This window comes from Phaseolus vulgaris, chromosome 5 (genome assembly GCF_000499845.2).
Source record: "Phaseolus vulgaris cultivar G19833 chromosome 5, P. vulgaris v2.0, whole genome shotgun sequence".
Classification (NCBI taxonomy): Eukaryota; Viridiplantae; Streptophyta; class Magnoliopsida; order Fabales; family Fabaceae; genus Phaseolus; species Phaseolus vulgaris.
In genome coordinates this window covers 20,378,088-20,444,147 of record NC_023755.2, presented here as the reverse complement: position 1 = coordinate 20,444,147, position 66,060 = coordinate 20,378,088, and the positions used below count along the sequence as shown (strand labels likewise).

The following is a 66,060-nucleotide window of genomic DNA, read 5'->3' as shown; positions in this document are numbered from 1 at the left end:
CTCGCCAGCCTTGTGATTTCAAGGAGTGGCCGAGGCTGACAGAGGGTGACGATGAGTTGGGGGTTCTTTCCCTCTTTGATGCCATCCGGAGGAAGCTTCCACGTCGGAGGCTGATCGATGCATATACTAAGGCAGCGCGGTGGGCGGTTGTTAGGGGTATGGGTTTTGTTTAGTATTGTCGGTCGGTCATTCTTGCGATTCGGTCGGTTTCAAATCGTTTCTAACTTGTTTGTTTCTTGTTGTTTTGCAGAGATCATGGTGCAAGAAAGACCAGCCATTGTCATTGCTCTTGACAAACATAGGCAACGGGCAGCCGAACGGAAGGGCCGTCGCAGCATTGAGGTGTTGCCGCCAACAAGGGCCGACAGGGGCTCGGCTGGCCCCTCCCAGAAGTCCAAGTCCAAGAAACGCCCGAGGGAGGGTGGGAACATCGCCACTACCACCCGTTCCCCCGGGTCTATGCTGACACCTCCACCTCGCCGAGAGGTAGCCGAGGTAGCACCTCCCTCGCCCAGGCGCGTGGAGAGTGCGACCGGCCCTCCTGAGGCTGGGACTGGAGCCTCGCCCTCACCCTCGCCCTTTGACCTTCTGGGGGGGCTTCAGTTTACACGAAGGGTACGCGTGGCCCTCCCGGACGAGACTCAGGAATCTATCCAAAGCGTCTCTCCCTAGGACCTGCTAAGGAGCAACCTGGAGCTGATGTGTCGCTCTGTTGTTCTCGTCAAAAGTGGGATACAAGGGCGAGAACGTCAGGCTGAGGACGTCTCCCAATTGGAGCATCAACTGGTCGAGGCCACTGAAGATTTGAAGCAGTCTTTGGCTGTTAATAATGAGTTGTCGGCCAGCATAGCTCGAGAGGCGGCCGAGAGAGAGTTGGCGCAAAAGGATGCTGCCGAGGTGAGGCAGCGTTTGGCGGCGCGGGAGGCCGAGGTTTTGAGGGCGGCAACGGAGATTGCCGAGTTGAAGAAGGCGGTTGAGGAGAGGGATGAGAAACTCTCTGTCCTCGGCCGCTGAGTTGGCCACCCTCCAAGCTTCAAAGGATGAGGTCGAGGCTGAGCTCGACCAAAATTATGAGGAGTCGGGGGAGTTGCTGAAGCAGTGCTTCGACTGAGCCGTGCGTCAAGCCCATGTTCTTTATGGGGGGGCCGCCGACCGTTGGTGAGTTCGACATGGATTGCGAAGTTCATCAGGGTCGGTTGGTTCCGAGTGCCGAGATGGGTGCTTTGGCGACGCAAGAGGCTGGGTCGACCGAGTCTGAGGAGGGCGAATGTATCGAAGTTCAAGATTAGGTAGGCTCTTTGCTGGGCTGTGGCCTTTTCTTGTAATCTTTTTGTTTCCTCCGAGGCCGGAGTGTGGCCTCCTCCTTTGCAGTCTTTAATATATCGACCCTTTCCTTTCATTCGGTTCCTTTTTGTTTTTGAGGAGATAATTGGCCTAAGTTAAACTTGTCGGTCTCTATCTGTTTGGGCGGTCGGCCATTGTGAGCGCTTAATCAAACGAGTTAACTTGGGCGATCGACCATTAATTGTGATTGCTTAATCGAACAACTTAAAATGGGCGATCGATCATTAATAGTGATAAACCGAACAAGTTAAAACGGGCGGTCGGCTCTTAATTGTGATTGTTTAATCAAACAACTTGAAATGGGCAGTCGGTCATTAATTGTGATAAATCGAACAAGTTAAAAAGGGCGGTCGGCCATCAATTGTGATTGAGTTAATCGAACTAGTTAAAATGGGCGATCGACCATTAACGTGAGAGTTTGTTTGTCAAGTCATAGTGTTGACTTGGGTGTGTGTCGATCGGTCTCAGCTGGGGTGTGCTGGTGGAGACTTCGACCAGGCCGAGCCGAGAGAGAGGTGTTGGCAGGGTATGACTGTTGAGGCTTCATCCAGACCAAACCTAGTGGGTCAGTAGCGGCAGGGTATGCCGGTTAAGGCTTCATCCAGACCGACCCGAGAGAGGTGTTGGCAGGATATGCCGGTTAAGGCTTTATCCAGATCAAACTTGATGGGTCGGTCTTGACAGGGTATGTCGGTTAAGGCTTCATCCAAACCGAGCCGAGAGAGGTGTTGGCAGGGTATGCCGGTTAAGGCTTCATCCAGACTGAGCCGAATGGTTGCAGGAGAACAGTGCTAGTAGTTTGATGAAAATGCCTCGTTAAAACCTCCCTGGTAGGGTGAGGAAAGAGTGCGCGACTTTATTAAATTTAGTTGTAGTAGAACTTGAGGTGCGTGGAATTCCATGTCCTCGGTACAATTTTTCCCGAAAGCCACTCTAAGTGATAAGCTCTCCCCTTTGCGACTTTTCGGACTCGGAAAGGTCCCTCCCAGTTGGACGAAAATTTCCCTTCATTTTTCCTCGCATCGCTGCGCATCCTCCAGACGAGGTCGCCCTTCTGGAAACTCCTCGGCCGGACCTTTGTGTTGTACCGTCTTGACGCTCGGATTTTGCAGGCGGCCTCCCGAATCCTGCTTTTGTCACGAAACTCACTTACCAAATCGAGGTTGACCGCTAGGCTTTCCTCGTTTAGGGTGAGGTCGAACATCTGTTGCCGTATGGTGGGATCGGCCACCTCGACCGGGATCATGGCCTCGACCCCGTATGTCAGGCTGTAGGGTGTCTTCTGCGTGGTAGTCTGGGGGTGCATATGTACGCCAAAAGTACCTCTATTAGCTCCTCGGTCCATCGGCCTTTTGCCTTGCCCAGACGCTTTTTTAGCTCGTTATGTATGACCTTGTTGGCGGTCTCGGCCTGCCCATTGGTTTGCGGGGATTGTACTGAGGCCGTGACAGACTTGATGCCCAGGTCGTCATAAAAGGATTGTAGGCCTCGATCAATAAACTGTCAGCCATTGTCAGTTATTATTGTGTGCGGGACGCCAAATCGGCAGACAATGCTCCTCTATACGAAATTTTGCACATTTTTGACCAAGATAGACGTAAGGGGTTCGACCTCGATCCACTTGGTGAAGTAGTCGACTCCCACCAGGAGGAACTTGGTATGCCCTTTCCCTAACGAAAAAGAATCGATAATGTCCATCCCCCAAATGGCGAACGACCATGAAGAGATAATGTTGTGCAACTCTTCCGGCCTTGTATGATGGAGATGACCAAACTCCTAGCACTTGATCTAATTAAAATGGATATGGATTTTAAATTCAATCCATTTATTTATTTGATATGGATTGAGATTGGATTTTAAAAAATCCATGACCACCCCTTACCTTAACCTACTATATACATCCTTAACCTATATGATACACATCTATTTTTTTTTAAATTAAAAAATTACCATTCATTCTATATAAAATATGCATTTAAAAAAACAAAATCGGAATAGATTACTTTGTTATTGAAAATGAAATTCTAAAATAGAATAAAAAAATTGTATATTATATATTATAATTTTTTTAATAAATAGAAATGTAGTGATAAAAAAAAATACAATATACAATAATGTTAAAAATAAAAAAATATAAATACACATAAACTATAAATTCATATCTTAATGTTTTAATTTATCATAAGCGTATGTGTATTTCTGTATTTTTTAAACATTATATATTCTTATTTTTTGCATATATATTTTAATTTTATCATAAATTTACGTATTTTTTATATATATTTAAAAAATCAATAATATTTCATAGGTTATTTTTCTCTTTATACTCTTTCTACGTTGTCTCGGGTTTGATTTTTTATTTATTTTGGTTTCGGTTTAGAAACATCAATGTACATAGTCTTCATAAAACTACATTAATTAAGTGATAATTTCCAATATCAATAATCTTTCATTTGTAATTCGTCTTAAATATTTTTCTAACCATATATCTACCATTCTTTCTCTAAGAAAAAAGACTTTCCAATATTTTTTTAAAAATTATATATATATATATATATAACTGCTATTTTAACTTAACTGTGTTTCCATTAATATAAATTTATGTATTTCTTATAATTATAAATTTATATAACAAAATTTTAATTTATTATAAACTTATTATATCTTCATTTTTTTTAAAATCTCATAAGTTTCTTGACGAACTTTATAATTAGGGTGGAAAATGAAATTTATATATTGTGGAGGAAAATACTACCATTAGAGTGGATAAATTGAAATATCTAATATATAAGGATATCTTTTTTTTCTCAACCACACGATGGACGAATCGAATAACTGTAAAATAAATAAATTCTACAAAATTTTAATCTAATATAATAGATTTGCATTGTTGTATTAAACATTTTGATCTTGACCGGGCTAGTGTATGTTTTGCGATATCAATCGTCTTCTCCCTCCTCGACATTGTCATCAACAGGGATGTGACGATTCGTGTCAGAGCTATGGGGTAGAATTGGAAAAGGAGTCATCCAAGCATTTCACAATGACGTTCACTTTCTTCATCGTGCTTTTTCTGCTTCTATGGTGGCGGCGGTGGTGGTGGCGCTTCGAGGATCGGTCGGCGTCCTCCGAAGTAGAGTAGTGGCGGTCATTGCACAGTAAATCATGGTTGTCACCAGAGGCCATGGACAATTGTTAAGTAAAGTCCGGGGTTAAGCCTTTGTTTGATTCTCCCATATAAATAAAATTCTTCCATTACATGAAAGGAAGGAGAAGAGAGCACTACGCACGACTCCCATTTTCTTTTACACATTTTCCTTTTCGAAAAATTAACTTTAGAATAATAATAGAACGTACTCTTCTGCCTTTATTTAAATCAATTTTAAAATTCTCTCTTGGAAAACTGTTTATAAAAACTGTTTTCAAATATAAAATTGTTTCGTAGCAAATGATGTAATGATGGAATAACAATAAAATCAAACATGAATATAAGGATAAAATAGAAAAAAACTTAAGAACAGTTAAAGAGGAAAATCCCCTTTATATATCGGTATAGATATGAGAAGTTAAACCACTTAGTGGAAATGTTTATCCATAAATGTAGATAAATAAATGTTCTTAAAATATAGTGTCGTTCCCATAATAGATAATGAATGTAAAAAAAATGGATATACAAAAATAGGGACTTCATGTTTGTTTTTTCAAAAGGTGACAAAATAAACAAAATACTTAGATTAATATAAAAATTAAGAATAACTAATGGAACAATGATATTCATACCCTACTCACTAATTTCTTGCTCTAGTTACTCAAGTTATCAGTGGTTTCTTGGTAACTTGTTTTATTCTCATACATTTGTTACCTTAATTTAACTTTTCAAGTAATTGATTTTCTTATTTCGTGATTTATGTTTTGAATAATGATTTAAGTTCTGTTTGTTCTTATATTTTTTTAAAAATACTTCAATATAAATTTAAGTAATATTTATGTTTTTGGCAAATCATGTTTTCTAAGATTACCGTTTAGTCTAGTGCTTTTATTTTCAAATCTATTTATAAAAGAAATACAAAAAAATGAAGCTTTATTGATTTATATATTTACTCAAAAACTCAAACTTCGGCAAACACGAATATATAAATCTTTTCTTATAACCTGATTATTTCTGTATTAAGTCATGCGAGGTTAAATTATTTTATACCATTTTCATTTCACTCGAACTGAAAGTCTCCAAGTTTGTTAATGTAAATGAAAAAAAAAAATTCGCAATTTGCATTTATCTTTTGTTAAAATAAAATCTAAATTCAAATTTTCATGGAAAGCATTTCTGAAATGAAAAATTTACAAAAGTGTATGGACATGACATGTGTTGAGGGAGATATTTCGAAAATACATAAATGGAGTTTGTATTTACCAAAGAAGAGGGATTCGGTCATCTGATACAGAACAAACATTTTCTGTTTAATTGATTGAGGAAACATAGCAGAAAGGAAAAAGAGTTGCTACCCTATGCAAGTTACCAAATCAATGAGATAACCATATACACCATGATTTACAATCTTTTTCCCATGAATCTTTCTATTTATACTCTGTTATTAACTGTCCCGAATCAGGTTAGTTGGCTCACTCAATACGTACTTGGGTAGCTCATACTTTGCTCCTGCAAAACAAGTGAAGGATCAGAACAAGGTGAACCTTATTCTAGCCCCATAATAACAACACACAGGGTGAAGTAGCTCAAATTCTGGTTTGATTTCCATGGACAAAGTCTGCTAAACATTTCCAATAATTTTGTTCTCATCATCATGGTATCTACAGCTAAGCTTGTTTTATCTTTTTGTACTGAATTTCCCTTGTACATACCCTTCACTTACATGTTTGAAGTTTGTAAATAGATCACCAACTGTGTTTTCTGAGGTGATAAATGAAGAATGAGATGAACCATATCATAAAGGAAGCTTTTTTTCTCTCTTTTTGATAGTGATACTACGTGTTTATGTAGCAGTAGGGTAGTTGAGGGTAGTTAATGGTGGGGTTAGAGAGCTTTCCTTCCACCATCATCCACAATAAAGGTGGGTGTCACATGATTCAACTAGGTATGGACTACAGTTGGATAATTATGGGGAAAAGTGTGATAGTAGCTGCAGGAAGGAAGCCCACTAGTTCACGGCATAATATTTCTTTATATGCTATGCAACTTAAACTTAATTTTTTATTTCATTTATAGCCATATTGTGATTTTAAAATTATGGAAACCAAAAATCATTGTATCTGATATAATTTTAATTTTCCTTTCTATTTGTAGATAATGGAATGCAACATGAAATAATTACCTCTTTCATCATAGCATACTGTCAAGTCAGAACTTTGGACAATTACCCCAGCACTATCCACAATCGCTTGTGCTAAAGTAAGATCAGCCTCTGCAGCAGCTCGAAGAGCATCCCAAATCTCTAGTAGCAAGCACAAAAATATATATGCACTTCAATTAACTTCACTAAAACAATTAAGAATGTAATTAAGGCAAAAATGAAACAAAGAGTGATTCACAAATAAAATGCCTTGTAAACCTATACAATCTGAACTTTTAATTAGTATAAGTATTATATTTTATGGTTGCATTTGTTAAACATATTAACATATGACACTATCATTGATTTTTTTCTTTCAGGAATTAGTTTTACACAACTAAATGCAATGGCTAACTTCAACTTTTTTCTTCTTCTTTTCACTACAAAGGTGAAATTGGGCTTCCCAAGGCAAGTAGACCCAAAGGAAACCAATCATTCCTTCTTGCCACCACCAGGCCTAGGAAAGTCAAATCTCACTGTTTTAACCAAAGTCAATCTGCAATTATCTCATTAAAAAGAACTTTCATAACTTCTTATTTCCTTTGGGCAAAGGTTTTACTCTATTATGGATTCTTTTGGAAATAATACTAAAACATCAAGTCAATCAATTATCTCACAAGCCAATTTTTAATTAGTATGCTTTCATTCACATGTTTCTTGTCGGCCCAGTTTTCTATATATAAAGGAAGACAGATAAAGCAATGTTAAATATCACACATTAGCACCAACAACTAAAAAGGATTCTTATAAAAAGCACAACATTTTCCATTTCTTCCTTTATTTAAATTGTAACCTTATCATCCTTCTTTCCAAAATTAGCTCTAAACAACAATGTAATAGCAACACAAAACTAAAACTCCTCTCCTCTTCAGTCTTTACATGGAGAATATCATTATTACCCACACGCTTTGTGAAATCTAAGCCTACAGCTACATAGAGAACCAAAGTACAACTTAGAAAAAAATTCTATAACTGAGGGATCATATTTAATAGATGTAAGAATGGATAAAACCTTTTGCTTATGATATGCAATAAGAGAACAAGAATACAAGTTCAAATCTTCTCTCTCTCCCTCCCTCTCCACAAATTGCCAAGAGAATAATGGTTCTCAAAAAGAGAAAAACAGCCATAAAAGAATTATTGGAAAGCTGTTCTAACCCAACATGAAGTATTGCATATTTATCAACCTGCAAAGCCCAATTTCTACTGCCTCAGCCAGCCATCTACTCCCTTCAAGTTAAAGTTTCCTGCCCAACTTTTTCCTGATCAACACTCTCCAATCTCATTGCTAGTCATTGCACCCACATGAGAACAAACAATAATACAGACTCTCCAATTAGGAGGTCTCACTTTCTACTGTCCCTTTGAAAAATTCTAAGACAAACAACATTTTAAAAAAAAAATTCTTGGTAAAGAATGACAACCCATAATTGATCAGCTTGCTAGCATCCTCTAACAAGAATATGAACAAATGGAATAACCAGTTTAGTTTTGGATTACAAGTAACAAACTTTAGTTATTGTCAATTTACATCTTCAATAATTACGAACCCTCCTGTTGTACAACATCCTGGCTATAAGGATAGAGGCTTCTAAGAAGATGATTGTTTTAGACGAGAATGAGGAAAAATAGCAGCAAGCTATATATAACTAATTTTAATCACACAAAAAACTAAAAAAATAAAGAAATTGGCAAACTGGAGCAAACTAAGGGAAACTGAACTGATTCGTTTTTAAAGCAATCACTTCCACTTAAACTATTCTTCTAAAGCCAATTTAATCTGCAATAGGCCTTTAAACATTCAAAATATGGTTATATATCGAATTGTGATAATACCTTTCCGGCCACCATAGTGAGGAGCTGTGTCCCAAAATTCATCACGTAATTGTGTTAGCTGAGTCTTTGTTATGGGCTGAGGATGCTTCCACGACTTAGGCTTCCGGATCTTTTTTACTGCACCTGTTATGTTGTTGTAAATGGAAAATGATATTAAACTTAAAACCTGAGCATTGCCATCAAGAACAAGCCACTAAAAGGATAGTTTAACACTGTGGAGGTTGTAAGAAATGAAAAATCTAACCACAAGCATTTGAAATAATGAAACAAGAATTCAGATAAGCAACACAACAACACTAATACTACGAGAAATGAAGCAAATAGAAGAGAGTGATGTGCAGCACCATCTTATTCTATGCATCCTTTTTTTAGTTAAAATTTAAGACATCTTTACAAAGAATATTTTTCCCTTCATTTTATTATATCAGCACTACCAATACAGAACAAATTTGAGGTAAGACTAACAAAGAGATTATATCACATGGCTCAACATTCGGGTCAGGTGAGAGAATAGGCCTTACTAAAAGTCAGGATACTCAGTTGGCATCATCAATAAAATCAAACACAATACTAGAAAATAAATCCATCAATATACTGTCATAAATTTTCTTTCTTTTTTTGTTTTCTAAAATTCATAAAGCAACAAGCTTATAAACTTGCTTCACTCAAGCACTTTCAAATGTTTACACCAAATTACTGAAATTCAGCCAAAACCTCAATGATCTAAACTATACCCAACAGCAGTAGGGTCCATTCCAAAACCAACTATTCCAACCTCAATTCAATCAACAAAAACTCACACAATGTCCTCATTCGAGACTAATTTTTTTGAAACTACAAATAAGAGAAGGACACCAATTGTTCTTGGTTTGATGTTGGCTTGTCCAGAATCATGCTGAAAAAAATCAAGTATCGTGATTTCCACATTGAGAGATTGAGAGTATGTTTTGACACTTAGAAAAAGAGAAGCTACACAGAGACGCTTCTGCTTAGAAGTGAGAATGGACGTACATCACCTTTGATGTGATGCTAAATCAGACACCAACTGATTCCAGGTCGAAGATTGATTGAGTTAAAGCAACTTTAGCCTTTGCGTTAAATCAAAATAATTTATACTGGATTTTACAACTACCTATATTTTAGAACCAAAAACATCCAAACATGAATCACATCACTTCAAAATCAATTTCATTCAAAATCAATTTTGCAAATACTCGCCCAAACACGCACCAAACAAAAAACTTGAACTTAAAAACCAAATCAAGGCACCATGTGGTGTTAATAAGTTTGGCACACCATTCCTAACTCTTACCCCATGACACCCAACAGATTAAAAAACATAACAACCTACGACAAAAAAATCGCTTGGAAAAACAAGCACGAAAAAAGAAATGCTCTAAACTGTCTCACAGGGTAGGATTTTCATTATTGAATACAAAATGTGGTAAAATATCCAAAACCCAAAAAATAGATTTGTAATTCGTTTGCCCTATGCACCTTATTTCTTGATTTCCATCCCCTTCGAAATTACAATTTTACAGAGTCCCCCAGATATGATCGTTCGCTAGTATCAGCACCCCAATAAACAACAACCAGAAAGAACGGATTTTGACACCGACCCAGAATCAAATTCCCAAAGATTTAACGAAAAGGGAATGCAAGATGAAGTTTTGGAGGAATCAAAGGAAGGGGTGGCTCACCATCAGGCTTGGATTGTGAAGATCCAGCACAACCCATCGCAGAAAGACAGAGAGATGAAAGAAAAAGAAGGGGATTGCTTGTGAGTGAGATGTGAAGTCAATGACGTAGCTTTGTCACGGTAACCACTGCAGTGGGTAATGGTAATGGCTACACTCTCACCCAATAAAAACTACGGTTTCAGTGAGTGTAATATATTAAATAAATTTTTAAGTCCATGATAAATTATCTATACTATACTTCTTAATTAATACACTTTAACAGTATAATAATACAAATTTTTAACTACTATTACTAATTTTTTTTTCTTAGAAAATATGGAGACAATAGTGATATATAAAATAAATGATAAATATTATATTTTTATCAGTAATCTATATTTATTAATAAGAGATTATATAGTATACAAAATTTATATAAATTATCTTTAATTCCAAATATATCTTTTATATGTAAGTTACATACCTTTTAAATTTTTTAGAAAAAATTCATTTTCATTTTTATTTATTAATATCTCACATATAAAATAACTAGAAAATAAATGAAATATTTTTAAAAGAATTACTTTTATTTGTTTATATATTTTTTAATAGTAATATTTAATAAAAGTTTACTTTCTTTTAACTTTTAAAAATATAAGCACACATTGTGTTCCAGTTCTGGTAAGTATAAATATAGTATAACTAAATAAGAAAATTACATCTAAGAAAAAGAACCTTATTGATACTGATGGGTTTGCAGAACTTTTTGGCCTACTTGACACTTTCTATTATATATACATGTTACCAATTTGAATCTTAAAAAATAATATAAATGTATATTTAAAATTGTGTTTTATATTAACTTATAGTTTTTTAAATTGTTTGATTGATATTAAAAACATAAAAATAAGTATGTGTGACATTATCAAGACGGAATTGCTAGAAGTAGTTATGCCCAATTTATATAGATGAAGCATTAGAAGATTGTGACATTTTTCTTAACGACATTTCACTTAAATGTGACAACACCAATACTATAAATCTAATAAAAAGAAATCAATTATGCATTCAAAAACTAACCACTGACATTATACACCATTTTATTAGCGATCATATTGTTAAAGGTTATTAAAAATTGAATATATTAATACTACTAGAAAGTTAGCAGATATTTTAACAAAATCACTGAATTAGGAATTTGGAATATTTCTTGCATTCACTTCTCACATGTTAATTTGCATTTATGTGATGTATAATCGATTATATCAAAATATAATTGTTCTTGCCGGTGACTTGGCCGTCGGTTGACTCTGGTGACTAGTTCAAGCTCCGCCTGTCCCCTTTGGAATCTGTACTTCTCTTGGTTGTTGAATGCTTTTACCTATAGAGACAGAGGACGCCCTCACGGCCGTTTACACTCCGACGCTCAAGTCAGTAAGGGCTCACAAAGCAACAATAATTCTCAGTGTAGTGTGTAAAAACAACGTCTAAAAACCGCGTCTAAAAACATCGTACCATCACCTAGGGTTTCAACCCCTTTTTATAACCACACATGCTACAATTGCACTTGAGATAAGCAAATATTAACTGAAAATAAGCACATTATCTTATATCTCTAACAGAAAATCACCTGCCACATGCACCAATGACGTTTAGGTGCTAAACTGCAAGCCACATTTTCTTATACATACACCACCCTATCTTTTTAGGGTTAGCAACATCTATCAACGTGCAGCAAACAGATATAATATCTCTTTATATTTTATCTTATATCTTCATAAAATATCTCTTTATATTTTATCTTTAAGCACATACCACTTGAATTTAAATCATAGCACATCATTAGAAAATTAACCCATTAACCAAAAAGGCCCAACACCGTTACCTTGACTCCAGGTCCATGGGCGAGCTGACTTCTACCCTACCCGAGAACCGAGTAGTAGCTGGTCCAAGACCGAGGACCGAGCTCTTGCCCAGTACACAAGCCCCCCAGGCTCGAGCTGAGTTTGGCTAAGCGAAGAGGCTTTCAAGTGTTTGGCCTTTACTAAACCATTTTCCATAGCCACTACAGGCTAATGCTCGAATGTGGCGCATCCAGAGGCATCCTACCTTGATCTCGCCAAGTACTGCTCTATGTGGCGCTTGTTCGGATAATTGTGCCCTTCTGGGCATGGTGATTCTTTCAACATACTAGCTCAACTTTCTGCTTGATTACGTGCCCTCGTCATTATCAACTTTTGCAAGGCATTTGCCAGCGTACCACTAGACAATTAAACTATGCATCTTAAAATCATCTCACAGAGTGCCCAGCTCGGGTGATCACGGGCACTTGCACAACTTGCTCATCTCTCACAGTATCTAGTTCTCACACGGCATCGACCATGTTGTTAGCTCGACATATCCCTCACTTAGACAAATTTATGCACTCGCTTATCTTGCAGAGCACCTAAAGCTCGGGTGATACCGACTTAGGCGACTTACCTACGTCTCGGGATAGCTTATCTATGCAACTTGCTCTTCATGCAGAGCACCTACATCCCGGGTGACACCGGCTTAGGCGACTTACCTACATCTCTGGATGTCACTTTTATGTAACTTGCTCACCCTATAGAGAACCTACAACCCGGGTGACACCGACTTAGGCGACTTACCTACGTCTCTGGATAGCACTTTTATGCAACTTGCTCATCCTACAGAGCACCTACAACCTAGGTGACACCAGCTTAGGCGACTTACCTATGTCTCCGGATAACACTTTTATGCAACTTGCTCATCCTGTAGAGCACCTACAGCCCGGGTTACACCGACTTAGGCGACTTACCTACGTCTCTGGATAGCTCTTTTATGCACTTGCTCACAAATTAAACAATATGTAAAGCAACAACAACATTAAGCAACATTAAGCAATAACAACATTAAGCAACATTTATTAGATGGCCTCATTAAAAGACCCTCTTTAAGGGAAAACAAGCGCCACCTTATAGCATTGCATTGTTCAACAATATAATTCAGCTTAACAGCAATAAAACTTGAGGTTAGTGACATTCCAAGCCCGAGGACTAGGTCCCCCCTCCAGTGTTTCTAACATGTGTGCACCACTCCCTGGCACTTCGACTGCTCGGTACGGTCTTGTCCACTTGGGGGACAACTTGCTCTCCAATTGGTATGGAGTGATCCAGGTCTCTGACATACTGACCTGTAAAATCGTGTCTACTTCTTCCTCTTTGGGATTTTCAGTAGATGAGCTTCGTCGCCCAACACTTCTATGAACATGCATGGTATAAAAGTTTGATGTTGTACTGCCCTTTGCCGTCGAGCTACGGTAGGACATAATCATTTGTCATTCTCGACACCTGAGTTCTGCACATTATAGATTGTGAACTAGTACACCAGGTAAGTTCCCAGGAAAGAGAGGTGGGTTACCAATGGACGCGCTTAAGTACCAAGTCTTTCCTTGCCAGAACTTTCCTAAACATGTACCTTTTCACCACTATGCTCTATATCCAGTGACAAGAATAACTTCTCTACTGTGAGAGATCATGATCACGATAACAATATCACAACAGATATAACTGATTATTAATCATTCACGTCCTCTTCAGAATAACATGACAACAAATAAAATATTCCTTTATCTTTTTATCTTTAGAATAATATCACAACAAATAAAATATAATATCACAACAGATAAAATATAATATCGCAACAAATAAGATATAACATCACAACAGATATAATATCACAACAGATATAATATCACAACATATATAATATCACAATAGATATAATATCACAACAGATAAAATACCTTTTTCATCTTCTATCTTCAGCATAATATCGCAACAGATAAAATATCTTTTTTTATCTTTAGAATAATATCACAACAGATAAAATTTCTTTTTATCTTTGTTACCTTTTTTGGGCTGACTTAACATCTGAGCCGAGCTCACATACATGGTACACATGCCCCCTGTCTTACCTGCCACTAGGTAATCATTTACTCTCAGGGCGCCTATACTCAAGTCGTCGTACTGACACCGAGCTAGGTTGACTTACCTGTGTTGTGCTTGTTAAAATGGATGACTTTAAAATAGAAGGGGGGGGGGGGTGAATTGTTTAAAGAGGGTTTTCGCAAACTTTTAAGCCAAGAATGAAATTTCTTCAAGAAACAAATGATAAGAAATTCAGTTTGCCAAAACACAAAGCAAAAACAACAGCACCAGAAAAACAATCGGTTGTTTCGCAGAAACAATCGGTTGTTTATACCCGTTTGCAAATATTAAAACTGAATTTAAAGAGATTAAGGAGAGAGAGAATGCACACAGATGTTTATACTGCTTCACTCTAAACCCAGAGCTACATCCAGTCTTCTTAGAAACCACTGAGGAATTCCACTAAGCAATCAAACCTATATCACTTACAACACAACCAAGATAGTGACCTTGATCCCATCAAGAGACACACTTCTCTTGGTCAACACACCAACACTAAGAATGCTGATCTTGATCCCCTCAAGAACACACAACACTTCTCAGCAAACACACAAAGGTTTCTTTCAACAGATACAAGGATTACACTTGTTACAGAAGCAAATCTGAAATCAATACAAGAGAAAATCCTAACTCACACTCTTTGATCAATCTCAATCTCTAAGCAATCTCAACTTTTCAAAAACTCAAAATCTTTGTTCTTGTAAAACCCAAATCTGTTTTACTGTTTTATATCAAAGTTGTTGTTTGTTATCAAATCTTAACAAACTATTAATTGCCTTTAATCAAAGCATTAAACACTGGAGCGTAAACAGTTAGAAAATCATTTAATGCTCAGTCAAAACACAAACCATTTTTCTGTTATGGTACCAAAACAAACAATCGATTGTTTACTCGAATCAATCGGTTTTTTTGGTTTTAATAGCTCAACCATTTGAAAAACAGTTTTCAACCTTTTATAAAAACTTCTAAGTATAAAACAATTGGTTGTTTCGACAAAACAATCGGTTGTTTTTCACTTAGTTTGAAAAACACTTTTCTTTTAAAAAGATTGAGAATGCCTGTGCTTTGAATTCAATCAATGAGTGGATTACAATACTCAATCTACCCAGATCCTATCCAAGACAGCTCAACAACAACAAGCACAACCTAGCCTTCAACATCCTTCAAAGGGTTTGGATTCTTCAAAGCTTGAACATCACTTGGTTCAACAATCTCCCCCTATTTGATGAAGACAAATCCCTGATGCTTGTGTTGTACCTGATTGAATCTGAAGCAATTCTTGCAAAGCACAATTTTAAGCAAAGCATAGAACTTCTGATATTTGGTTAGCACATAAACAAATATAGAAATTCAGAACATAATATCAGAGCAAACACAAACAAATATTGGAGCAAAAACCTATGAGGTTTCACTCATATAAACTGTTTTGCAGAAAATAAAAACTGAAACCAAACACAGCATATATCTCCCGCTATTTGTCTTCATAAAAAAGACAAAGAGAAGAGATAAAAAAAATTGTTCTTAATACATCAGATTTAAAACAACAAAAGTAGAAAAATAGAAAAACTGATACAACCACAAAAAAATCGGTTGTTTCGATACATCAACCGGTTGTTTTTCTCTTCATTCATCATCATCAGCATATTGAAGATCAAAGATTTGGTTATGTACTGCCTCAATCTGTTCATCTAGAGTCATGAAACGTGCATCCATGCTGTCAAACCTGTTATCAATCCTCTGGAAATTGTTATCAATCATCTGGAAATTGCTGACACAAAGATCATGGAGATTCCTTTGATTCTCCACAAAGCTATCAAGCCTATTAACCACGAGTCTCTCAAAAGGAGACATGGTTTGCATTCTTTCTTCTTGATTTCCAGCACCAACACTAGGTCTAGCATCTTGATGTGCTTCAGGTAGATCTTCATGTTGAAAATCCACATCTGCAGCATGTTCATCTTCTTCATGATCAGCAGCAGCACTAGATGAGGCTCCAAGGTCACCATCTTTGCTAATCCATTTGCCACCTATTTTGGTGAATCCCATTTTACTGAGAGATCCATTGTTCAACTCTTGAGTTGACTTGACCAACTCAGATGTTTCATCCTCTAGGTTCACTTCAAAATAGAGTAGAAATTTAGAAACCAAAACAACATATGGATAGTGATAGTCACTTAACCTCATTGTCTTTTGCATGTGCTCTTTTATGATGTGGATCCAATTAATTCTGATCTTCTTCATAACGCAGAAGATGTACACCAGATCCTCCTCTGTAAGAACATAATGATTGCTCCCCCTTGGTGTTAGAATCCAAGTCACAATGAGGGCTAACAACCTTTCATCAAGCTTTAAGCCACCAACCGAGCAAGTCCTAACTTGTGCATTTTGGTTCTTCAAGCAACTCTTGTAGTATTGGACTTTGTTGAAATCCTCCACTAGTCCAAGGTTCCCCTTGTTAATTCTGAGGCCTGAGTACATTAGACCAGCTACAGCAGCCCACACCTCATGTGTAATCTCCATATCTACACCTTTTACATGAGAAACAAGGTTGTTTCCCTCAAACTTGAGATTTGTGTAGAAAACTCTTACCAAATCTGGGTAGATGTTTCCCTTCATCTCCAAGAACTTTCTAAGGGATTGATCTTTGAGGAGCCTTCTGACATTGTCCAGCTCTTGGCTTTTCAGCCAATCAAAGCAAACAACTTTAGGGTTGTTTATCACTTTGGTGCTAGTCTCAAATCTATATCTCTCAATTAGATCATTATCACCACAAAACCATCCTTCAAGCCTTCCTCCAGACCTTACTGCTCTGGTTTTGACTCTCTTTGAGGTGGGAGGAGTTGATTCCATGATGGCAGAGAAGAAAACAGAGAAAAGCTCACACAAGATTTGCAAGAGATGTTGTAAGAGATGTTGCAATTGGTTGTTCTTGTAGAAGAGATCAGTTGCAACAGATTTTATAGCAAAAACATTATCATAAAGCATTCAATGACATGAGTGGGTACCAGATTTTCAGAGAGAGATGACTTGACCATGTCCTGCACTGAAAACGTCAGAAAAAGCAGAAAATCACATGGTCTTCACATGTGATCTTTGACTAGTCATTAAAAGCTCTTGAATTTCCAAGATTGTGGAATATATTCCTTTATGACTGTTGTAACTTCCTTCTAAGCATGATAAGCTTTCAACACAGATTCATTGACCAAGGATTCTCTCTTTAATTTGATCTGCAACGGATAGAAATTCAAAATAGAAATTAAATTGATTTCTTCACAGTGTTGTCAGGCTCAAAACAATCGGTTGTTTTTCTGCAGCAGTTAAAAACTGATTTTGAATTTTAACCATGAGCAGAAAGGGTTCAAAGCAGATGAAGATAAACATTTTAAAGAGGATATTTAACCATGAAAAAGAACTTAAAAACAAATATTAAGAACAGAGAAAAGGAAGGTCTTATCCTTTATGTTGTTCTTTCAATGAGCCATGTGCTTTTTTATCAAGAAGTCTCTTTCAACTGTTGAGGGCCTTTGGACAGATGCAGAACATTGATTCAGCTTCAATGTTAGTCTTTTTCTTCCAAGAACTTGATCAGATGACTCAGTCCTTCACTCTATTTTATATTTCCTGCATAAACATGAGTTCAAGCAACAAGATTTGGCCCTTTCACAAATGTGGGTCCAATTGATTTCTTTTTCTCATTTGGAACCTCACATCCTTTAGGAATCCATTTCATGTCGCCCCTGGGAACATAAAACTTTCTTATTTTGCAGAATCTAACCGAATGGCCCTTTTTCATGCAATAAAAGCATGTAACAACCGGTTGTTTCGACTTAACAATCGGTAGTTTTACTGGCTTTCTTAAAATTTTCTTTGAAAACATATCTTGTTTGTTTTGTGGATTAAAGCCTAAACCAGCCTTTCCAAAAACATAGATTTGAGATGCCAAGATATTCTCAAAGTTAGATTTTCCTTTTGAAAGCTTGTCCACAGTGTTAACAAGATAATGCACCTTTTTCTCAACATTTTCACAATTTTCGCAAATGAGAGTGTCACACTTGCAAGAAGAATTTTTGAAATGTGTTTCCAGATTTTTGAAATCATTTTTAGATTTTTCAATCTCATCTTCAAGTGATTTCACTCTCTTTTCCAGCCACCTGTTAAGTTCTTTCAATCGGTTGTTTGAAAGCACCAATCGATTAGCTTCATCGTGAGTTTCTTGAAAAGCTTCAAACAATTCACTATAAATTTGTTCATTTAAAGAAGCACAAAAACTTACTTCACTTGAGCTGCAAGATTCATCATCATCTTCTGCAATCAAACAGATGTTTGCTTTCTCATCTTCACTTGATGAAGAGCTTGATGATGATACTTCATTTTCATCCCAAGCTATGTAGGCTCTCTTTGTCTTGTTCTTCTTTTCCTTATTGCTAGACTTCTTCTCCTTGCTTTTGTTTGGGCAATCTGCCTTTATGTGACCTTGCTCACCACAACCAAAACAAGTATAGTTATTTGAAATAAAATCATTAGATTTCTTGTTTCCATACCTATCTTTGTTGTTGTCCTTGTTGCGGTTCCTCTTCAAGAATTTGCTAAACTTTCTTGACAGCAAGCTAAGGTTTTCCTCATCACTACCATCACTGGATTCTTGTTTGCCTTTGTTCTTGGAAGATTTTAAGGCTATGCTCCTTACGTGCTTGTCTTCGCTTTCTTGAACATTGAGTCGATTCATCTCTAACTCATGTTCCCTAAGCTTGCCAAACAAAGAAGCCATACTCAAGGATGTTAGATCTTTCGATTCAGATATAGCAGTTACCTTAGGTTGCCATGCTCTATCAAGACATTTTAAAATCTTGATGTTTAGCTCTTCCTTTTCAAAGGTCTTGTCAAGGCTCATGAGATGATTGATGATGTGCGTGAATCTTTTCTACACTTCAGCAATTGTTTCACCTTTGAGCATTCTGAACATCTCATACTATTGGATTAGAGTATGCTTCCTAGCTCTCTTTACCTCATTTGTACCTTCATGAGTTACCTCCAAGGTATCCCACATTTCTTTTGCAGATTTGCATTGAGAGACCCTGAAAAACTCATCTGAATTCAAAGCAGAGGTTATTATGTTTTTAGCAATGCAATCAAATTTAGCCTTCTTGCTTTCTGAATCTGTCCATTGAAACCAAGGCTTTTCAATGGAAGATCCATCTTTTTCAAACTTTGGGACAAAAGGACCATTTTCAATTGCATCCCAAATTCCTTTGTCAAGTGATTCTACAAAGATTTTCATTCTCACTTTCCAAAATTGGTAGTTCAAACCAAAAACAGAGGTGGTCTGTTGATTGAAGCACCTTCCCCAAAAGGTAGTCTATCAGCCATAAAAAAAGAAAACAGTTTTAGGATCACACTTGAATAAATTTCAAGAACCAAGATCTTGATGCCAATTGTTAGAATGGATGGCTTTAAACTAGAGGGGCGGGGGGGGGGGGGGGGGTGAATTGTTTAAAGAGGGTTTTCGCAAAATTTTAAGCCAAGAATGAAATTTCTTTAAGAAACAAATGATAAGAAATTCAGTTTGCCAAAACACAAAGCAAAAACAACAACACCAGAAAAACAATCGGTTGTTTATACCAGTTTGCAAATATTAAAACTGAATTTAAAGAGATTAAGGAGAGAGAGAATGCACACAGATGTTTATACTGCTTCACTCTAAACCCAGAGCTACATCCAGTCTTCTCCGAAACCACTGTGGAATTCCACTAAGCAATCAAACCTATATCACTTACAACACAACCAAGATAGTGACCTTGAACCCCTCATGACGCACCCTTCTCTTGGTTAACACACCAACACTAACAATGCTGAGTCTTAAGAGCACACAACACTTCTCAGCAAACACACAAAGGTTTCTTTCAATAGATACAAGGATTACACTTGTTACAGAAGCAAATCTGAAATCAATACAAGAGAAATCCTAACTCACACTCTTTGATCAATCTCAATCTCTAAGCAATCTCAACTTTTCAAAAACTCAAAATCTTTGTTCTTGTAAAACCCAAATATGTTTTACTGTTTTAGATCAAAGTTGTTGTTTGTTATCAAATCTTAACAAACTATTAATTGCCTTAAAAGATTGGTCAAAGCATTAAAAACTGGAGCGTAAACAGTTAGAAAATCATTTAATGCTCAGTCAAAGCACAAACCATTTTTCTGTTATGGTACCAAAACAAACAATCGGTTGTTTCCTCGAATCAATTGGTTGTTTTGGTTTTAACAGCTCAACCATTTGAAAAATAGTTTTCAATCTTTTATAAAAACTTCTAAGTATAAAACAATCGGTTGTTTCGACAAAACAATCTGTTGTTTTTCACTTAGTTTGAAAAACGCTTTTCTTTTAAAAAGATTGAGAATGCCTATGCTTTGGATTCAATCAATGAGTGGATTACAATACTCAATCTACCCCAGATCCTATCTAAGACAGCTCAGCAACAGTAAGCACAACCTAGCCTTCAACATCCTTCAAAGGGTTTGGATTCTTCAAAGCTTGAACACCACTTGGTTCAACAGTGCTTACACAAATTAACAAACAAATCAATCCCACAGAGCGCCTATACTCGTACTTATACTGAGCTAGGTCGACTTATCATGTGCCAATTCAAATAAATCAACAAAGCTAAATGCATCATTTTCCAAGAACAAATTTATCACACATTGTTCAAAAAGAAAGCATTAAGGAAGAATATCTTAGCTGAAGTACAACTCGAGGTTTGCCACATTCCACGCTCGAGGAATGGCCTCAACCAGTTAGCCTTGGATTCTTTGTTTACTGATTGGAGGACTCTCATGGTCTCCATGATTTGCTGCATGGTAACATTGTCGCTTTCTTGCTGTCCACATGTCTCTTGTCTCGTATTCCTCATATCGGATGATAGCTCTGATCACGATTGTGTGTGGGACCTAGTTTTATCGGGCCCCACGGTGGGTGCCAAAATGTTATTGTCGGTGACTTGGTTGCCGGTTGACTCTGGCGACTAGTTCAAGCTCCGCCTGTCCCCTCTGGAATCTGCACTTCTCTTGGTTGTAGAATGCTTTTACCTATAGAGACAGAGGGCGCCCTCACAGCCGTTTGCACTTCGACGCTCAAGTCAGTAAGGGCTCACAAAGCAACAATAATTCTCAGTGTAGGTGTGTAAAAGCAGTGTCTAAAAATAGTGTACCTTCACCTAGGGTTTCAACCCCTTTTTATAATCGCACATGCAGCAATTGCACTTGAGATAAGAAAATATTAACTGAAAATAAGCACATTATCCTCTATCTCTAACAGTAAACCACCTGCCACATGTACCAATGGCCTTTAGGTGCTAAACTGCAAGCCACATTTTGTTATACATACACCTCCCTATCTTTTTAGGGTTAGCAACATCTATCAACGTGCAGCAAACAGATAAAATATCTCTTTATATTTTATCTTATATCTTCATAAAATATCTCTTTATATTTTATCTTATATCTTCATAAAATATCTCTTTATATTTTATCTTTAAGGACATACAACTTGAATTTAAATCATAGCACATCATTATAAAATTAGGCCCATTAACCAAACAGGCCCAACAATTACCATGACTCCAGGTCCATGGCCGAGCTGACTTCTACCCTACCCGAGAACCAAGTAGTAGCTGGTCCAAGACCGAGGACTGAGCTCCTGCCCAGTACAACAATCGATTATTTTGTAGTTTAAATAAGTATTTTCATATCTCGTTTTTAATAGATTATCAATAACAATAATTAATTATATTTTCATTCCATGTTCTTTTCTTATCAATGTTATTTAGTTATTACTAACTATTTCTACTGAGTTTGGCGGATGTCTCGATAAGGACCGTATATTCATCAAGGAATGAACTTTTAGTTGATCTCCAAGAAGAAGGGATATCCATATGTAAAAGACTCTTTGATGCCTAAGTTAGTAGAAGCACAAAGATGATGATAAGTGCTTAGCAATATGAAAGTTAAGAGTATAGAATAGAGTTTAGTGTGTCCCCCCTTACTAAGAGAGTCATCATCTATTTATAGGTCTTGTTGGACTCAGACCATTAAGAAAAAATTAAATAGTTATCATGAGATATAAATGGATTTTATAATAGTAACTTATAACATCTAGTAACTTATAATCGAGTTATGGTCTGATTTATGTGTCTTAAATATAATATTAAACAAGCAGTTATTATATGAATGTACCCGATTGTAATTGGGTGTATGTACATAAGTCCCCCCAACTCGGAATCCGCGAAGATGTATATGTGGATCATTTCAATTTGGATTTAGCATAATCAACTCTCGATTTCGATTTCATTTTGGATTTAGCATAATCTGAGTTCATTTTGGATTTAACATAATCAACTCTTGATTTCGATTTCGAGTAATGTCTGTTAATTATTTATAATAATCGTTTGAACTCGAATAATAGTACTTGATCGTTTGGTTCAAGTTTGGTAAAGTTTCTCTATGTTCATTTAAACTTGAATTGTGACTTGACTGTTTGGTTCAAGTTTAATAAAGTTTCTCAATGTTCGTTTGAACTCAGATTGTGACTCGACTATTTGGTTCAAGTTTGATAAAGTTTCTCGATGTTTGTTTGAACTCGAATTGTGACTTAACAATTTGGTTCAAATTTGATAAAGTTTCTCAATGTTCTTTTGAAATCGGATTGTGACTTGACCGTTTGGTTCAAGTTTAATAAAGTTTCCCAATGTTCGTTTGAACTTGGATAATAGCTTAGAATAAGTATCATTGTAAAATGTTATGTGTAAATTGGAACCTTATTTCAGCTGATGAATGATTGGTTGTCGGAGGTGGAAGTTGCACCAATCTGAGGTAGCACGCTTCGTGCAAGATCACATCCCGACTTGTATTCGAGGGAGTATAATTCTCAAATCTCCCAGTTCGCTTTCTTTTGGGATATTGTTCCGAAGTGGAAACTTCTGAGGTTTTCATTTTCTTCTTGCATCAACATTCTCCTCAATGTTGATGTATCGAGCAGCTCGGCTACTGTTCCGTCCGGTTGACCTGGGACGTCTTCTAGGGACTCCTTCCCACTGGTTACCTGTGTAATAGTGCAAAGAAGGACAAAAGGGCGCCCTAGCGGCCGTTTGCACTCCGACGCTCAAGTCAGCCAGCAAGAAACACAAAAAAATATGCACCTCCGTATCGGAGCACCGCGTATGGCACTCTGAAGGTGGTCAAAGGAAACTGCGTTTAGTGTATATTTCTCCTTCTAGCAAAAATCTATCCCTAGTCCCTTGTGCGTAACCTCAAGGCTCGAGCAAGCAACTAGAGAGTTTCTGGGAAATTTGCCAAAAGTTCCAACCCTGTTTCCAACATTCTCAGCGCTATTTAAACTACCCAAGCATTTAAAGCGGCTTAAAGCGCTTTTAATATAAAACGTAACGCACTTAATTAACGCGTCTAATTAGAAAACGTAGAGCATTTAAGACGTTGAAACGCTTGGGAGCCTTTATAGTACCTGAAACGCTCGAAACAGAAACTGTATTGAATGACTTTAATTACCTGGTACCTGACTAAAGGGTGTTTCTATTCTGACCTGGCTGTCGTACACGTGGAGGGCCTCACGACGCCATGACCCCATCTGCGGGCGTTTCTGCCCATCTGGGGACGTTTCTACGTGTGAGTCCTCCTGCTTGGGAGTGCTACTGTGCAAGGGGTAACTTTTTGGGTGCCAACTCATGCCCCAATCATCTAGTCACTCACTTTGAGAGCGTATCTGCCTCCCTCTCGTACCCTGCACCTGGCTACCCTGGGCGTCACCCTCCCTTTGAGTCGTATCTGTCCTAAAGGCGTCTCCGAGGCGGCAGGGGTACTTCACGAGTCAGGCTGCCCTACTCTGGTGCTATCACTATGGCCTTGAAGCCACCTTCTCCTTCTCTTTATCACTGCCTCGGATCATCGGGACCTGAGGCCTTCGCACAGCGTTGCTCCCTCCGTGGTCTTTCCTACCCATGGTGATGGAAACCAAGTAGAGGATGCTCTAGGCCATGAAGACCAAGCCCAACAAGGGGCCCAAGCCCATCAAGGGGTCCAAGCCCAACAAGGGGCCCAAGCCCAACGAATTACTAGGAGCATGGCAAGAGCTTTGGGACAAGAGTATAATAAAATGGCTCTTCTTATTTCTTTTATAGAATAGGGGTGTGAATGTAATAAAAAGGTGTAAGTAGTAAGGGAGTCTAGTGGGGAGTGTAGATAGGAGCCTAGGGGGTGCCAAACCGAATTTCATTGCATTTGTGTGCCATTTAGCTTGCATTTTCAGCACCTCTAGGCTATAAATAAAGGTGCTTAGCTTGTACAATTCAGATTGGAATTTTATAGTAGAGAGACTATACTCAATTTGGGAGAGAATTTGTGAGTTTTGAGTCTTCCTCTTCTTTGCCTTATCTTGTGAGCTATGGTGAGCTTCAAGTGGTGGCACTCCATCACTTATCTTGGTTCAAGGTTCCAAGTGGCGTGAATGGCTTCTTCCAATTCTCAAAATCCAGCAAGCATCTTATTCTATAAGTGTTCTTCTTCCCTTTTCTTCAATTTTCCATTCGGTAGTTTTGATTCCTAGAGTTTACTTCTTTTTCTACCATTTATTTTGTGTTTCCAGCATTGTGTTCTTAATTCTGTTTTGATTCAGTAGCTATCATTTAAATTCTGTCCAGTTTTAATTCTTGTTCTTCTTTCCTTTTGTTTTGATTCAATTTGACAATACATGGACTTCAATATGAGTCTTGGTTGGTGCTTAGTTTTGGTGAGTTCTTGAATTTAGAACATTGATCCAATTCTAAAGTAGAGTGCCTTTTAAATCCAGCTCAAGTTGTTCCTAAGAATGTCAAGAATCATGTGTTCTTGTAGTTACATTCACATCATGTGGTATCTAGAGTCTAGGCTTGTTTTTGCTTAATTCTTGAGTTGTATTGCACTTTACTTTCAAGAGCTCTTTAATTCAAGTTGTTTACCATTCTGTTTTAGGATTTATTTTGAGTTTTCTTGCTGTTTTCTTTTGTTACACCATGTGTTTGTGAAAAGGACTCTAGCACTCATTGTTCATATGAGTATGGCTGCTCTTTTGGAATGGCATTCTCCTTCCTAGAGCTGACCTTAAGCTTCCTTTCACTTGTGGTTATACCTTGTTATATGTCTTTTAATTTTGTAATCATGTCAAGTTTTGTCTTAGTCATGTTATTCCATAATTGTCATTACTTCTTGTAGTACTTTTATTGCTTTGATTGTTTCTTGCTTTGGTATTACTTTCTGTTTTTTAGTTTATTGCTTGATCCTTTGTGCATTTTCATTTTTAGATTTGAGTTCATGCTTGTATCTTCATTCTATACAAGTTCTTTTACACAAATTCCATTATGTCTTTGCTAGTTCATCTTACTGTTTTTCTTTCCTGAATAGGATACTCTGTTTTCTTACAAACGTGCTACTGTTTTCAATTTACTGCAATTAATTGGCTCACTGAAAATTTGTGAAAATTTGGATTTACATACTTCAAAGTGTTACAAAAGCATAGAAAAAAGAATCACTCAAAAATTCCAAGTACACAAAAAATGATAAATAAAATACGAAAAGTGTACAATACTGCCGAAAAGAATACGGTAATTGGGCAGCAATTTTGAAAAAATTATTTCTCTCAATTGGCTTACTGTTTTTACCTCATTCCAGTGCCATTTTTGAGTTAAGACATTGAAGTTTCTGTGGTTAATTTTTCACAGTCCAGTTCGCTTTCAATCGGTACAGTTAAATCTGTAAACATAGCACAGTTTGCTTTAAAAAAAAAAAACAATACATTTCCAGTAGCTGTTTTCTGTTTTCTTTAATCTACTCTAGCACTTTTCTTTAGGACTCTTTTTGTGTGCCTTCTTTATTCATTGAGTTCCTTATTTTTCTTGATTGTCTTTCATTCATATTCTTTCTAGTTTGTCATACATTACTCTCTGTTTTTGGTTTAGCTTTTATTGTTTACACCTTTTTCTTGCTTGTCTTTTTGTTCTTCTTAAAAGTTGTGTGGAGACTTGTTCTTAAGTAAGTTGGTTTGCTGTAACATATTTCACTTGAAGCTACTCCATTTCACAAGCAAGGCTTGGTTGAGGACAGAATTTTTTCTTGGAGTGGTTTGAGTGCTTTCTTGGGCATTTTTCCAGCAACCTATATCTCACTGTTTTTAATTGTTTAACAAGTTTCTTTCACTGTTTTGTTTTCTGTTTTTGTGTATTTTCTGCTCATGGCTCATTTCTCTAGTGGAGAGTCCTCCAAACCGTGCTCACCACAAAAGGCAGCCCTTTATGAGGACTTAAAGAATGCCAAGCAATCCAATGCTCACTATCTTGAGGTGATAAGGAAGATGGAAGCACGGCTCCAAAGTTTGGAGTTAAACCGAGAGGAAATGCATCAAAACCGTGAGAAAAGAACTCCTCCTCCTAGTCGGCATTCTTCAAGGCATTCCCATGGTTATTATGAAGACAATCCAAGGCCAAGACATCATCACCATGAAGAGAGGCGCCAACATGTGGCTGGCCCTTGTTCTCCAAATGTAAAACTTCCTAGTTTTAGTGGTGATAGTGATCCCAATGTATACTTAGGATGGGAGGCTAAGGTGGACCAAATTTTTGATGTAAATGGGGTTAGGGATGAGCATAGGGTTAAGTTAGCTTCTTTAGAATTTTTGGACTATGCCATGCAATGGTGGCATCAATACCTCATGGACATTGACCTACACAAGAGGCCGCCCGTGGTCTCTTGGAACGATTTGAAAGCATGTTTACGCGCTAGATTCGTACCCCCACACTTTAGGAAAGACCTTATGTTGAAACTCCAACGGTTTCATCAAGGCGCGCTAAGTGTGGATGATTACTTTAAACAACTAGACACGCTTTTAATTCGAGTTAATATGGATGAGAGTGAGGAGGCTAAGATAGCTAGGTTTGTGAGTGGACTTCGAAGGGATATTCAAGACGTGGTAGAGTTACAAGAATATTCTTCTTTGGAAAATGTGGTGCACCTTGCTAGCAAAATTGAAAATCAACTTGCAAGGAAAAATGCTTTCAAAAATTCTTCTAAAGATAACTACTACCACTCTTCTTGGAAAAATAAAAACTCTTTTTCAAACATCCCTTCTAAGGACTCTACTTTCAAACCTAGAGAGTCTAAGCCTTCCACTTCCAATGCTAGGCCTAAATCACCACAAAAATCGTCTAGTAAGAAGTGTTTTAAATGTTTAAGCTATGGACATATTGCTTCTAATTGCCCTACTAAACGAACTATGTATATGCATGATGGGGTAGATAGTAGTGAGCATGGGTCCGAATCTTCTAGACATTCCTCACCTTCTAGATCCCCAAGTGAGAGTGAAAGTGAAAGCCCACATGAGGGTGACCTATTAGTAATAAGGCGCATGCTTGGACAAGTGTTAAAACCTTTTGATGAAACTCAAAGAGAAAATATTTTTCATTCAAGGTGTCTTATTAATGATAGAGTTTGCTCTTTGATTGTGGATGGGGGGAGTTGTGCAAATGTGGCAAGCACAAGAGTGGTAGACAAACTTGGATTGCCTACCATCTCTCATGCCAAGCCCTACAAGTTACAATGGTTGAGTGAGGTGGGTGAGATAGTGGTGAACAAACAAGTCCTCATTACATTTTCCATTGGCAAATATAAAGATGAGGTCTTGTGTGATGTTGTTCCAATGGAAGCTACTCATATCCTTTTAGGTAGGCCATGGCAATTTGATAGAAAAATTTTTCATGATGGCTTTACCAACAAAATTTCTTTTAACTTCCATGGACACAAAGTCATTCTCAAGTCTCTCTCTCCAAAGGAGGTACATGAGGACCAAGTCAAAATGAGAGAAAAGAGAGAGAAAGAAAAAGAAATTAAAAATTCCAAGAGAAGCCTTCTCATATCTTCCCAACAAGTTCAAAAGGTAATAGTTACTCACAAGCCTATTTTTTTAGCTATTCCTAGACCTATTGAATATGAGTCGGCTAAGGATAGTCCCACATGTTTGGACCATTTGGTAAAGGAATATGAAGATGTGTTTCAAGATCCTCCTAAAGGCTTACCACCTCTAAGAGGGATTGAACACCAAATAGACTTCATGCCCGGGGTTTCTTTACCAAATCGCCCTGCATATAGGACCAATCCCCAAGAGACCAAAGAAATTCAAAGACAAGTTGAGGATTTATTAGCTAAGGGGTGGGTACAAGATAGCATGAGCCCATGTGCTATGCCTGTCATACTTGTCCCTAAAAAGGATGGGACATGGAGGATGTGTACGGATTGTCGCGCTATAAATAACATCACCATCAAATATAGGCATCCCATTCCTAGGTTAGATGACTTGTTGGATGAATTACATGGGTCTAAAATATTTTCCAAAATTGATCTTAAGAGTGGTTACAATCAAATTCGAATTAAACATGGTGATGAATGGAAAACCGCTTTTAAGACCAAATTTGGTTTATATGAGTGGTTGGTCATGCCTTTTGGCTTGACTAATGCTCCTAGTACCTTCATGCGACTCATGCATCATGTTTTAAGAGCATTCATTGGCAAGTTTGTTGTGGTTTACTTTGATGATATTCTTATATATAGCTTGTCCTTAGAAGATCATGAGTCACATGTTAGACAAGTTCTAGAAACCCTTAGGAAGGAGAAGTTGTATGCTAACCATGCTAAATGTTTCTTTGCATTAGATCATATAGACTTCCTAGGGTTTGTGGTTAGTCATAAAGGGGTGCATGTAGATCAAACAAAAGTTGCAGCAATTCAACATTGGCCTACACCCACCAATGTCAACGAAGTACGAAGCTTTCATGGCCTTGCTAGTTTTTATAGGCGGTTTGTGAAAGACTTTAGTACAATTGCCGCACCTTTAAATGCCATAGTAAAGAAGGATGTGGTTTTTAAGTGGGGACAAGAGCAAGAAAACGCTTTTCAAACTTTGAAGGATAAATTAACTAAAGCCCCCATTCTAGCCCTTCCTAACTTTGCTAAGACATTTGAAATAGAGTGTGATGCCTCTAATATAGGCATTGGGGCCGTCCTCCTTCAAGAAGGACACCCCATCGCTTATTTTAGTGAGAAACTCAAAGGGAGTCATCTCAATTACTCCACTTATGATAAAGAACTTTATGCTCTTGTTAGAGCTTTGCAAAATTGGCAACATTATCTTTTTCCAAAGGAATTTGTGATTCATAGTGATCATGAGTCCCTTAAATATTTGAAAAGCCAAAGCAAGCTTAATAAGAGACATGCTAAGTGGGTGGAGTTTATTGAGCAATTTCCTTATGTGATCAAACATAAACAAGGTAAAATTAATGTAGTGGCCGATGCTCTTTCACGAAGATATACCTTGTTAAATGTTTTAAATGTTCAATATTTAGGTTTTGATCACATAAAGGAACTTTATCATGATGACTTAGATTTCTCTCTAATCTATCAAGAGTGTTCCAAGGGAGGTCATAAAGACTTTTTCTTACATAATGGTTTTCTTTTCAAAGGAAAAAGACTTTGTGTTCCCCAAGGATCTATTAGACAATCTCTTGTTAGAGAGGCTCATGAGGGTGGGCTTATGGGACATTTTGGGGTAGCTAAGACCTTAGAAACATTGCATGAACATTTCTTTTGGCCTCACATGCGCAAATCCGTACATACCTTCTGTGATAGATGTATAGCATGTAGGAAGGCTAAATCTAAGGTCCAACCCCATGGTTTATATACCCCTCTTCCTATCCCTACAATGCCTTGGGTTGATATTTCTATGGATTTTATCTTAGGACTACCCAAGACATCGAAGGGTAAGGATTCCATCTTTGTGGTAGTGGACCGTTTTTCTAAAATGGCTCATTTTATTCCATGCCACAAAGTGGATGATGCATGCCATATTGCAAATCTTTTCTTCAAGGAAGTTGTTCGTTTGCATGGACTTCCTAGAAGTATAGTATCTGATAGGGATTCTAAGTTCTTAAGTCACTTTTGGCAGACCTTATGGGGGAAACTTGGCACCAAACTTCTGTTTTCTACTACCTGCCACCCCCAAACTGATGGTCAAACCGAAGTGGTTAATAGAACTTTGGGTCAATTATTAAGATGCTTTATTTCCGGGAATCCAAGGGCTTGGGAGGATTTACTACCTCATGTTGAATTTGCCTATAATAGAGTAGTGAATTCCACCACTAACCATTCTCCTTTTGAGGTTGTTTATGGGTTTAATCCCCTCACACCTCTAGATCTTCTTCCCATTCCTGTCCTTGATGAGGTTCTATGCAAAGACGGTTTTGAAAAGGCATCTTTTATTAAAGATTTGCATAACCGCATCAAGTTACAAATTGAGAAGAAAGTTGGTAAGTATGCTGACACTGCCAACCAAAGGAGAAAGGCATTAATCTTTGAGCTCGGTGATTGGGTTTGGCTTCATTTGAGAAAGGATAGATTTCCTTCTCTAAGGAAGTCCAAACTTATGCCTCGTGGTGATGGCCCTTTCCAAGTCATCAAGAGGATTAATGATAATGCCTATGAGTTAGATATGCCCTCTACTTATCTTGGTAGTAATTCTTTCAATGTTACTGATCTCACTCCTTTTGCTGCAGGTTTCCCAAATTCGTGGACGAATTCTCTCCAACCCGGGGAGCATGATGGAAACCAAGTAGAGGATGCTCTAGGCCATGAAGACCAAGCCCAACAAGGGGCCCAAGCCCATCAAGGGGTCCAAGCCCAACAAGGGGCCCAAGCCCAACGAATTACTAGGAGCATGGCAAGAGCTTTGGGACAAGAGTATAATAAAATGGCTCTTCTTATTTCTTTTATAGAATAGGGGTGTGAATGTAATAAAAAGGTGTAAGTAGTAAGGGAGTCTAGTGGGGAGTGTAGATAGGAGCCTAGGGGGTGCCAAACCGAATTTCATTGCATTTGTGTGCCATTTAGCTTGCATTTTCAGCACCTCTAGGCTATAAATAAAGGTGCTTAGCTTGTACAATTCAGATTGGAATTTTATAGTAGAGAGACTATACTCAATTTGGGAGAGAATTTGTGAGTTTTGAGTCTTCCTCTTCTTTGCCTTATCTTGTGAGCTATGGTGAGCTTCAAGTGGTGGCACTCCATCACTTATCTTGGTTCAAGGTTCCAAGTGGCGTGAATGGCTTCTTCCAATTCTCAAAATCCAGCAAGCATCTTATTCTATAAGTGTTCTTCTTCCCTTTTCTTCAATTTTCCATTCGGTAGTTTTGATTCCTAGAGTTTACTTCTTTTTCTACCATTTATTTTGTGTTTCCAGCATTGTGTTCTTAATTCTGTTTTGATTCAGTAGCTATCATTTAAATTCTGTCCAGTTTTAATTCTTGTTCTTCTTTCCTTTTGTTTTGATTCAATTTGACAATACATGGACTTCAATATGAGTCTTGGTTGGTGCTTAGTTTTGGTGAGTTCTTGAATTTAGAACATTGATCCAATTCTAAAGTAGAGTGCCTTTTAAATCCAGCTCAAGTTGTTCCTAAGAATGTCAAGAATCATGTGTTCTTGTAGTTACATTCACATCACATGGGTATCGGGGAACCGCGCTGTGACTGCCTTGACTTAATGATATTTGCTTTTGGCGACGCCCTGGTTGGGCGACGCCTTTGCCTAGGCGACGCCTTGCCTTGGCGACGCTTCCTCTTGGCGAAGCCGGCATTTGGCGTCTCTTCACCTAGACGACGCCTTGTGCTGACTTTGACTCCAGGCGTTGACTTTGACTTTGACTTTGTCAACGCCCAGATACGGGACGGTACACAAGCCCCCCAGTCTTAAGCCGAAGACTTGTCTTCAGCGCAAAGACTAAGGCCTCGCCCACGCCGTCCACGTGTCACCCTGATAACGTGTCATTCCCTGCTGACTCAACAATTTTCGAATTGTTGACGTGACAATCTCTGAACCCTAGGGGCACTCTTAATGGCTGATTAGACATCCTCTGAAGCGGGGAGAAACACCTTTTGGGCTACGCTTAATCGCGCGCCACGTGGCTCATTGCACGGCCAGCCTCAAAAGTCCCTTGCGCTTCCCTTGGGCGCTTAATCCTTTGACGCGCGGCACGATCTCACGGCTCCTGATTAGCGCTTCTTGGGTTGCAAATGTAACGTTTAAGTTATCCCAAACCCCGCGCTCACACCCACTGTTTCATTCATTCTCTCTGCACCTCCGCACTGTTCATCACCTTCAAGCCTTTCTCTGCAACTTCTGCTCTTTCCTTCGTGTTTTCCTTCCTTCCCAACATCGACGTCAAAGGTATGATTTTCGCGTCTCCACGACTCTTCTTCTTCATCACATTGCATCACTGTATATTGAACTGCCTGGGACTGTTTATTATTTGCGCATTACTGTGTTCTTCCGCTCCTCTGTTCTTCTCCGTTCCCTCCTCTTTCTTTCTAGGTTTTCTCGCGTGGGTGGTATTTCCTGGGGTTTTACTCCTTTTTCTGTCTTGGCATCACTTTGTTAAAACCTTTTTCCTTCTTCTTTCTCCAGCTATTTATTCACACCATGACGCGCACAAATGCGGAGTCTGATTCCTCCCCCAAGACCCCCAAGTCCATCTACAAAGCCTTCTACCCATGGGCCCCCGACGAGCTCTTGAACGAGTGTACCAGCCTGACTACCTTCTAGGACCTGGAAGCTCATCGTGGGGATCCCCACTTGTACAACTTTAACGCTTTCTGCCGCACTCACGACGCTCACATATCCGTCCATCCCGGCAGGCCTGGGGAACCTGTCTGTTTGGACGACAGACCTAGGAAGGGGAACCCCTTCTTCTTTATGTACCAGACGGTGTTTAAACGCGTAGGAGTGTGTCTCCCATTTACCCCCTTTGAGAGGGAACTCCTCACTGAGATTAATACAGCCCCCGCCCATCTCCACCCCAACAGTTGGGCATTTGTAAGGGGTTTCCAAATTCTCTGCGGGCACCTGGGCATCCTTCCCTCCGTGGATGTTTTCCTGCATTTCTTCGAAGTGAAGAAGTAGGGGAAAAGCTTCTGGGTAAGCTTTTCCGGGATCGCGGGCAGGATCCTCCTCTCCCTCTTCCAAAACTCTTACAAAAACTGGAAAGGAAAATGCTTTAGGGTGTGCAGTGCCAAGCACGACCCCACAGCCTTGGATGGCTTCCCCCTTTATTGGACGGAGCGCCCTAAGCTGCTTAGGGCCAAAACCCTGGAAGAGCTATCCCCTGCTGACAGGGAGGTAAGCAAGGCTTTGGCCGGGTTGGGAATCATTTTTGATACATTGAAGCTTGTTGCGAGCGAATATAACGCTCACGCCCTGACCACATACTTTGGTAAGAGACTCTTCCCCCGTCCTCTTTTGTTGTGAGTACCTTGCTACCGAATGTTTGTTCCCACAGCCTCTTCCACTTGTTTTACATTGTGCCATGTGATTCGCGTCTCACGTTTCTACGCGTTTTGTGATTTTGCACAATTGCTTTAGCTTTGACTTTTGCTGCTTGGTTTATCTGAATGTAGGATCGGTGATGGGCGCCTCCAAAAGGATGATGCTGGCGAAGGCGATAAAGGACGCTCGTGCGGCCAAAGCGGGCGCCTCCTCTACCCCTGCTGCTGACCCGAACCCCTCATCGACCCTGCCTCCGCCACCACCGACTCCTACTGAAGCTCCACTAGGTTCATCTTCACCGTCCCCCCTAGCCCTGAGGCGCTTCAGACTCCTGGCTCTCCTCCGCCTCTCGCCGCCGTTCCTCTTGCTGTGGCCTCATCGCCGACCCCAAACCCCCTCGACAAAGGGAAACGGGTCTTGGAGATCATATCCGACAACGAGGACTCGGATGGCGTGGCACCCTTCAAGAGGAGGAAATCTGCAAGGGTTCCCCTCCTACCGGCGGCGTCGCCCTAGGGAGAGGATTCTTTCAGGGACAATCCTCCCAGCGCTACTTCCCTTCCCCCCACACCCGTCCAAGAGGATATGGGTGAAGGCGCCGAGTCTGCTCCACCCCCGCCACCGGCAAAGGTCTCTACGTCTCCTGCCTCTGTCGCTGCCGCCCCCGATTTTATTGCCATCCCTCCTCCAATCATGCATCTGATGAGGGGCTTCAGTGGTGGAACAATGCCAGAGGGCACCGACAGGAAGGAGGGCATGCCTTTCTACTTGGGGGCCTTCTTGGCGGTGGCCCTTGAATGGCGCGCCCAGGCCAGAAATGCTGTCCTGCAATCTCAAACCCTCCAAGCCTTGGAAACAAGGGTAACTGCCCTGGAGGAGGAAAAGAAAACTCTGGGACGCCAGAACGAAGCCTACCAAAACACCCTGAAGCAGGCGCAAGAGTCCAAAGCAGAGGCTGAGGGACAACTGGCAGAGGCGGTAGAGCTCCAGTCCGACTTCTACGCTCGGGAAGTCGCCCTCAAAGTTCAGGTAACGAGCCTTCAAGACATCGTCGAAGCTTATGAAGAAGTTCAAAAAGACTTGAAGGCCCGTTGCTGTGAGCAAGATGACGCAATGGAGCGGATGGAAGGAGAAATGGCTACCCAGGCCAAAGCTATGGGCCTTCTCCAGGTTGACTACGACAAACTGCAAGTCGAGGTCAGCCGACTCCGCGTGGAGAAGGAGGCTTTGGAGAAGCAGGGAGCTTCTGGGGATGCCACCATTGAGGAGCTAGAGAAGGACAAAAAGGCCCTCATCCAGGACATGGTGGGCACTTTCGAGGAGGGATTCCAGGAGGTTCTAGCCCAAGCTGTCTGCACGAATCCGGGGATTGACCTTTCCAACTGCGATTCCACTCACCACATTGTTGATGGAAAAGTCGTGCCCCTAGAGATGGACGATTGAAACGCCACCTTCGATCATCAGCTCCTTCCTTTACGCTCGTTTTAACCCTCTTTGATAAATTTGTAACTCTTTGAATCGTCTACACTCTTGCTATAACTCTGGGTTTTTGTATGATTACTCTTGTGCCCTTGCGATCTAGAATTCCGCCCGTGTGCTTTTACTTTCGTCCTTTGCCTTCGTGTGCTTCGGTTGTTTTGCCTGTACTATACCCGTTTAAGGTCACGCGTTGATGCCCACGCCCGTGGAGAGGCTCGCCTAACGGGGTCTCTAATCACCTAAGTGATTCGTCCCCTGATTCTTAGTGCCCGGCGCCCACGCCTAAGGAGAGGCTTGCTATAGCAGCACCGTATCGTCCCCGGGTGTCTAAAACGCCGAGTGCTCTAGGGGGAGGGGGGTCGTTCCCTCCATGGTCTTTCCTTCCCATAGGTATCGGGGAACAACCCGGCTACTGATTCGCTGGCGTTTGGCGATCTTGTCTCCCTCCACAGTCTTTCCTACCTGTGGGTATCGGGGAGGCGACGCCGCTAACTAGCTTTGCTTTCTTCGATTTCGTCTCCCTCCACAGTCTTTCCTACCTGTGGGTATCGGGGAGGCGACACTGCTGATATTTGGATTGGCGACGCCCGCGATGTCTCACGCTGGCGTCGCCCTTTGCGCCCTTCCGGGCGACGCCTCGGGCGTCTCATGCTGGCGTCGCCTTGGGCGTTATCTTTACCTTGACATTGACTTTGACCTTGGCCTTGGTCGATGCCTGAGGACAGCGAAGAGCTCAAGGTTTCGCCTGTGCCATCCACGTGGCGCTTCTTGTATGGCTGATGGGACGTTCAGTCATTCGAATTGATCCACGTGGCGCTTCTTGTATGGCTGATGGGACGTTCAGTCATTCGACTTGGTCCACGTGGCGCTTCTTGTATGGCTGATGGGACGTTCAGTCATTCGACTTGGTCCTGACTCCTACTATGCCCCTGACCCACTTTCGACGGCGCGTTGTACCATTGTGCATTCTGTCGATACGACGTGTTTTGAGTTTAACCAGGGGTGCCAGGGCCATCCCTCCATCTTCTGCCACGTGGCTCGATCGTGCGGTGCATCCATTCGCGTCGTTTAGCGCTCTAACTGCAATACTTCCATTTGCGTCGTTTGGCGCTCTAACCGCTATATTTAATTCTTCAAGACTTTGAAACTGCCCTCATCATTTCTGCGCCTTTCGTAACCTACCTGCACCCTTTCTCCTCTCGCGAAGAGTTCTTCCAGTGTCTGTTTCCACCAGCGTCTTACCCTTGCCAAAACTTCAAACCTCCCTGATTCTGTTCAAGAATGTCGTCTTGTGCTACTCCCCCAGGGTCGACCCCAAGGACCTGTATCCGTGGGCTTCGAGGGAGCTTCTTGACGAATGCTCCTGCTTACTCTCCACCAGGGCCATAAGGGAACACAAAGGGGATTCATGCTCCTATGATCACCGTGCCTTCGCGAAGAGGCAAGACGACGACATTGCTGTGCTCCCTTGCACTCTAGGGGAGCCAGTATGCGGAGACGAACGGGCCAACGATGGGGTCCCCTTCTTTTACTTCTATTAGGTGGTTTTCAAAACCATCGGCGTGCGCCTGCCCTTCTCCAGGTTTGAGAAGGAACTGCTGACGGAGATTAATGCCGCTTCGGCCCAGTTATACCCCAACAGCTGGGCTTTTGTCAAAGCCTTTGACATCCTTTTCGGGTTTCTGGGCTGTGCACCCTCGGTCGACCTCTTTCTTCACTTCTTTGAGGTGAAGAGGCAAAGGCACAACCTCTGGGTAACTCTCAGCAACGTTCCTGGCAGAGTTCTCTTGACCCCTTTCCAGACCTCCTTTATTGGGTGGAAGGGTCGGTTCTTCAAGGTTTGCTGTTCTGATCTCGTTCCCTCCGCCCTGGATGGTTTTCCACTGTACTGGGTGAGGGAGACGAGGGCCCTTAAATCCAAACCTTTCAAGAAGCTTGCCCCAAATGACCAGGTGGTTTGCCGGATTCTCGCCGAGGCGGGAGGTTTCGACTCCGCCACCTTGATCAGTTTGGAGTTCAACGCTGGAACTCTCGAAAAGTATATAGGTATGAGTCGCTGCCCTAGAAACTTCCGCCTTTATCGTTCTCTATCTGGGTGTGCTTTGCTTCATGGTGTCTCTGACACGTTCATCTTCCCCGGTGCAGGTTCGAAGATAAATCAAGAGCGGAGGACACGCCTTACCCGGGCTTTGCGGGCTGAGAGCGGGGCTTCGTCTTCTTCTCATGCTGACTCCGATGGCCCCTGAAGAGTGGTTATTTTCGTGTTTTTGTATGAGTTGTAATGTTCGCCCTACTCACATTACTCCCATTTGTATCGAACACTGCTTGTAACATCAACTTTACTATACCATGCTTGGTTTTTGTAACGCCACTCTACTTTGCATACGTCTCGTATATTGTGCACTTTTTTCCCCGTCATGTTCCTTAACGGCGCCTGCACTTAGGCGACACCTTTTTCTGGGCGATGCCTTCTTCTGGGCGACGCCTTCTCTCTTGGCGACGCCTTCTTTCTTGGTGACGCCTTGATGTGAATGTAACTACAAGAACACATGATTCTTGACATTCTTAGGAACAACTTGAGCTGGATTTAAAAGGCACTCTACTTTAGAATTGGATCAATGTTCTAAATTTAAGAACTCACCAAAACTAAGCACCAACCAAGACTCATATTGAAGTCCATGTATTGTCAAATTGAATCAAAACAAAAGGAAAGAAGAACAAGAATTAAAACTGGACAGAATTTAAATGATAGCTACTGAACCAAAACAGAATTAAGAACACAATGCTGGAAACACAAAATAAACGGTAGAAAAAGAAGTAAACTCTAGGAATCAAAACTACCGAATGGAAAATTGAAGAAAAGGGAAGAAGAACACTTATAGAATAAGATGCTTGCTGGATTTTGAGAATTGGAAGAAGCCATTCACGCCACTTGGAACCTTGAACCAAGATAAGTGATGGAGTGCCACCACTTGAAGCTCACCATAGCTCACAAGATAAGGCAAAGAAGAGGAAGACTCAAAACTCACAAATTCTCTCCCAAATTGAGTATAGTCTCTCTACTATAAAATTCCAAAATGAATTGTACAAGCTAAGCACCTTTATTTATAGCCTAGAGGTGCTGAAAATGCAAGCTAAATGGCACACAAATGCAATGAAATTCGGTTTGGCACCCCCTAGGCTCCTATCTACACTCCCCACTAGACTCCCTTACTACTTACACCTTTTTATTACATTCACACCCCTATTCTGTAAAAGAAATAAGAAGAGCCATTTTATTATACTCTTGTCCCAAAGCTCTTGCCATGCTCCTAGTAATTCGTTGGGCTTGGACCCCTTGATGGGCTTGGGCCCCTTGTTGGGCTTGGTCTTCATGGCCTAGAGCATCCTCTACTTGGTTTCCATCACGCCTTCATTCTCGACGAAGCCTTCTTTCTTGGCGACGCCTTCATTCTTGGCGACGCCTTCTTTCTTGGCGACACCTTCATTCTTGGCGACGCCTTAATTTCTTGTCAAAATTAGCATAGGAACTTTATTTGTAATTTTCTTAGAATTAATTTTGGCACCTAAAACACCAACCTAGGTAAACTTAGAGTTTCTAAAAAAACCTCTAAATTTACCAAGGCCGGTCTAGAAAGCCCATGGAGGGGGTGAGCATAAAAACTAGACACACCCCTCCCCATGTGCTCATTTGTGCACCCATGTGCCATGTGCACCCATGTGCTTCACATTTACATTTCATTTGGCTAGCATTAGGCTTGCATTATGGTCCTCCTTAGCCTATAAAAGGAGGAGCCTACACCTTGTATTTTCAAGTTTATTGTGAGTAAAGTTATGCTGCCATTTTGTGCCAAGCTTTGCTTCTCCCTAGAATTCTAGGCTCTAAACTTCATCTCCTTCACCTCTCCTTGGGTTGGCCGAACCTCCCTAGCTTCATACACATCATGCACCTTCAAGATCAACACCACTCTTAGGAGGATCTTGCTCACACACCTTCATAGCTTCCGCACCACTTTTTCTTACATGATTCAAGAAGACCTTCATGAAATGCCATCACAAACCTCGAGAGTGCGGCCATCCGCCCTGTCAGCTGCTGCACTTCCTTCACCGACGTCGGGCTTTGCATGGCGATAATCGCTGCGCATTTGTCGGGGTTCGCTTCTATCCCCCTCTCTGTGAGCATAAAACCCAAGAACTTACCGGCCTCGACCCCGAAGACACACTTCTCAGGGTTTAACTTGAGGCGGTACTTGGATATTGTGACGAACAACTCCTCTAGGTCCGCCATGTGCTGTGCCCTATCCTGCGACGCCGCCACCATGTCGTCTACATAGGCGTACACATTCCTCCCTAGCATGGGCGCCAGGACCTTGTCCATTAAACTTTGGTATGTGGCGCCCGCGTTTTTCAGCCCAAAAGGCATCACCTTATAGCAGTAACTGCAAGTCTCAGTCATGAATGCAGTTTTACTCTCATCTCTCGGGTGCATCTTGATCTGGTTGTACCCTGAGAATGCGTCCAGGAAGCTCAGCACCTTGCTGCCGGATGCGCTATCCACCAACGCGTCGATGCTGGGCAGTGGGTACGAGTCCTTCGGGCACGCCTTATTCAAGTCTGTGAAGTCCACGCACATCCTCCACTTCCCATTCGCCTTTTTCACCAAGACGACGTTGGCCAGCCACTCGGGGTATTGGATCTCCCTGATGTGGCCAGCACTCAATAGCTTTTGCGTTTCATCCTTCACCACCTGCTGTCTCTCCTCGTTAAATTTCCTCCTTCTTTGGCGCACGGGGCGGACCGTGGCGTCCATGCTGAGGTGATGACATAGGAAATCAGGGTCGATACCGGGCATATCCGAGGCGGACCATGCGAAGGCATCCAGGTGGCGTGAAATCACTTCTGCCACCCCTTCCTGTTCCTCTGGGCTCAGCAGACTTCCTAACTTGAATGTTTTGCCGCCAATCTCCCTCTCCACGGCGTTAGTCGCCGGTTGTTCCCTGCTATCCTCCTCGACGAGCGCCGCCTCTTCCACGGGCGCCGCGTCGTCAGGGCCTTCCTCCATGTGTGCATCTGTCTCTGGCGTCGCCTTCGCGGGTACGGCCTCGCTAGGCGTCGGCGCAGCGGGCGTCGCCTCCATCATCATCGTATCTGCACACGACGGACGTTCGTACACCATGAACACGCCTCTCTTCGTTTTCAGGCTGTTCTCATAACATTTTCTTGCTTCCTCCTGATCTGACTTGATGACTATCACCTTGCCATTGAGGTCTGGAAGCTTCATCTTCATATGGCGTGTGGAGGCTACTGCGTTCAACCGGTTCAACGCCGGCCTGCCCAACAAGATGTGATAAGCGGAGCTGGCGTTCACGACCAAGTACCGGATACTTTCGGTACGCGAGGCCTCTCCGTCTGTGAACGTAGTCCTCAATTCCAGGTAGCCTCGGACTTCCACCTGGTTGTCCGCAAACCCATACAGGCACCCCGTGTAGGGTCTCAGTAGGTCGGGGGATAATCACAACTTATTGAATGTTGACCAGAACATGACGTTTGCTGAACTCCCCTGGTCGACAAGAACTCTGTGCACCTTTCTTCCCGCTGTGACAACTGAGATGACCACGGGGTCATTGTCGTGCGACACCACGTCTCTGAGATCCCCTCTCGTGAATACGATGTCTAATTCCCACGGCGCACCCGAGATTCTTTCTTCGATCGAGTTGACCCCCCTCGCGTATTTCTTTCGCTGGGAGGCGGTGGGACCTCCGCCGGAAAATCCTCCAGCTATGGTATGGACCTCGCCGAGAACTGGCGTCTCGTGTGCTTGTTTTTCCGCTGGCGGCGGTAAGGTGGCTGTCGTTGGGGGCTCCGCGACATAATCCTTCAAAAACCCGGTTCTCACCAGCTCATCCAGCTGGTAACCCAACGAAAGGCAGTTATCAATGTGGTGACCGAAAGCCTCGTGGAACTCACACCAAATCGGACTTCGTTGGTCGCCTCGTGGTTCTCCATCTCGTCATGTTCACGGTGCCCCCGATTATTTCTCAGACCCCGGCGCAACTCCTCATTTACGCGGCGGAGCTCTTCATTCCTCTCATGCGAGGCTTCGAGATCTGCCTGCATGCGTTCCTGTTCCAGTTTCGACTCCGCCATATCCTCCTGCAGCCCCCGCATTATCTCCAGGACCTGTTGCATGGATAGTTCTGCTGGGGCCGCGCGTGCTGTACCTCGTCTGGTGGGGGCCATTGTCACGATCTCTCCCAACTTCCTCCAACGTTACTGTAACTTGGTAGATCTTCTCGAACTTGTGATGGGACTGATGTTTTATATCGGCCCCACGGTGGGCGCCAAATGTTCCGTCCGGTTGACCTGGGACGTCTTCGTGCGCGACCTCAACCTTCAGCTAGGGACTTCTTCCCACTGGTTACCTGTGTAATCCTGCAAAGAAGGACAAAAGGGCGCCCTAGCGGCCGTTTGCACTCCGACGCTCAAGTCAGCCAGCAAGAAACACCAAAAAATATGCACCTCCGTATCGGAGCACCGCGTATGGCACTCTGAAGGTGGTCAAAGGAAACTGTGTTTAGTGTATATTTCTCCTTCTAGCAAAAATCTATCCCTAGTCCCTTGTGCGTAACCTCAAGGCTCGAGCAAGCAACTAGAGAGTTTCTGGGAAATTTGCCAAAAGTTCCAACCCTGTTTCCAACATTCTCAGCGCTATTTAAACTACCCAAGCATTTAAAGCGGCTTAAAGCGCTTTTAATATAAAACGTAGCGCACTTAATTAACGCGTCTAATTAGAAAACGTAGCGCATTTAAGACGTTGAAACGCTTGGGAGCCTTTATAGTACCTGAAACACTCGAAACAGAAACTGTATTGAATGACTTTAATTACCTGGTACCTGACTAAAGTGTGTTTCTATTCTGACCTGGCTGTCGTACACGTGGAGGGCCTCACGACGCCATGACCCCATCTGGGGACGTTTCTACGTGTGAGTCCTCCTGCTTGGGAGTGTTACTGCGCAAGGGGTGACTTTTTGGGTGCCAACTCATGCCCCAATCATCTAGTCACTCACTTTGAGAGCGTATCTGCCTCCCTCTCGTACCCTACACCTGGCTACCCTGGGCGTCACCCTCCCTTTGAGTCGTATCTGTCCTAAAGGCGTCTCCGAGGCGGCAGGGGTACTTCACGAGTCAGGCTGCCCTACTCTGGTGCTATCTCTATGGCCTTGAAGCCACCTTCTCCTTCTCTTTATCACTGCCCCGGATCATCGGGACCTGAGGCCTTCGCACAACGTCGCTCCCTCCATGGTCTTTCCTACCCATGGGTATTGGGGAACCGCGCTGTGACTGCCTTGACTTAATGATATTTGCTCTTGGCGACGCCCTGGTTGGGCGACGCCTTGCCTTGGCGACGCTTCCTCTTGGCGAAGCCGGCATTTGGCGTCTCTTCACCTAGACGACGCCTTGTGCTGACTTTGACTCCAGGCGTTGACTTTGACTTTGACTTTGCTAACGCCCAGATACGGGACGGTACAGCTACGAAGTCATCCATATTGGCGAGAGGATCTGATGGAGATCAAGCTCAAGTGGACATGGAGGCCAATCATCAAGAGCAAAAAGAGGTTGAGGCTCAAATGGAGAATGCTCATGGAGTTAATAATCAACCTCAAAGGCTTACAAGGAGCATGTTCAAGGCTTTAGGAGCTAATGGACGTTTGTTTTCTCTTTTTGTAATTTCTTTGTTTGAAGGTGCTTAGAGGGAAACATAAGAAACCTCTTTTATAAAAGCATCTTTAGGTCTTTTGTTTAGGAAACATAGGGGGTGTGCGTTTAGTAGAGAGATGCAGACGTAATAGGGAGGTGCCAAAGTAAGAGAGGAAGTCACACCTTCCTCACGCTCTAGGATTGGCGCCACTTTCATGTCATTTGGGGGGAATTTTGAATTTAATTAGCTTGGCATTTCAGTACCTCTAGGCTATAAATAAAGGAGATTAGCTTGTACAATTCAGATTTGAATTTTGAATTAGAGAAATTGTACTCAATTTGAGAGAGAATTGGAGAGCTTTGTGCCTTCCTCACTTAGTCTTATCTTGTGTGTTCTTGGTTACCTCAAGTGGCGGCATAGCACACTCATCTTGGAGTCTTCATCCTCTAAGTGGCGTGATCATCCAACCAATCCATCCATCTTCATGAGCTTTCTCTTCTCCTTCCTTCCTTCCTTCTTCTTTTATGTTCATGTCTTAGCTTGTGTTCTTTGCATTTTCAGTTTCGGCATTCTAGTTCCTTTGTTGTTTTGTTTCGGTCATCTTACTTTTGGTTTTCCTCTTTGCTTCTTCTTCATTTCTAGTTGTTGTTTTGATTCAATTGACAATACATGGATCTTCCATGTGAGTTTGGGTTTTGGTACTAGTCTTGGTGAGTTCTTGAACATAGAACCTTGATCCAATTCTATCAAAAAGTGCCTATCTCATATCCAACTCAAGTTGATTCCTAAGAATGTCAAGAATCATTCATATTGTGCTATTGGAATCATATGATGTGGTATCTAGAGTTTAGGTGTGTTCTTGTTTAATTTTTGAGTTGTGTTGCACTTTAATTCAAGAGCTCTATAATTCTTGTTGTTTACATTTCTATTTTTAGGCTTATTTTGAGTTTTATTGCTGTTTTCTTAATTGTGCCTATCATGTGTTTGTGTCTTTTCCTTTTTGAATCCATACAAGTTTTGTCATATTTTTCCATAATTGTCATCACTTCTTGTAGTACTTTTATTGAATATTTTTTGTTTCTTGCTTTGGTGTCATACAATTTTCTGAGTTTGATATTTGATCCTTTGTGCATTTTCTGTTTTAGAATTGAGTTCATACTTGTATTTTAGACCTATACAAGTTCCTATACATCATTTTCCATTATGTCTTTGCTAGTTCTTAATTCTGTTTTTCATTCCTGTTAGGATTCCTCTGTTTTATGAAAACGTGCTTACTATTTTTCCTTATTGCAATTGATTTACTCACTGGAAAATTCTGAAATTCTGGATTTGTGTTTTTCAAAGTGTTAGAAAAGAGTAGAAAAAAGAAGTACTCAAAAATTCAAAGTACACAAAAAAATGATAAATAAAATACAAAAAGTGTACAATTCTGCCGAAAAAAATACGGTAATCTGGCAGCGATTTTGAAAAATTTATCTCAATTAATTGGCTTACTGTTTTTGAGTAATTCTAGTGCCATTTTTGAGCTAAGATCTTGAAGTTTTTGTGGTTAAAATTTCATAATCCAATTCGCTTTATATCGTTCCAGTTAAATCAGTGAACCTCAAGCACAGTTTGCATAAAAAAATATTTTCCAGTAGCTCTGTTTTTGTTTTCTTCATCTACTCTAGTGCTTTTCTTTAAGTATTCTTTTGTGTGCGTACTTTTTCATTGAGTTCCTTATTTTCTTGCTTGTCTTTTATTCATTTTTCTTTGAGTTTGTCATACATCTAGTTTTCCTTTTGTTATAACCTTTTATTGCTTATACCTTTTCTTGTTTGTCTTTATTGCTTCATTGGTTTTGTTGTGATTGACTTTGAGATTGGTGTGCCTTGTTTTGACATCTTTCATTTGAGGATTCCTAAGACCTCAAGATCAGCTTAGTGCAGGGACATTATTTCTTTGAGAGTGACTTTTTCAGGCCAATTTCACTTCGGCAATTTCGTTACCAAATTAATTTTTGCTAACTTTGTTTCTTAACTTGTTTGCTGTTGTTTTTGTGTTTGTTGTTTTCATTTGCAAATGGCTGCCCACTGATTGCCTGTGAATTCCTGCAAAAAAGAGGACAAAGAGGCGCCCTAGCGGCCGTTTGCACTCCGACGCTCAAGTCAGCCAGCAAGAAACACCAAAAAACTGTCCACCCACGTATCTGAGCACCGCGTGTGGCACTCTGAAGGTGGTAAAAGAACTGTGTATATGTGTGTGTGTTGTCTCCTTCGGGCAAAAATGTTCTCCAGTCACTTGTACGTAATCTAAAAGCACGGGCAAGCAACAGAGAGTTTCTCGTAAATTTGCCAAAAGTTCCAACCCTTTTTCCGACATTCCCAGCGCTATTTAAACTGCCCCAGCATTTAAAGCGCCTTAAAGCGCTTTTAATCTCTAACGTAACGCACTCATTAAAGCGCTTAATTACGAAACGTAGCGCATTTAAGACGTTGAAACGCTCGGGAGCCCTAATAGTACCAGAATGCTCGAAAGGGAAACTGTATTGAATATCTTTAATTACCTGGCACCTGACTAGAGGGTGTTTCTATTCTGGCATGGCTGTCGTACACGTGGAGGGCCTCACGACGCCATGACCCCATCTGGGGGCGTTTCTACCCATCTGGGGACGTTTCTACGTGTGAGTCCTCCTGCTTGGAAGTACTACTGCGCTAGGGGTGGCTTTTTGGGTGCCAACTCATGCCCCCAAGTATCTAGCCACTTACTCTGAGAGCGTATCTGCCTTCCTCTCGCACCCTGCACCCGGTTATCCTGGGCGTGACCTTCCTCTTGGGTCGTATCTGTCCCGAAGGCGTCTCTGGGGCGGCAGGGGTACTTCACGAGTCAGGCTGCCCTTCACTGGTACTATCACTATGGCCTTGAAGCCACCTTTTCCTTCTCTTTATCACTTTCCCGAGATATCGGGTCCTGAGGCTTTCCCACGGCGTCGCTCCCTCCATGGTCTTTCCTACCCATGGGTATCGGGGAACCATACTGTGATTTGCCTTACTTTTACACTGTTTGATCTGGCCACGCCCTGGCTAGGCGACGCCTCCACCCAGGCGACGCCTTGTCTTGGCGACGCCTTGCCTTGGCGACGCCTTGCCTTGGCGACGCCTTCTCCTATCTTGGCGACGCTTCCTCCTGGCGTCTCTACACCTGGGCGACACCTTGAGTTGACTTTGACTTTCCAGTCGTTGACTTTGACTTAGTCAACACCCTGATACGGGACGGTACAGAAGAAAAATTGCAAAAGATGGAGGTGCAACAAGCTAGGCCCTCTCACTTCTATCAATGGTGGGCATCATTCACATAGACCTTTATCAAGAGGTTCTTCAAATGACTTAGGCCGTGTAGAAGACCATAGGAGAAGGTGAACTCCACCTCAATTCCATGGACATAGATATCACAACCAAGGGTTGAGACATCACTGTGGAGATGGATACAACCAAGATGCAAAGGCTAGGCAACCTTCGGTCAAGCTTCCTAGTTTCAATGGCTCTAGTGATCCTAATATGTATTTAGATTGGGAGGCTAAGTGTGAACAAATATTTGAGATCCATGAGATCCAAGATGAGCACAAGCTTAAGCTAGCCACCTTAGAGTTTAGTGATTATGCCATGAAATGGTGGCATGGTGTTGTAAAGGACATTATCTATCACAAGGGTCTTCCTGTGGACTCTTGGAACTCTTTAAAGGATCAAATGCGCCTTAGGTTTGTGCCACCACACTTTAGGAAAGACCTCATGTTGAGACTCCAACGGTTTCAATAAGGAACGCTAAGTGTGGATGAATATTACAAAGAATTAGAAACGCTTTTGCTTAAAGTTGAATCAGAAGAAAGTGAGGAAGCTATGATTGCTAGGTTTGTGTTCCGTCCGGTTGACCTGGGACGTCTTCGTGCGCGGCCTCAACCATCAGCTAGGGACTCCTTCCCACTGGTTACCTGTGAAATCCTGCAAAGAAGGACAAAAGGGCGCCCTAGCGGCCGTTTGCACTCCGACGCTCAAGTCAGCCAACAAGAAACACCAAAAACTATGCACCTCCGTATCGGAGCACCGCGTATGGCACTCTGAAGGTGGTCAAAAGGAAACTATGTCTAGTGTATATTTCTCCTTCTAGCAAAAATCTTTCCCTAGTCCCTTGTGCGTAACCTCAAGGCTCGAGCAAGCAACTAGAGAGTTTCTGGGAAATTTGCCAAAAGTTCCAACCCCGTTCCCAACATTCAAAGCGCTATTTAAGCTCTTCCCGCATTCAAAGCGCCTTAAAGCGCATTTAATTATAAAAACGCTCAGCGCATTTAAGACGTTCGAAACGTTCGGGAGCATCTATAGTACCTTAAACGCTCGAAACGGAAAACTGTATTAAATAACCTTAATTACCTTGTACCTGACAACGTGGCGTTTCTATTCTGACTTGGCTGTTGTACACGTGGAGGACCTCACAGCACCGTTACCCTATCTGAGGGTGTTTCAACGCGTGAGCCCTCCTACCTGGGAGTGCAACTGCGCAAGGGGTGACTTTTTGGGTGCCAACTCATGCCCCCAAGACTCTAGTCACTCACTGTGAGAGCGTATCTACCTTCCTCTCGTGCCCTGTGCCTGGCTTCCCCCGGGCATGACCCCTCTCCTGGGTCGTATCTATCCCAAGGGTGTTTCTGGATGGCAGGGGCACTTCACGAGTCAGGTTGCTCTATACTGGCGCTATTTCTGTGGCCTTGAAGCCACCTTTCTCTTCTCTTTATCACTGTTCCCTGGTTATCAGGGGTCTGAGGCCTTCCCACGGCGTCGCCCCCTCCATGGTCTTTCCTACCCATGGGTGTCGGGGAGCAGCGCTGTGGTCACCTTGCTTTTGTGTCATTCCACCTTGGCGACACCCTGCTAGGCGACGCCTTATCTTGGCGACGCCCTGCTAGGCGACGCCTTATCTTGGCGATGCTTCCTCTTGGCGACGCTTCCTCTTGGCGACGCCTGCGCTTGGCGTCACCCACCTGGGCGACGCCCTATGTTGACTTTGACCTCGACGCTGACTTTGACCTTGACTTCGTCAACGCCTGGGTATGGGATGGTACACAAGCCCCCCAGTCTTAAGCTGATGACTTGTCTTCAGCAAAAAGACTAAGGCCTCGCCCACGCCATCCACGTGGCACTCGGTGATGTGTCATTCTTTCCCCCGCCCTCGCCGTTACCGCTTCGTGACGCAGCTGAGGCCTCTGGCTCTGCCCCTCCTGCATCAGTTCCAGCTTCGACTTCTCGCAATCCCTGAATTCCTCGCCCCATCCATAGGGAGTTGATGCAGGGTTTCACTGAAGGAATGTCGCCAACTGATCCTCACAAGGGGTAGGCATGCCTTATTATATGGGGGCATTCCTGGCGGTGGCACTCAAGTGACGCACCCAGGCCCAAAGCGCTATCAAGGGGAGGGAGGCTCTCCGCAAACTCAGGAGGTGGGAGCGTTGAAGGAGGAGAAACAAAAGTGGGGGCTCAAGGAGGAAGCTTCCCAATCCTCGCTAATTTTGGCCCACGAGGGCAGGGAGGGGGGCCGAGGCGTACGCGCGCGAACTTGAACAAGCGCATGTCGATCAGCTGGCCCAGCTCACTTCCTACCAAATCCAAAGCATTGGCCTCCAAGAGGCGGCTCTTGCCTCCGAAGTACAGCGGAAAAAATTTGAAGAACTGGACGCTGCTTGGAGGCTGAAGTTAAGCGAGAGAGAGAACGCCTTGGGTGCGAAGGTCGAAGCCTTGAGCCTTCTCCAAGCCGAGGCTAACAAGCTCCGCGTGGAGAAGGAATTCCTAGAGAAACAGTTGACATCCAAGGACTCTAGGGTTGCGGAACTAGAAGGGGAGGTCCAAGGACTGACTGGGGAGATGGCGGGCGCGTTTGAAGAGGGCTTTCAAGAGGCTCTGACTCAGGCGTCCTGCGAGAACCCTAGCATCAATATTTCAAACTGCGACCCCACACACCATGTCGTCGACGGGAAGGTCGTGCCCTTCGACTTGGATGACTGAATCGCCGTCTCTCACCCGCCACCTTTACCTTTTGAGCTTTATAGTTATTTTTGCCACTCTGATAAACTTGTAACTCCTTTGCACTTTGTCGGAACTTTGGATTTTGCATGACAAATTCGTGCCTTCGCGCTATCAAATTCCGTTTGTATGATTTTACCTTCCTTTCTCGTTTCCACGTGCTCCGATTGCTTTGCCCCCCATTGCGTTCCTTCGTAGCTTGTTCCGCCTTCATATCTTTGGGGCCTTTGCCTCGTGAAGGCGTCAGTGGTTTAACCAGTGGTGCCAGGACCATCCTCTCATTCTCTGCCACGTGGCTTAGTTGCATGATTTACCCATTCGCGTCGTTTGGCGCTCTAACCGTAATATCTAATTCTTCAAAATCTTGAAACTGCCTTCATCGTCTCTGTGCTTTCGTAACATACTTACACCGTCTTCCTCCTCTCAAAGAGTCACTCTGGTGTCTTCTTTAACCAACGTATTACCCCGCCTTTCCAGCGAACCATCCTCTTTCGACCGTCCAACTCTCTTTCCGACACTGTTCCGTCATGTCTTCTCGTATTCCTCCCCCCAGGGTTAACCATAAAGATCTGTATCCCTGGGCTTCAAGCGAGCTTCTGGACGAGTGCTCGTGCCTTCTTTCCACCCTGGCCATCAGGAAACACAAAGGAGAGTCGTGCTCTTATAATCACCGTGCCTTCGCGAGGAGGCATGACGATGACATCACCGTGCTCCCTTGCACCCTGGGGGAGCCGGTGTGTGGGGACGAACGTGCCAACGACGGGATTCCTTTCTTTTACTTCTATCAGGTGGTGTTCCAGAGCATTGGCGTACGTCTGCCCTTCTCCAGGTTCGAGAGGGAACTTCTGACGGAGATCAACACTGCACCAGCCCAACTGTACCCTAACAGCTGGGCTTTTGTTAAGGCCTTTGACGTATTGTTCGGGTTCCTGGGGTGTGCGCCCTCGGTTGATATCTTTCTTCACTTTTTCGAGGTGAAACGTCAAAGGAACAACCTTTGGGTGACCCTCAGCAACGTTCCTGGTAGGGTTCTCCTGACTCCCTTCCAAAGCTCCTTCACAGGGTGGAAGGGTAGGTTTTTCAAGATCTGCTGTTCTGATATCGTGCCTTCCGCCTTGGATGGGTTCCCGCTGTACTGGGTGAGGGAGGCACGAGCTCTCAAGGCCAAAACCTTCAAGAAACAAAGCCCGAACGACCAGGTTGCGTGTCGGATTCTGGCTGAGGCGGGGGGTTTTTGACTCCGCCACCCTGATCAGTTTGGAGTTCAACGCCGGGACCCTAGAGAAGTACATATGTACGAGTGGCTATCTCAGAAACTTCTGCTTTTTACCTTCATTAGATCTCTACGTGGTCTAACTCATGGTGCCCTCACTGCTCTTGTTTCCCTTGGTGCAGGTTCAAAGATAAACCCCCAGCGGAGGTCACAGCTCACCCAAGCGTTGAGAGCTGAGACTGAAGCGTCGTCCTCCTCCCTGCCAAGGTCTGAAGGCCACTGAAGAGTGGTTCGTTTGTATTTTTTCTTTTTTCTGTATGAGCACTGGGCCTGTAATGTCTGCCCTATTCACCTTGCTCCCGTTCCTTTCGAGCATACATGTAAATTTGACTCCACTGTGCCATGCTTGATTTCTTTAACTCTGTTTTACATTTGCGCACGCTTCATACACTGCGCGTTTTTCCTCTGTCACCTTTCTTGGCGGCGCTCTGCGCTTCTTGGCGACGCTTTCTCTTGGCGACGCCTTCTTTCTTGGCGACGCCTTCTTTCTTGGCGACGCGTATGCTTGGCGATGCCTGTCGTCACTTCGAAAGGGAAAAAGATAAAGACTGAAACCAAGACAAAGGTTTTTCCTCGAACTTCTTTTCCTTTTTTATTTGGGTGACCTCGTTAAAAAACCCCCGAGAGGGAAAAAGAGTGTCCCCTTCAACTAAATTGTTACATGGCTGCTTACATAAGTCAACTAAAATAAAATTTTAAGTTGGCTGCATTCCAACTGCGTGGGATGGGACCCCCCTCCAATGTCTCTAGGTTGTACGAACCGTTGCCCTTAGCTTTGGTAATTCTGAAGGGTCCGATCCACTTGGGAGACAGCTTATTCTCTAGCTCGTATGGATGAGCCTTCCTCATAACTAGGTCGCCAATATGAAACTGTCGCGGCTTTACCTTAGAGCTATATTGTCGCTCTACCCTTCTCTTTACTGCTTCGGCCTTTATTCTGGCTTCCTCCCTGGCTTCGTCCAGTAGGTCCAGGTTCACCCTCCTTTCTTCGTTGGATTCTTCCGCCACGAAATTTTGGAAATGTGGTGAGCTTTCGTGAATCTCAACTGGGATCATCGCGTCCGACCCATACACTAAGCTGAAAGGCGTCTCCATGGTGGAAGATTGGGGCGTGGTGTGGTATGCCCACACGATCCTTGGCACTTCCTCTGCCCACGCTCCTTTGGCCTTTTCTAGCCTTCTCTTTAGCCCCCTCAGCAAAACTCTGTTTGCTGACTCTACCTGCCCATTAGTCTGGGGGTGTTCAACTGATGCGAACACCTGCTTGATGCCTACCTCAGCACACAGGTTTCTCAACTGCTGATTGGCGAACTGGGTTCCGTTATCGGATATCAGCCGCCTAGGTACGCCGAAACGGCACACAATATTCTTCCACACAAAGTGTTGGACTTTGTGCGCCGTGATCTGGGCCACGGGCTCCACCTCTATCCACTTGGTGAAGTACTCGATGGCGACGATCAAGTACTTCATCTGCCTTATCGCCAGCGGAAACGGACCTAGGATGTCGATCCCCCAGGTATGGAAAGGCCATGGGCTGTATATGGATCGCAGCTCCTCTGGCGGTGCCTTGTGCCAGTCTGCGTGTTTTTGGCATTGCTTACAACGCTGGGCGTGTCGCACGCAATCTTCCTTTACTGTTTGCCAATAAAAACCTGTGCGCACTACCTTAGAAGCTAAGGACCTTCCGCCTACATGGCTCCCACAAATGCCTTCGTGGAGCTCCGTCATTATTCTGGTACACTCGTCGCCGCTTACGCATGTTAAGATAGGGTGAGTGAAACCGTGCCTGAATAACACTCCGTCTACCAGGGTGTACCTTGCAGCATTTCTCTTAACCTTCTTACCTTCTTCAGGCTCCACTGGGAGAAACCCATCCGCTAGGTACCGCCTGTATGGCGTCATCCAGGTGTCTCCTTCGGCTAAAACATGTATCTGCGCTTGCCTCCCTCCTTCGGGCGTGTCCGTGTATACGCTAATGTTAGGCGCCTTCAACGTATCCTGAGTTAAGGAACGATGACTCCTTGGCCTTCCTCTCGCGGTGCTTATATGGAGGACATCCACCCTGTTATCCTCTATGAATTTCCTCGGAGCCTTAAGCGTCTCTTGGATTACAGTCCTCTGCCTGCCCCCCTTGCCTGAGCTGGCCAGCTTCATCTTCATATGACGCGTGGAGGATACCGCGTTGAGCCTATTCAGCGCCGGTCTCCCCAACAAGATGTTGTAGGCAGAATTGGCGTTTACGACCAAGTATCGTATGCTTTCGGTGCGCGAGGCTTCTCCATCTGTGAATGTCGTCCTCAGCTCTAAGTAGCCACGGACTTCCACTTGGTTGTCTGTGAACCCATATAGGCAGCCTGTGTAGGGCCTCAGAAGGTCGGGGGACAAACGCAGCTTGTTGAACGTCGACAAAAACATTACGTCTGCGGAACTCCCTTGGTCGACAAGGACCCTGTGCACCTTACGGCCCGCTGTGACGACTGAGATGACTACGGGGTCGTTGTCGTGGGGTACAACGTCTCGGAGATCCCCTCTCGTGAACACGAGGTCCGACTCCCAGGGCTCACCCGAGATTCTATCTTCAATTGAGTTGACCCCCCTCGCGTATTTCTTCCGCTGGGAGGCTGTGGGTCCGCCACCAGAAAAACCTCCGGCGATGGTATGGACCTCGCCGAGCACGGGCATCTCGTGCGCCTGTTCTTCTGTGGGCGCCGGCAGGGTGGGTGTCTCGGCGGGTTCTGCAACATAATCCTTCAGGAAACCGCTTCTCACAAGCTCGTCTAGCTGATACCCCAACGACAGGCAGTTGTCGATGTGATGACCAAAAGCTTCGTGGAACTCACACAAAGAGTCTTTTCGTGGCCCCAATACCTTGTCAGTCTTCGCCTGTCGCCTCAACCTCTCAGCTATATTAGGCACGGCTATCAGGTCCTTCAACTCCACCGCGAAGTTGTACCTCGCCGGTCTGGCCCTCTCCCTGACAGGACGATCGCCTCCTGCTGGGCCGGGGCCGGGGTTGGGGTTTTCTAGTCTCGTAGGGGCGTCTCCCCTCTAGTTTTTTTCTTCCCGTCGTGGTCTCGTTGACCCTGACGGGCTGACTCCGCGTCTGTACCCTTGGGCGTGAGGGCACGACGCTGGTGCGTTTTTCACACACCTCTCCTTCGGAAGCGATATGCTCCACCGCGCGACGCCGTATTTCGGCGAAAGTCCTTGGGCGATTGCGTATAATAGACTCGCAAAAGGGGCGGGACTCACGCCCTTCCTGAAGGCATACACAATCATGGGCTCTTCCGAGGTACCGGTTTTTACCACTTGGGCCCCGAAGCGGTTGATGTATTCTTTCAAACTCTCTCTTTGGAATTGCTTCACGTCAAATATGTCATAGGAAACTGGCGGCGGGGCCCTGTTCGCCAGGTATTGCTCTCTGAACAGCTGTGACAACTGCTGGAAGGAGGTGATATGGCCCTTAGGAAGGCTAATAAACCAATCCATCGCCATCCCAGTTAAAGTGCTCATGAAGAGCTTGCATCTTGCAGCGTCTGAACCTCCTACTAACACCATCTGCGTGTGGAACGCAGTGAGGTGTGCCTCAGGATCCTCCATTCCAGTGAAAATCACCTTAGGCCCCGCAAACGTGTTGGGGATTGCTGCGTCTAAGATTTCCTGCGAGAAGGGAGTGGAGAACTCCCTCGGCGGGGTGAGATGTTCCATCTCATCTGGTTCGCGTTGCCCCGGGTTGTTCCTCAAATCCTGGCGCAGCTCTTCATTCACCCGACGGAGCTCTTCGTTCCTCGCATGCGAGGCTTCGAGATCCGCCTGCATTCGCTCCTGTTCCAACTTCGATTCTGCCATATCGTCTTGCAGCCCACGCATTATCTCCATGACTCGCTGCATGGACATCTCCTCACTCGTAGCACGTGCATTACCTCGTCTCGTGGTGGCCATTCTTCACTGTTTTCTCAAACCTCTTCCAACGTTACTGTAACTAGAAAAATCTCCTCAAATTTGTGATGGGACTGATGTTTTATATTGGCCCCACGGTGGGCGCCAAATGTTCCGTCCGGTTGACCTGGGACGTCTTCGTGCGCGGCCTCAACCGTCAGCTAGGGACTCCTTCCCACTGGTTACCTGTGAAATCCTACAAAGAAGGACAAAAGGGCGCCCTAGCGGCCGTTTGCACTCCGACGCTCAAGTCAGCCAACAAGAAACACCAAAAACTATGCACCTCCGTATCGGAGCACCGCGTATGGCACTCTGAAGGTGGTCAAAAGGAAACTATGTCTAGTGTATATTTCTCCTTCTAGCAAAAATCTTTCCCTAGTCCCTTGTGCGTAACCTCAAGGCTCGAGCAAGCAACTAGAGAGTTTCTGGGAAATTTGCCAAAAGTTTCAACCCCGTTCCCAACATTCAAAGCGCTATTTAAGCTCTTCCCGCATTCAAAGCGCCTTAAAGCGCATTTAATTATAAAAACGCTCAGCGCATTTAAGACGTTCGAAACGTTCGGGAGCATTTATAGTACCTTAAACGCTCGAAACGGAAAACTGTATTAAATAACCTTAATTACCTTGTACCTGACAACGTGGCGTTTCTATTCTGACTTGGCTGTTGTACACGTGGAGGACCTCACAGCACCGTTACCCTATATGAGAGTGTTTCAACGCGTGAGCCCTCCTACCTGGGAGTGCAACTGCGCAAGGGGTGACTTTTTGGGTGCCAACTCATGCCCCCAAGACTCTAGTCACTCACTGTGAGAGCGTATCTACCTTCCTCTCGTGCCCTGTGCCTGGCTGCCCCCGGGCATGACCCCTCTCCTGGGTCGTATCTATCCCAAAGGTGTTTCTGGATGGCAGGGGCACTTCACGAGTCAGGTTGCTCTATACTGGCGCTATTTCTATGGCCTTGAAGCCACCTTTCTCTTCGCTTTATCACTGTTCCCTGGTTATCAGGGGTCTGAGGCCTTCCCACGGCGTCGCCCCCTCCATGGTCTTTCCTACCCATGGGTGTCGGGGAGCAGCGCTGTGGTCACCTTGCTTTTGTGTCATTCCACCTTGGCGACACCCTGCTAGGCGACGCCTTATCTTGGCGACGCCTTGCTAGGCGACACCTTATCTTGGTGATGCTTCCTCTTGGCGACGCTTCCTCTTGGTGACGCTTCCTCTTGGCGACGCCTGCGCTTGGCGTCACCCACCTGGGCGACGCCCTACGTTGACTTTGACCTCGACGCTGACTTTGACCTTGACTTCGTCAACGCCCGGGTACGGGACGGTACAGTTTGTGAGTGGTCTAAGGAAGGATATTCAAGATGTTGTTGAGTTACAAGAGTATTCATCATTGGGTTCTTTAGTTCATCTTGCAATGAAGGTGGAAGCCCAACTTGCTAAGAAAAATTCTTTCAAAAATGCTCCCAATGATGGTTACTACAACAATTCTTGGAGGAACAAAAAGTCTTTTTCTAAATTTCCTTCCAAAGATTCTTCTTTCAAACTAAAGGAATCTAAGCCTTCTACTTCTAGGCCTAAATCCCCAATTAAATCGTCTAGTAAGAAATGCTTTAAGTGTATGTGTTATGGTCACATTGTGGCTAATTGTCCTTCTAAAAGGAATATGTTTGTGCATAATGGCATTGTCATGAGTGAGCATGATTCGGATTCACCTAGGCATTCTTCACCTTCTAGGGCGTTTAGTGAGAATGAGAGTGAGAGTCCACTTGAAGGAGATTTGTTAGTTGTGAGAAGACTTCTTGGACAAGTTTCACAACCTTTTGATGAAAGTCAAAGGGAAAATATTTTCCTTACAAGATGTCTTATTCAAAACAACATTTGTTCTTTAATAGTGGATGGGGGTAGTTGTGCTAATGTGGGTAGTACAAGAGTAGTAGATAAACTTGGATTGCCTACTATCTCTCATACAAGCCCTACAAATTGCAATGGCTTAGTGAAGTAGGAGAAATTGTTGTGAATAAATAAGTCCTCATCCATTTCTCTATTGGAAAATACAAAGATGAGGTATTATGTGATGTTGTGCCAATGGAAGCTACACATGTTCTTTTGGGAAGGCCTTGGCAATTTGATAGAAAAGTTTTTCATGATGGCTTTACCAACAAACTTTCTTTTGATTTCCATGGCCATAAGGTTACTTTAAAATCTCTCTCTCCTAGAGAAGTCCATGAGGACCAAATCATAATGAAAAAAAAGAGGGAGAGTGAAAAAGATAAAAAAGATAAGAGTTCTAAGCCTACACTTCTTGTGTCTAGGCATGAGCTTTAAAGGGAAATAGTGGCTCACCATCCTCTTTTCTTAGCCATCCCTAGAACTCTTTAAGTTAGAACCACTTGTTGATCGTCCTCATTGCTTGGAAAAATTGTTAGAAGAGTTTCAAGATGTGTTTCAAGATCCTCCAAAAGGACTTCCACCTTTGACAGGGATTGAGCACCAAATTGATTTGATACCGGGCTCTTCCTTACCAAATCGTCCAGCCTATAGGACCAATCCAAGTGAAACCAAGGAAATTCGCCAACAAGTTGAGGCTTTGATTGAGAAAGGGTGGGTTCAAGATAGCATGAGTCCTTGTGCTATGCCTATCATCTTAGTGCATAAAAAAGATGGCACATGGCGAATGTGTTCGGATTGTAGGGCCATCAATAACATTACAATTAAATATAGGCATCTCATACCTAGGCTTGATGATTTGTTGGATGAATTGCATGGTTCAAAAATCTTTACAAAGATTGATCTTAAAAGCAGCTACAATCAAATCCGTATCAAACCGGGCGATGAATGGAAGATGACTTTTAAGACCAACTTTGGTTTGTATGAGTGGTTAGTTATGCCCTTTGGTTTAACTAATGCACCAAGTACCTTCATGCGCCTCATGCATCATGTTCTTAGACCTTTCATTGGTAAGTTTGTTGTTGTTTACTTTGATGATATTCTCATTTATAGCTTATCTTTGAATGACCATAGGATGCAAGTTACACCGAAAAATTTGAATGAAGTCCGAAGTTTCCATGGACTTGCTTCTTTCTATAGAAGATTTGTACCAAACTTTGGTACCATTGCTGCACCTCTCAATGATATAGTGAAAAAGGATGTGGTTTTTCAATGGGGAGAAGCACAACAAAAAGCTTTTGAGATTTTAAAAGAAAAATTGACTAATGCTCCCATCTTAGCCCTTCCTAATTTCACTAAAACATTTGAGATTGAGTGTGATGCTTCAAGTATAGGCATTAGGGCTGTCCTCCTACAAGAGGGCCACCCCATAGCTTATTTTAGTGAGAAATTGAAGGGAAGTCATCTCAATTATTCCACTTATGATAAAGAATTATTTGCACTTGTTAGGGCTTTGTTTACTTGGCAACACTATCTTTTTCCCAAAGAGTTTGTGATACATAGTGATCATGAATCTCTTAAGTATTTGAAAAGCCAAAACAAGCTTAACAAGAGGCATGCTAAGTGGGTGGAATTCATTGAGCAATTTCCTTATGTGATCAAACATAAGCAAGGCAAAGTAAACATTGTGGCGGATGCACTTTCTAGAAGATATGCTTTGCTAAATCTTTTGAGTTCTCAATATCTTGGCTTTGATCAAATTAAGGAACTTTATCATGATGACCTTGATTTTTCTCTCATCTATCAAGAGTGTCTTAAGGGAGGACACAAAGATTTTTTTATACAGGATGACTTTCTTTTTAAAGGAAAACGTCTTTGTGTGCCTCAAAGCTCTATTAGATTATCTCTTGTTAGAGAAGCCCATGAGGGGGGTTTAATCGGTCACTTTGGGGTTGCTAAAACTTTGGATGTGTTGCATGAACATTTCTTTTGGCCTCATATGCATAAACATGTTCATAGTTTGTGTGATAAATGCATAGCTTGTCACAAAGCTAAATCTAAGATGCATCCCCATGGTTTATATACTCCTCTTCCTATCCCTTCAATGCCTTGGGTTGACATATCTATGGATTTCATCTTAGGATTACCCAAGACATCAAAGGGAAAGGACTCCATTTTTGTGGTAGTGGATCGTTTTTCAAAGATGGCTCACTTTATTCCTTGCCACAAAGTGGATGATGCATGTCATATTGCAAACCTCTTCTTTCAAGAAGTGGTTCGCTTGCATGGGATCCCTAGATCTATTATGTCCGATAGAGATCCCAAGTTCTTAAGTCACTTTTGGAAGACCTTGTGGGGCAAGCTTTGAACTAAACTTTTATTTTCTACCACTTGCCACCCACAAACTGATGGTCAAATCGAGGTGGTGAATAGAACTTTGGGACAACTATTGAGATATTTCATTTCGGGGAATCCTAGTGTGGGAGAATTTACTACCCCATGTTGAGTTTGCATATAACCGTGTAGTAAATTCTACCACCTCACATTCTCCTTTTGAGGTTGTCTATGGGTTTAACCCCTTAACACCTCTTAATCTTCTTCCTATTCCCATTCTTGGAGATGTCTTGTGCAAAGATGGGGATGAAAAGGCTTCTTTTGTGAAAACTTTGCATAAAGACATCAAGAAGAGAATTGAGAAGAAGGTTGGCAAGTATGCTGAACTTGCCAATAAAAGGAGAAAAACATTGTTGTTTGAGGAAGGTGATTGGGTTTGGCTTCATTTGAGGAATGATCGCTTTCCTACTCAAAGAAAGTCCAAACTAATGCCTCGTGGTGATGGACCTTTCCAAGTCCTCAAGAGGATTAATAACAATGCTTATGAGTTAGATATGCCTGATACATTCCTTGGTAGTCATACTTTTAATATCAGTGATCTAACTCCTTTTTCTGTAGGTCTCCAGAATTCGTGGTCGAATTCTCTCCAACTCGAGGAGTATGATGGAGATCAAGCTCAAGTGGACATGGAGGCCAATCATCAAGAGCAAGAAGAGATTGAGGCTCAAATGGAGGACGCTCATGGAGTTAATAACCAACCTCAAAGGCTTACAAGGAGCATGTTCAAGGCTTTAGGAGCTAACGGACGTTTGTTTTCTCTTTTTGTAATTTCTTTGTTTGAAGGTGCTTAAAGGGAAACATAAGAAACCTCTTTTGTAAAAGCATCTTTAGGTCTTTTGTTTAGGAAACATAGGGGGGTGTGCGTTTAGTAGAGAGGTGTAGACGTAATAGGGAGGTGCCAAAGTAAGAGAGGAAGTCACACCTTCCTCATGCTCTAGGATTGGCGCCACTTTCATGTCATTTGGGGGGAATTTTGAATTTAATTAGCTTGGCATTTCAGCACCTCTAGGCTATAAATAAAGGTGCTTAGCTTGTACAATTCAGATTTGAATTTTGAATTAGAGAAACTGTACTCAATTTGAGAGAGAATTGGAGAGCTTTGTGCCTTCCTCACTTAGTCTTATCTTGAGTGTTCTTGGTTACCTCAAGTGGCAGCATAGCACACTCATCTTGGAGTCTTCATCCTCTAAGTGGCGTGATCATCCAACCAATCCATCCATCTTCATGAGCTTTCTCTTTTCCTTCCTTCCTTCTTCTTTTATGTTCATGTCTTAGCTTGTGTTCTTTGCATTTTCAGTTTCGGCATTCTAGTTCCTTTGTTGTTTTGCTTCGGTCATTTTACTTTTGCTTTTCCTCTTTGCTTCTTCTTCATTTCTAGTTGTTGTTTTGATTCAATTGACAATACATGGATCTTCCATGTGAGTTTGGGTTTTGGTACTAGTCTTGGTGAGTTCTTGATCATAGAACCTTGATCCAATTCTATCAAAAAGTGCCTATCTCATATCCAACTCAATTTGATTCCTAAGAATGTCAAGAATCATTCATATTGTGGTATTGGAATCATATCAGGATCCGCGTAAAGGGTGTTTAAGAACTTCTCTGAACGAAGTCCTATCAGTAGGGTGTGCACGACTACAACTGGATGGAGGTCAAGAATGATGTTGCTTTTGTAAATTGTGCCATATATTGTCCTATGCCTTCTTCTTCACCATGCACCTCATTGTGCAACAAAGGACATCGCAACTATTGGTTTGCAATTAGCGAATATGGAAAAAGAATTGTGCACAAAGTGTCTTAAAGGAGTCAATGGAATTCTTGGGCAAGGATAATACCATTCCAAGGCCACCCCATCAACGTGGTTGGAAACTGTTTGCAATGTACGACCATGTTCCCCGAGAACATGTTCGCCCGGGTCATGTATGCTTTGATGTGAGCCTCGGTGTCTGAAGTCCCATCGTATTTTTCTAAGCTCGATCATTTCCATCTTCGGGGTTGTTGAGCTTTCACAACCTTAGAGGTAAAAGGGTGGAAACCTTCTAGATTGGCTTTAATCATTTCACTGAGAGGAGGATTGAGTACCACCTTGAAGAACTCATGTTGATAAGGTACGTCTAGTTGTTATGGTGGTCCTGGGTGTTGAACCAAGTGATGTTCAAGCTTTGAAGAATCCAAACCCTTTGAAGGATGTTGAAGGCTTGGTTATGCTTGTTGCTGAGCTGTCTTAGTTAGGATCTGGGGTAGTTTGAGTTTTGTAATCCACTCTTGATTGAATCCAAAGTATAGGCATTCTCAATCTTTTAAAAGAAAACTGTTTTTCAAACTAAGTGAAAAACACCCGATTGTTTTGTCGAAACAACCGGTTGTTTTATACTTAGGTGTTTTAAGAAAAGATTGAAAACTATTTTTCAAATGGTTGAGCTGTTAAAACCAAAACAACCAATTGATTTGAGGAAACAACCGATTGTTTGTTTTAGTACCATAACAGAAAAATGGTTTTTGTTTTGACTGAGCTTTAAATGATTATAACTGTTTATGCTCCAGCCTTTAATACTTTGACCAATCTTTAAATGCAATTGATCCGATCGGTCATCGGTAGTCGATGACGTCAGCAGCAGAGGACCACGTGGACCACCCGTAGGGTGACACGTGGACCAAATGACAGAGAGATCAAGGAGACGATCGCCAAGAGCGGTGATCGGGGGTCAGTAATCAAGTGACCATCGACAGATCAGGCGGCAGAGAGGTCAGGGGACAGATCACCCAGAACGGTGATCAGTGGTCAGTAGCCAAGTGGCCACCAACAGACCAGTTCCAAGACTCACGCCTGGGGGCAGAACGCGAGAAGCAAATAGAGCACTGATCAGTCATCGGGTGCATTGTCATCGGGGTCTCGTGTTACACGCAGTTAAGCTGGGACTGAGGTTCCTAGCGAGAGCGTTATACGTGGACCTCGCATGAGCACATCTCAGGGAATCGCGCACGAGAGTGGCCTGAGGGAGCTGGTAAACCGATTAGTGATTGGTGACTCCCTCAACCCATTACGTGCGTGAAGGGTAAGTCGTCTACGCGGGGAGCAACGCCTGGTGAGTGTGCCTAGACCGGCCACACCTGGCGTTCTCCTGAGAGTATGCGATTTACCCAGATGAAAGAAATATCCTAAGTTACTCCGCAAGGGCGTAACTTAGGCACACAAGAGAAGCGCTAGAGCCCTTCCAGTAAGTGACACGTGTGTGGTTAGATGTGAGTTGCATGCCTCCACGTGTCATCATCTGAGAGGGGTGCGGTCCAGATAAAGGTGCACTCCGTATCGCTAAAGGTACAGACAACGCAGCCAAGCGCAGAGACGCGCGGACACGCACAGACACCCACACTCTACTGATTCTGAAGGTACATTTTCTCAGAAAAGCATAGCAGGGTTCTGACACATGCCAGAAAAGCATAACAGAATTCTGTTATGCCCAGAAGCAGAGGGAGAGACATAAAAGAGAATTAGGGAGAGATTGAGGGGGATACGAGAACAGAGAGAGCAAGAGTTTTTTCACACACACTACTAGTTTTCTCATTTGGTGGTTCTGTGGTCTAACTTGATCGTCGGAGTGCAAACGGCCGCTAGAGGCGCCGTCTGTGTGTTTTGCAGGTCACGTTTGGAGCATCAAGAGAAGGTTTTGAGGGTGACTTTGCCGAGAACGCAGTCGCGTAGACGGGACAGAAAGCGCTACAAAGCGATTCCTCCACGTTCGAGTTGCCGGCAGGATCATTTGGCGCCCACCGTGGGGCCCGAGTGAATCGTGGTCCCATATACACCACAGTATTGAAGCTTACCAGAGTTTTACCAACTTCTTTGATAGGAAAAGATGCCAAGAAATAGACAACCATCACCTGCGCCATCTGCTGACGAAGGAGCTGTGACAATGGCGCAGGTCCTGGAGATGGTGCGCACGCTGCAGGATAATGCCGCAGCGTCAAAGGCTGAACAAGAAAGGATGCAGACAGAGTTGGCCGCGTCGCAAAGCAGGAACGACGAGCTGAATCGCGTCAATGACGAGTTGAGGAGGACGTTGCAGGCGCAGAGGGAACACGTGGTTGACGAAAGGATGTCTAGGAAGCCGTCACCTCCAAGAGCGTTCCCCATGCCATTCTCCCCTGAAATCATGGGAACCATGGTGCCTCCCAACCTGGTGGGGGTGAAGGCGTCGTTCAAGGGGGTAGAAGACCCGGAGGCACATCTAACGGCGTTCCACACCCAGATGATGTTGTCTGGGGGCTCAGACGTTGTGTACTGCAAAATGTTCATGAGCACGCTAAGCGGAATCGCCATGGAGTGGTTCGTGAGCTTACCAGAAGGGCATATCACGTCTTTCTCTCAGTTTTCAAAGCTCTTCACTAAGCAATACATCGTGAACAAAGCACCTGCAGTGGTGTCATACGATCTGTTTGACGTGCGTCAGTACCAAGGTGAGTCGCTGAAAGACTACCTCAACCCCTTTGGAGCACAAGTGGTTAGACTGCCCAGCAAAGATGAAGATATGCTGGTGCACGCGTTTAAGAAGGGAGTGCTGCCTGGCCCCTTCAGCGAGTCTCTCATTAGAAGCCATCCCAGCACCTTTGCAGAGATTCGACGACGCGCGGTGGCGCACATAGTGGCAGAAACAGAGGTTTCTGAGAAGAGAGGAAGTGCTGCACCACCAAGACCGCGTGGAGGGCAAGGGAAACCGCAACAAGCAAGGGTGCATGAGGCCAAGGAGGGGAAAAAGGTGCGGGAAAAACCTCGTCCCTATGCACCAGGCAAAGATCAGAGCAGGGGGCGTGCAAGGGAGAACAATGCGCCTCCAAGATACAATTTCATGGTGGGATTGGCGAATCTCATCGCCCTTCCTGCTGTAGCAGCAAGACTACGCGTACCGGAGAAAACTGATAAGGTACTTGGTAGAAAGAAGAATGAGTGGTGTGAGTTTCACCAGGCCTTTGGCCACACACTTCACTCCTGTTTGGCATTGGGTCATCAACTGGCAGAGTTGGTGAAGTCTGGGTTCCTAGCAGATTACCTGCGTGAGCCGCAGGGTGATCGCGCGTCGGTATCCCAGACCGGAGAACAGCAGCATGAAGTCCCTGTGCATGGGGAAGTGCAAACAATCGCGGGAGGCTTCTCTGGTGGGGGATGCACTGCGTCACAGAGAAGGAGGTACGCTCGGTCGGTGATGGCGGTAGATGCGGTAAATGAGAGTCATTACCCTGAAGTAGATATTGTCTTCAGGAAAGCTGATCTACGGGACGTTGTCCCGCACGATAACGACCCTGTGGTCATTTCCCTCATTACAGCAGGAAGACGAGTGCACAGAGTACTCGTAGATCAAGGAAGCTCGGCAGACGTCATGTTCTGGCCAACATTCAACAAGCTGCAGTTGTCCCCTGATCAGCTAAGGCCGTATACCGGGTGTCTCTACGGTTTTGCAGGAGATCAGGTAGAGGTGCGGGGATACATTGAGCTGAGGACAACGTTCACTGACGGAACGACAGCCCGCACTGAAAGGATAAAGTACTTGGTGGTGAACGCCCCTTCTGCGTACAACGTCTTGTTGGGGAGGCCAACACTTAATAGGTTGGGCGCAATACCATCGACGAGGCACATGAAGTTGAAGCTGCCGTCGATGGAGGGGACCGTAATAACCATCAAGTCGGATCAGGCTGAGGCTAGACGCTGTTATGAGAACAGCCTGAAGCAGAAGAGAAGTGTATGTCATGTCACTACGACACCACCCCCAGGTGCGCGCGAAGAGCGATCGGTGGTTAGGGAGACACAGGGCGCTCAGAGGATGGAGAACGCTGCGGTGGGGGGCTTCCAGGTAGCCCAAGTGTAAGAAGAAGAGGAAGGCGCGATCGCTCCTCGCGAGTCAGGGATCGCGAGGGCGGTCATCGCCAGTGAGAGAAGGCCCCACCCAGCTGAAGGATGGGTCGAAGTGGACATCGGGGGGAAAAAGTTCAAATTAGGGGAATCCCTCGTTGAAGAAGAGCGAAGGATGATCGTTGGTGTGATTGAGGAGCACATGGATGCCTTTGCATGGTCAGCATCCGACATGCCAGGAATCGACCCCGATTTCCTTTGCCATCGTTTGTCGATGGATCCCAAGGTTCGACCTGTGCGACAAAGGCGAAGGAAATTCAACGAGGAGAAGAGGAAGGTGATCCACGACGAAGCGCAGAAGCTCCTTGCTGCAGGGCACATCAGAGAGATCCAGTACCCCGAGTGGCTAGCGAATGTGGTGCTGGTTCGGAAGGCAAGCGGCAAGTGGAGAATGTGCGTGGATTTCACTGACCTCAACAAGGCGTGCCCCAAAGATTCTTACCCCTTACCCAGTATAGACGCCCTAGTTGATAGCGCATCAGGGGGAAAGTTACTCAGCTTCTTGGACGCTTTCTCGGGGTATAACCAGATCAGGATGCACCCCATGGATGAGTGCAAGACCGCATTTATGACGGAACGGTCTTGCTATTGCTACAAGGTCATGCCATTCGGGTTAAAGAACGCGGGGGCCACCTACCAGCGGCTCATGGATAGGGTACTCTCGCCCATGCTGGGAAGGAACGTACATGCATATGTAGATGACATGGTGGTTACGTCCCGAGAGAAGAAGCATCATGCAACTGATCTGGAGGAACTATTCACCACCATTGCCAAGTACAGGCTGAAGCTTAACCCAGAGAAGTGTATTTTTGGCGTGGAGGCTGGGAAGTTTTTGGGTTTCCTCTTAACAGAGCGGGGAATCGAAGCTAACCCAGAGAAGTGTGCAGCAATCGTGGCAATGAGGAGCCCAACGACGGTGAAGGAGGTGCAGCAGCTCACCGGTCGCTTGGCAGCCTTGTCCCGGTTTATGTCCGCTGGAGGGGAGAAAGGTCATCCATACTTCCAGTGTCTCAAACGCAACAGCAGATTCCTTTGGACACAGGAGTGCGAGGAGGCCTTCATCAAACTGAAGGAGTACCTGGCGAGCCCACCAGTCTTGCGAAAACCTCAGGTAGGCATCCCTCTTCGTCTATATTTCGCTGTGACGGAGAGAACAGTCAGCTCAGTCCTGGTGCAAGAGCAAGACCAGACCCAGAGGCCTGTTTACTTCGTGAGTAAGGTGCTGCAAGGCCCTGAAACAAGGTACCAGGCCCTCGAGAAGGCTGCCCTGGCGGTGGTGTTTTCAGCCAGAAGACTCAGGCATTACTTCCACAGCTTCACAGTGGTGGTGATGACTGATCTGCCTATCCAAAACGTGCTGAAGAAACCTGATGTAGCAGGCAGGATGGTCAAGTGGGCGGTGGAATTGTCAGAGTTTGACATTCAGTACGAGCCCCGAGGACCGATAGAGGGGCAGGTGTTCGCGGACTTTGTGGTCGAGCTGTCGTCGATCGCGACACCTGCAGAAGGTTTAGGTTTCCGATGGGTGTTATCGGTGGACGGTTCCTCTAATCAGCAGGGGAGTGGCGCTGGAGTCATTTTGAAAGGCCCAAACGGGGTACTGATCGAGCAGTCCCTCCGCTTTGCCTTCAAGGCCAGCAACAATCAGGCGGAGTACGAAGCCCTGATCGCAGGAATGTTGCTGGCAAGAGAAATGGGAGCAAGAAACCTGCTGGCCAAAAGTGACTCTTTGCTGGTCACGGGGCAGGTTACAGGGGAGTTCCAGGCAAAGGATCCCCAGATGGCAGCCTACCTGGAGTATGTACTGCTCCTGAAGACGTCCTTCACCGAGTTTGAATTGG

At 43.4% G+C, this 66,060-nt stretch overlaps 2 protein-coding genes across 2 annotated transcripts; one reads left to right on the top strand and one right to left on the bottom strand.

Annotated features, from left to right (window-relative positions):
- Positions 1 to 5,722: 5,722 nt before the first annotated feature.
- Positions 5,723 to 10,392, bottom strand: LOC137835265 (uncharacterized). The gene is made up of 4 exons (XM_068643692.1): positions 10,229 to 10,392; positions 8,529 to 8,651; positions 6,675 to 6,794; positions 5,723 to 6,001 (listed from the first exon to the last, which is right to left on the bottom strand). Exons 1-4 carry the CDS (start codon positions 10,263 to 10,265, stop codon positions 5,937 to 5,939), a joined length of 345 nt encoding a protein of 114 aa, XP_068499793.1. The 5' UTR covers positions 10,266 to 10,392; the 3' UTR covers positions 5,723 to 5,936.
- A 23,964-nt stretch (positions 10,393 to 34,356) lies between these two features.
- On the top strand, positions 34,357 to 35,043 carry LOC137834104 (uncharacterized). The gene has a single exon (XM_068642169.1). It carries the CDS (start codon positions 34,357 to 34,359, stop codon positions 35,041 to 35,043), a length of 687 nt encoding a protein of 228 aa, XP_068498270.1.
- The last annotated feature ends 31,017 nt before the right edge of the window (positions 35,044 to 66,060 follow it).

Bases quoted from the DNA above. Each gene is read 5' to 3' on its own strand.
- LOC137834104 (XM_068642169.1), top strand. From the start codon at position 34,357: ATGCCTTTCTACTTGGGGGCCTTCTTGGCGGTGGCCCTTGAATGGCGC.
- LOC137835265 (XM_068643692.1), bottom strand. From the start codon at position 10,265: ATGGGTTGTGCTGGATCTTCACAATCCAAGCCTGATG. The intron at 8,652-10,228 runs GTGAGCCACCCC...ACAACATAACAG, and splicing joins TTCACAATCCAAGCCTGATG to GTGCAGTAAAAAAGATCCGG. The intron at 6,002-6,674 runs GTAATTATTTCA...CTTGTTTTGCAG, and splicing joins AGTATGCTATGATGAAAGAG to GAGCAAAGTATGAGCTACCC.